Consider the following 72,089-nt stretch of genomic DNA (forward strand, 5'->3'; position numbering starts at 1 on the left):
TACCTAGTTTAGTATTGATAGAGAATTCAAGTTCATCATTGATCGAGAGTTCAATATTGACTGAGTTATTCTTGGCTTAGTATTTACCAAGTTTGACATTGATAGAGAGTTCGAGTTCATCATTGATTGAGTCTCCCTTGGCTTAATGCTTACCAAGTAAGCTCAGGTTTAGTATTGATTGAGTTATTCAATGCTTACTGAGTTATTTAGTTTATTGATTATCGAGTTCCCTTAGGTGGGGTATTGATTGACTTCTAGCTAGGTGTTTGTTGAGTTAAAAAGGAAGAGACTCATGTTGAGCTATTTGATCATAGTTCTTACTGAGTGCTCATGGGTATACTTCTCAGCTATCTAATCTTATTGAGTGTTTTAGGTCTACACTTGTGAAGGTCTTAATGAGGAATTGTAATGACATAGAGTTGCTTTGATGATTGAGGAGGTTTGCATGTGCGAGATTATGGTGAAGTCATACTAAATCTTTCTACATTACTCAATATCATTTTTTGTTGTCATCACTTGAGTACATCACGTGGCTTTACATTTGGTAAGATCAAATCTGCATTTAAGTCAAAAGCATGTCTCAAGTTGATCAAGGATAACTTTAATAGATGGTAATAAGGTTTTTATCATTCCAGTACATACGAGTGCAGAATATTCGTGCCTTATTCAATTTGGGGTTGTCAGTCTTGTACTTTTCTCTACACATTTGCAATTGGGCTTTGATGTAATGATACCTTATTTATTACTCAGATGGGAGCAAATTTGTCATATATTTTGAGTGTTTGGATTTCTTTTTATGTCTCCTTCTTCCTTCTTCTCTTTGCTTGCCTTCTCAATTTCTAGGATGTTGTTCTCTTTGGATTCTTATGTGAAATATGAGTCTTTTCATCAGTATCATAGAAACATCCTACCCAAAAATTATAGAATTTTTCTTCAACTAGTAGTAGACAAAGATGCACTCTCTCATCCCTTGAATGATGAGGTGTTGGATATTATGTTCATTCTACTTTCTTCCTCCACCCATCATGCAATTCATAATGTCATTGGGGAGGACTTCTTCTTTGTAGTATCTAGACATGTGTTATACCCTTCAAATTTGGTCTCCATATTTCTATCTAATGCTATCGATCTTCTTCAATCAACTTTGAGATAAAAAATCATTGCTTACAAGGTGGTCGAACCAGAGTTTTGGGCTCAAAATAAATTGAAGTGGGCTATGTAGAGTTATGATTTGTGGTCCAAAAATGACTTGGTGGGAGGACTATTTTCAAGGACCATGCTCATGCAAAAACATGAGGTTTTGGTGACTTTCAAGGAATTATAGAAGTCATGTGAAAAGCACAACTCATGGCTCTTGACCAAGACCTTGCAAGTTACAGAAAAAGCTTTGGAATTTTAGATGATTGAGGGTGTGAAAAAAAATGGATTTTTAGTGCTTGACATCTTGGGTCTTCCAATTTCTAATGCACATGCAACATCTCATAAGAAGATGCCTCTGGCTCCCTTAATTCAATCAGCTCTTGAACCTAGTGACTACAAGGTTACTACTCTAAGTGTTCTTTGCTTGAGACACCTTGTCCCTAAACCCCACTCGGATCATCCCAAACCAATAGTTTGGGGTGGTATTTCTAATGTTGCCATTGAAGGCTCGAGCTCAGGATGGGAGGTGGCTCCACTACCATGCTCAGATTTTGGATGGGGTCACTTAGTACAACTTGGTTTTGCATCCACTTCTGCAGAGGGTGCCGAGGACATGGAAGAAAAATAGTTTATTGGAATTCTTCTATTTTTTGTTCTTTTCTTCTAATACTTTAGGCCTATTTTTTAAAACATTTGAAAATTTTGGTTGTTTTGAGTCCCTTATGCCTACTATTTTGATATGCTCAAAAATACAAAATTTGATAAAGTTTAAATTTTGGCAAATTTATGTTTTTTCCATCGATATATGTTTTTCAATATCATTGCTTGTATTTTGTACATACTGTGATGATGCTAGGTTTTCTTTATGGTTCTTTCCTAGTTGAGCTCTTGAACCAGTTTTAAAGTACACACACACACACACACACACACACACACACACACACACACACACACACACACACACACACATATCAAGTGCCTCGTCCACTCTTGCAAAAAAAAAAAAATTCACAGATGATACTATTTTACCAGGGGAAAGCACATTAATAAAAGCTCAAAAATTAAAACAAATTATACTAAAATACATGGAAACATTTGGGAAAAAGTTAAATGTAGAAAAATCAAAGACATTTTTATCAATACAAAACAAGAAATGGAGGATGCCATATGTAGAGAAATGGGATATAAAAAAGGTTCATTCCCATTGTAAGTATCTGTGGATATATTTAGAAAAACACACGAAAAGTGCTAAAACATGGAATAACATATTAGAAAATTTGGACAAGAAAATGGAAAATTGGAAAGGGAGATGGTTAACCAAGGCATGAGGAACTTTGAAAATCAAAGTAGTTCTTTCAACCATCCCAACATACCAAATGTCATGTCTACCCTTACCTAAGAGTGTGAATAAATTTTTTAAAGGAAAACATAGCAATTTCTTCTGGCAAGGATTGGAAGAGAAAAATAAATTAGTGCTCATAAAATGGGAAAATATTTTCAAACCCTAAGATTTTGGAGAATTAGGAATCAAGAACCTAAATTGGAAAAATGAAGCATTAGGTGCAAAATTAGTTTGGTGAATGTCCCAAGAAAGGGACAATAAATGGGATAAGATTTTGTATCATAAATATTTAAATTATACTAATCCAATATCTTTATTCAGAGTTTGAAATCCACTTAAAGGATCCAAGTTATAGAACTTTATGATGAAATGTCAAAACCTTATCAACAAATTCTTAACCTGGGATACTTGAAATTGTAACAAAGCTTTATTTTGGGAGGATTCCTGGGATGGGAACCCTCCTCTAGACTCTCTCAACTTACCTATTAATATCAAAAAATCCCTTGTAAACCTATGGGGTAAGCAATTAGGAAATTATAAAATATTAGAAAGGGTAAATGGGGAGGATTTGTGAAAATGGAGATCTTTGGAAAGAATAGATGTAACAAATAAAGAAAAAGTAATCTTTGAACAATATCTCAATCAGTGATAGATCAATCAAAAGAATAGAGAGGATAGGCTAATATGGGGTGCATCCAAAGGTGAGAAGTATAGTGTAAAGAGAGGATATGAAATTATTACCTCATCACAAATATGGGAGAGAGAATACATTCCCCTCAAGCTATGTTGGGATTCTTCATGCTTACCAAAAGCAGGAGTATTCCTATGGAGACCATGAAAAAATAGGATACTAAAAACAATTTTTTTTAGGAAGATGGGTTTTGAGGGACCATCTAGATGTTCACTTTGTAAAGAAAACTCAAAATTAGTGGATCATATACTATATCAATGTCCATTCATGCATTTTTTGGATATGGCTCAACAAGATTTTAAATTGGTCTTCTACACTATCACAGAATCTAGAGAAGCATTTAAATAGTTGGCCTATTGAAAGAAAAAGTAAGGTCAATGGTAAATTATAGAATATCTCCCCTTTGATCCTCTTATGGGAAATTTGGAAAGAAAGAAACATGCATATTTTCATAAATTTAGAACTCAACATCTACTCCCTTCTCAATAAAATAAAAACTCACATAACAGAGGTAATGAATAGCCACCTAAGAAAAGTTGCAAAATAAGAGGGATCCTTTTCAAAATGGGACACTGAAACAAAAAAGAATTGGATAAGTTTAATCAACCCTCCTTTAACTTATCCTAAGAAAAATCTACAAGCCAAAAAAGGTTGCAAATGGGAACTACTACCAATTGGATGGAAAAAATTAAATTTTGATGGAGCATCAAGAGGAAATCTAGGAGTAGCAGGGATAGGACGTATCATTAGCTCAAAGATAGGAGATTGGATACTTAAGAGAGCTAAACCAATAGGGATGACAACAAATAATATAATAGAATTAGAATCCCTTTAGGAAGGAATCAATCAAAGCCTAAAATTAGGAATAAGAAGACTAATCATAGAAGGGGACTCTTAAATTATCATTTATGCACTAAGAAAAAGGATGACACTGAATTGGATCATTAACTCTAAACTAGAGATAATTTTAAATATTATAGATAAGTTTGAAGAAACAAAAAGAAGATCACTTGGTGAATAGGCATATAGATGGCAATGATATAACTATTTTGGCTTTAGAATACACTTATTTTCACTATAACTCATTCTACTTTATATAAGCTTAGTAAACCACTATTTTTCTTTGTTTTCCCTTTCTCTTCACATCCCTTTAGGATTATTATCCTCTTTATGTTTCTATCTTTTGTGTCCCTATTTATTATAACATATAAACTTAAGGTTATTGTGTGTAAAGATGAATTACTATTAATACTTTTCAAATCCATTTATTCCTCTACATGAGGGCCATCATGGTATAGTATGGTCATTAGTATCACGGTGTATTCATGATCAATTTTCTAGAACCATATAGGCCCTTATCAAAGGATGAGTTAATTCATAGGTCTATTTAAGTTCTCCCATTCACTCATATATCATTTTAATTTTTCTTTTTCTCAATTAATAATATGGAGTTTCCATTTCTCTATATCATGGGACAAAGGCTAGGACTATGGCATTCATGAGCTCTTTAAAACTTGAGTGCTAGAACATGCTTCTAAATCTTGTCAATGATATGACTAGGGTTGTTATTGGTAGGGCACTAGGGGAAATTTCCTTTGATTATAGCTTTACCTAGCATACCAATAGTGATATTATAGGTTTTTTTATAGCTTATTTGTTTAGAGCTCATATTAGTCAATGGGAGATCATTCATCTTTGTTATAATATTTTCAATCCCACTTGGTTAATAGGGATTGAAGAAGTTGTCATGGGGGTTAATAGGTTCTTGGAAATTCCTTTTTCAAAAATTTATATGGCTAACCAACCTAGAAGTTTGGAAAAATCATATGTAATTAGGTGTCTGATCATGTATCTCATAGATGTCAACCACATCAACCTAATCTAGCCAAATATGGAGGCTAGTCTACACTTTCTATTGCATTGAAGGGGTATAGTAGAGGCTTAGGAAAAATGATGGATGCTACATTATCTTCACTTTTTGACTCATACATTGAACCTAGAGTAGTGTTTGATGACTTGAGCAAGTTCAACTTCTCTCTGCTAAATATTTTCAAGTCCAGCAAGGAGAAGACAACATGGTTTCTAGGTCTAGGTACCATGGTAGAAGATTTGGAGGAAGATGATGACATGATCATGGTCTATAAGAAGATTGAGGAAATCATATACATTCTTAGCCTTCTTTTTGGGTTTTTCTCTTACTGTCAACAATCCTTAGTTTGAGTTCTTTAATCTCATAGTATATATCTTTCTATTGGTTGGATTAGGGTTTTTATCTTTTATCCCTTCCATGGTTAGCTTATCTCATGGTTATTTAGGGTTTACCCTGGATAACTAGTAGGTTCTAGGGGTAGTATTTCTTGCTTTGTTGGATCTGTCATGCCCAAAATATGGGCACAAACACACATAACAATTTTGTTTTTTTTTGGAAGATATTAATAACTAGGTTCACTAAGGTATATGAGTTTGATTTGCAAGTGAAGGAATAGGTTTACTACATTCATCTTAAGTTTATAAACATGAGAAGGAATAAATCGTTAAATTTATACTCTCATTATTAAATTGATATCAACATTAGTTACATTATTACATTAATTTTACAACAATATATGAAAATTATTTGAATAACAATTTAAAAGAATACAAGTCTAATTAATTTGAAATATTTAATCAAGAACTAATTAAAAGAAATATCACATCAAATCATACACATAAATATACTTTATTTAAATTTGATCAATTGTTAACCTCTTAGACGAACATCAATTGACAATATAACCAATTGATTTGAAAGTCCCATTAAATAATAAAGACTAAATTATTTGAAACATTTAATTAAAAGGACTCACTTAACTAAAACAATGTCTTTTATATAATTGAGTAAACTTTATTTAATCTTTATTCTAATACTAATCTTGATCAAATTTATGATCTAAAAAAAATAAAAGTCATGATTGTAATAACAATATAATTACAATTACCTAAAGCCTAAATTAAAATAAAACTTAATAAATAAACATTAAACTAGCTAATATTTATTAAAAAAAAAAATACTAACTAAAAAGAAACATACTTAAAAATTACTAAAACTAGACAATAAATTGAACTAACTAAAACTTAACACTAACCTAAACTTAATTTAATCCTAACTTAAATTAAAACAAAACTTATTTTAAATCTTTTAACAAACAAAAAACAATCCTAACCTATTTACTACCCCTTACCACATTGCCTACCAACCCCCATGTCACCTATACACTTACCCCCCCCCACCCTCCCACCCACCCAATGTCACATCCACTCTCTAAACTTTGCACTAGGAAGAAATGGGACCACTGACCAAGTGTGCCCGCTATCAGGTCAGGTTCCCCAATGCATGCACAAGCCTCTTAAAGGCGTTGAAAGGGGGTGGCAAAAAGAGAATGAGGGATAGTTTGTGTTCAAACCCAAACAGTCACCAAGAACTAATAAACACTTGCGCTTCCACCCACGTGATTTCCTAGACTGCCAAAAAGACTATGGAAGGTATAGGGGTGATGTCACCCAATAACTATTTTTTTTTGACTTTTCCCAATTAAAAAAAAACTCCATCCTACCTTCAAAATTGGCACCTAGGAAAGTTGGAGGTAGTTATTGTATAAAGTTAATTTGGTAGGGACTAGATATTAGTTTAGCTAGGATATTTGTAATTATATAACTTATTTAATTTTTTAAATTTAGTTGTTGTATTATGTTTTAAAAACAAATGATTTTTTTAAAGGGCATCTCTGAGAAATATTCCCTGTTGCACCAAGGGATTAAAATCTTTCTCGCTGTAAAATCCAGAGAGTATTTTGCTCCTAGGGTAAATTTTTTTCAAGTCCTTATTAATGCTAAGTGTGAAATTACAATCAACTTATTATTATTTTTTTAAAAAGGATATATATATATATATATTTTTAAAAATTAATCTAATAGGATTTGTTACAACCTAGTTAAACCAAGAATTTGAATGATCCATTTTAACATCAATGCAAGATTGGTTTTAGTTTTCAATAATTACGGAAATGAATCTATGATCATAACATAATTTTTGTCTCAACATATATGAAAATTGAATTTTGCATAATTGAACATCATCATTTCATCTTATTTTTGATATACATTCATATAACTGAAAAATATGAAAACCTCATGAGAAGCGATATTACTCAATCATTATTTTATTGACAACTTGATTCAAAGACTCTATCGAGAAAGAACCAGGAAGAAAACCCAGTGTCGTTGCCATTACAACAAAGGTTTTAAATATAATTTACATAGGATTTCAATCCCAAAATTTCAACAATCAAATTAAATTTCCTTCATGGCCCTTATCAAGGGATCCATATCATTTTCTGCAACACATTGCTAAGATCGTGAAGGGAACGAAAATTGACCAGGTGACAAACAACATAACAAGGAGACAAAATCTGACATTCATTTCCATACTAGGTTTTCACAACAGATTTGATATTTAAACAAAACTAGGGAGAAGGTGGATTTTTCCAATAGGAGATGTCAGACACAACACCAAAATAGGTGCCCAATCAGAGCTATAACTCAAGAACTTCCGTTCTTCCATTCTAACATGCCAAAAATCATATGTGGTTTATGTTGATAGGTAGAGGCCCATAACACCCTACCCTCTCTCCCTCTTCTCATCCTGAGAAGAGGCTCTACACTATTGGAGTCCAACTGAAGACTTTTCCCAAAATTGGCCACTTTTTCCCTATCCAAGGGTGAGTAATGCCAAAACACCCATACAAGTAAACTTCAAAATTCAAGTAAAACATGAAGGAAAAGAATTCAAGAAAACATGTTTTTCAATCCTTCCCAAGCATACCCAACATACATACAAGCATACCAATGAAAAACACAATAACACAAGCATGAACCAAGCATGAAACAACATGAGCAACATAAACAACATGAACAAAGGAGATGAAGAACTCCTACCTTCACCAAAAGGTTATTGTAAAATGAACAAGTTGAGAAGAGCTTTTCCTTCCTTGCCTTCAATCTCCAAAACTTCCCTCTAAAACTAGAGATTGGGTAACAACCAAAACTACTAAAAAAAAGGCCTCTAAATAAGATCCAAACTCAACCACCTAAAAAAGGCAATAAATTCCCCCACTTGCCTAAAGATCTAGAGGTTTCTAACTCAACTAAACCTAAGGCTAACCTCAAGGTGGGGTTATGGTCATTCAAACCATGGTGAAATCATTCTATTTTCGCACTAAAGCAAAAATGGACTTTTTGAGTGACCTAAAAAGTCAACAAAAGGGGCTAGGGGGGTGGAAAATGCCCCCAACCCATACCCATAGCCCTTGGGTATTAAGATTTCACAATTTAAGGCCTTAGGAATTGATTTGGGATCAAACAAATGCTAGGAATTTTTAGGACTATCTAACAACTCCAAAAAAATAGATTAAGCACTAATCTAGATTAGGGGTAACTAAACTTGATTAAAAGGGCACTAACTTAGATTAGTTAAAAAGGGCACTAACATAGTTTGACTTAGGTCTGTAGGTTACACAGTTAACCCTAACTAGCATGTTGGAATGCACATACAATTCACAAGTGTCAAGCGACACTATAAAAATACTGTTACAAAACATTAACATTTACTGAATACAGAACAATACATTCATACATCTCATGATACGAATAAAATATAAACAATGGGTTCCACGAATGGCACAAAGGGATTAGTTCTGTTCCTCTGTTGGGTTTCTCGGCTAAAATATCCTGCACACTCATTGCACACATCAGTAGCTCCAGAAAATCACATGCATATATGTATATAACATATTAGGGAAACTCATAAATTAAAAAATTCATCTTTTAGGTAATTCAATTGTTTTATCATGTTCTACTCATATTCTGAATCATTACAATTTCATAATCAAAGTGTTAATTTTGCATTCACTTACTTCAATACACATGTTCATAAAGCATTAAATAACTAAACCAAATATCTGAAGGTAAAACTTCACACAATATGAAATAATATAATATGTTCAAAGTATCTAATAGTGTCTCGACATATTAAGTCATGAGTATCAAAATAATAATGTATCATTATGCTACGATGGGTCGGGGCGAGGCCTCACAGGATCCCTTATTTTGTGGCTATCGTTCGGGGTGCTTAGTGGTTCCCTTGGTATTTTGTAGAGGGATTTTGATTATAGATAGTTTCATTGTTAAATATATCCAACTTAGCTTATCAGCTGTTTGTAGTTTTCTATTGTCTTGATTATATACTGATCTCTCTGTTATTGTATCATATCATCATATAGTATTAGAATTTTATTCTAAACTTTATCACTCTTTGTTCCTTTTGACTTTGTATTGGAATTGTCTTGGGGAGTTATGCACAAAATAAAGGAAATTGGTTGATATTAGAATACAATAGAAAAAGGAGGTCAATTTTAGATTTATAAATAATTTAAGGTTTAGTATACAATCAATGTCTTGCTAACACCTATATATCTTAATTTAGAAACAATTGGTTTATCATATAAAATCTGTAACAAGGGTTAAAATTCATAAGAGTAAAGTAACGTCTTGATAGAGTATAATTCAAAGAAGACAAAATACATATGTAAGTATAATAACCTAAGAAGAAAATACAATTCATAAATTTAATTGGAAATTTGGAGAACTAATTTAAATTCAATCAATGTGAAAACTTTTAGTCAAATTTAAGAAGAAAAGCTAATTAAGAGTGGCCTCAGTTTGACATAAATCTTCTAATTATAATCAACATCATAATAGTAGTCTTGTTGGATATCTTGGTATGTTTTCCCTTGTTCATTTGCTTTCCTTTTTTCATCTAGTGATTACATGTATACATTATGATGTATTATTGCTCGTATTTTAGTACTTAGAGATCAGTCTGGCATTGAAGAGTTTCTTTTTCTTCTCATTCCCTCCAATTTTTGAGATTTCTTTATTTGTGTCTTCTCCATATTGATGATGAATTTAGCCTTATATTTTTTGCAAGGCATAGTAATATTTAACCACTTCAATAAATTTTTTGATTTAGAGTAATAGTTGGAATGAGTGTATTTTGTAGTAAAAGATAGAGACTACAAAGATAGATGCCCTATCAAAGCTAAGGAATTCAGATGTAAGGGGCTCCTAGTCAAGCATAATTTAATGAAGAAGTCAAAATTCCTTAAGAAGCAAAGATGGAATCACAAAGAATAGGAAAAACATTCAAGTTGAAATTGTAATCCAAGCATTTGAACAAAAATGAGTACAAGTAAATAGTTGTGAAGTAATGATAATTTTGAAAAATCTGCAAACTAGGGTATGATCCTTTTACCATGTAAAAGTATATAGGACAAATGTCATGGGAAAGACTAGGTTTTCTTTTCTATTCTTTCCTACCAGTGCATGTTTGAATGGAAACAATGTAAATTTTTATTTTTATTTATATAAATAATATGGCTACAACCTTTTACTAATTATATATATATATATATATATATATATATATATAATCTGTATATTTAATAAGTAAACTCTTGAATAAATGCATATGATTATTTTTTAATATTTATTATTAGATAATATCTTTTTTAAGTTTTATGAATTAATATTATTTTATAAGTAATTATTTTACAACTTTAATATTATAGAATTTATCAAGTTATATAGTAATAACAAATATTTAATCTATCACAATAAATATAGTAATTTAATTTAGCAATAATTTTTAATATACATACATACATACATACATACATGCATATATATATATGAATTGTTTTAATATATTGAATAGAGCTAAAGATGAATATATCTTATTTATAACACAAATTTTTTTTTGATCAATAAGAGGCAATTATCAAATTTTATTAAAAATTGAAAAATATTTACATCATTTTCTCCCCATTCAAAGTGTGGGCACTAGGGGAAAAATAACAAGGAGAAAAAACCCTAATCTAGTTTGGGACCAAAGTCCTTGTTATGGTTGCACAACACATGCCTCATTTTGAGGTTGTTGTCTTTGGTTCTTCAATCACTGGAGCTATTAAAGACCTAGTTTCAGTTTTTGTCTCTCTTTTTTCTAGTCTTTTGGCCCCTACTATTTTTATTGAATCATGTTGGTTGCTGGTCCATGTAAAACTAGCTTGACTTGGTTTTTGGTCCTTGTAAAACTAGCCTTCAAATTTTTCTTTAAAACTTTGGGTTACTGGTCCCTGTAAAACCAGTTCTTGACTTTGTTTCTTTCTGTATGGGGTTTTGGGTCCCCTTCAAACCTGCTTTTACGTAATCAAAATACATGCCTCATTTCAACTTCAGAAATGGGGACCCCCTTTTTTTGGCTCAGAGAAGCTCATTCCTCAGAATGTGGTATCTTCTAAGGTGCCCTAGGGAGTGGAAATTTTGTAGTTTGGGTTTAAAAGTCTTGTTAGTTAGTGTCATTTTTAACCTCTAACACTAGTATAATGTTGTTTATCCTTTGTGTACATCATCATGGCATCCTCATCATCCATAGCACAAAAAATTACCATGGTATTGCATGTGCATATTCAACACATGCGCCTTGGGCTTTCATATAGAAGAAGAAGGAGTTCAAGTCTATGACAATGTTGGACTATAAAGAGGGCACAAATCATCAAATAGATCAGGAATAAGTACACAAGAGTGCTCCTAGGCCCCATCTGAGAAAAATCTAGAAACCATATTCAAAATTGGGAACTTTGATTTTTGTGTAAATTGAGCACCTTGTGCACTTCCCTAAAGGTGCGTAGGTGCACAGGTGCACATTGAAAATTTGATAATATATAAGTTGAAGGACTCCTAAAGGTACACAAGTGTGCAAGGTGCATAGACACACATTGCAATTTTGAATATACAGAAGTGCAAGGTGCACAAGTGAGAAAAGTGCATGGATGCACAAAGTGCACAAATGGACCTAAATCATTGAAAATATAAAAAAAAGTAAACAAGAGTGGTCTAAAACCCCATTTGAGAAAAACCTAGAAACCATTTCCAAAACTAAGAACTTTGATTTTTGGGTGAATTGAGCAGCTTGCACATTTGTTTGAAGGTACGCAAGTGTGCAATTTGAAGATTTGGTGAATGAATTGTCTCTAAAGGTGCGTAGGTGCATATATCTAAACAAAATAGAGGCCCTCAAGGTTCCCAATATTACCATGACTTCCTCGTCCTCTACAACAACTAAGATCACATTCAAACCCATGACTTTCAAGTTCCAAGGAATGCCCTGTTAGAGTAATAAAATTTTCTCTTAATAATTAAATCATATCAATTTAATAATAAAGTCACTTATTATCTCTAGTTTACTTAAGCTAAACTTTGGCCATACAATAATTAATTCTTTTATTAATTATTATCATGCAACTAGGTTAGTTACCTATTAGGGTTTTGATCTCCTTTTATAAGGATTGATCTCTTTGTAATTTATTCATTCACTTTTGATAATAGCAATTTTCTCTTTTTGCTCATCAAGAATGTATCATCTGTGGATCTAGGAATTCTAGCCTCCATAGCTTTTTCTTCTCTTTTTTTGTGACAAGTGTTTTCATGTAGGTGATTCTTGGGGGGCTGTGGGGTTGATCTTTCATCAACTTCAACATGGTATCAGAGTTCCAAATCTTCACCTTTATTATAATTATGAGAGCTTGGATTGATTTTTAGATCTATGCTTTTCGTTCAAAGGGTTTGATTTTTTAGAGATATTTTTTATTGAATCTAGGGGGTCACTTATTTTTGGTGCACTTTGAGCACAAATAGTCATCATTGTTGAACTCAAAGAACACAAAAACCCCTATTTTCATATAAAATTTATCCAATTTGGACATAGTTGGAATATGAGGAAAAAATATATTGCTCCAAGATTGGGCACATTTCTTGAGGTGATGATTTTAAGATTTTTTGGCATGTAAATCAATATTTTTAGTACGGAAATTAGGATTTTTGGAACAAAAATTGATATTTTTATGCATAAATCAAGATTTTTGACCCAAATTGAGGTGTTTTGGTATGTAAATTAATACATATTAGTACGAATCTAGAGGTAAATTTTTTTACTGCTAGGTACGCTTCCTGAGGCAATGATTTTTGTTTGCATTTTGGACACTTTTTTGACACTTTTTTTATCTGCATGTGCTTTTTTGATCATAACTTGCTCATCCAGACTCTATTTTTCACAAACAAAATATTGTCAAAAAGATGGTTCTAATCCCATCATGATGGTGCAGTTTATTTTGATTTTTGATGCTATTTTTTTTTTTGATTTATGCATTCAAAGTTAGAGGTTCTATTTTGCACTATGTGAGAAATATCTTGAGATATTTTATTTTCCAGATTCTACTCGAGGCACATGCCACTCAGTTCTTTTTTTTTTTGCATTCTAGTGGATATCTTGGTTGTTTTAGGTCTAGAGATAGATTTTATTATTTTAGATGATTTTTCATGGGTTGTACTATCTCCTGTATTAACCTTATAGCTCTTTTGATGTTTGTTGACATCCTTTTGTAGTATTTTTCCAAATGCACCAAGATAAAGTTCCACTCTATTGCATTTCAAAATCTTGGACACCTTTGTGTTTTATTGTGCTTGCACTACATTATAAGTGCCTTAGGGGGTTTCATGTAGGCCATATTCTCCATCTTCCTTTTTCAAGTGAGTATTCCTTCCATGACATTAGCCTCATGATGTATCGGTCACACATGCCATTATAAGTGTTTGTATTTCTTTTGCACTCTCGATGTTCTTGCTTCTTCTTTCTGTAGGAGATATTGGATTCAATTTTAGTGTTCATGTCTTACCTCTCAGCATTATAGGGGGTCTACATTGGTTCTATTGCTTTCTTGGTTCAATGGAGTGAACTATGTAATAAATATTTGATCCTATGTACTAGGTAATTGTAGTGGCTGGATACTTATGCATCTTGATGAGATGAATCATTTTCCATATAGACATTCTTTCATTCTTATTTTTGGAGGCCATGAAGACACCCTCCATCTTTGATTGATCAACTCTTCAGACTTAGTCTTCTCTACCTAGTCATAATCTATACATAGATGTTCTCTAGATTAGTAGTTTAGCAATGTTTGCAGCTTCATGCCTCAATGGTGTTCTTTATGATCATCTTTTGTTCCTATCTTCTGGTATATTCCCTAGTTAGGAGGCTTCTTCAGTCCTTCACTATTTTTTTTTAGCATTATTTCCATATCTTCTTGGAGTAGGGTTTTTCCCATGTGATTTTCTCTATTTCTTCTCTCTTCAAAGATTTGGTTGTGATTGGGTACCTCATCAGGCCTTGTTGTTGGGACTCAAATTTTCTTTCAGTAGTAGTTTCTAGGTTTTTAGCTACTCCCTAAGTTTATCTTAAGTGGGTTGTTAGAGTAATAAAGTTTTTTCTTATTAATTAAATCATATTTATTTAATTATTAAGTCACTTATTATCTCTAGTTTACTTTGTAAGGTCCCTCCTCACATGTACTTATTAAATATAAATTTCTCTATTAAATTTGTTGTAGGAGACTAGAATAGATATGAAGTGATGTTTTATGTTGTGAATGTCTAATGAAATTGAGAGTAGTTGACACATCTAGGTTTTAATACTTAGTGATTTGAGAACTACTACATTATCTCGACTATTTAAACATTAAAATTTCACTAACAATGATATGAGGCATTTTCACTTGATGATAAGGGTGTTGATTTTGGGTACCTCAATGATTAAGTTTTATGCTTCAAATAGTTTAGTATTCTTTAATTGGTGATGTTATGATGTTTAGGCATATGCATGCCTAACGATGATTATACTAGTACTTAATTTGAATTAATGAATAAGTTATATGTTATATTGATTTTTTGATTACTAATGATTAAATGTGAGTAGAAATGACTTAAACAGTTAATTATATGAAAGATTCATGTTTTGATTTATGTAAATATCTAGATAAGTTTCGAATATAAATATGCATGTGATTTTCTTGAGCTACTGATGTGTGCAATGAGTGTGTAGGATATTTTAGCTAGAAAATCTAATAGAAAAATGAAACTAAACCCTATGTACCTATTTTGGAAACCAGGGTTGAGTCTAACAAAAGATGCAAACCCCATTGTTCGTAATTTTATTTGTATCGTGGATTGAATGAATGTATCATTTGGTAATCATTAAGTGTTAATGTTTTGTAACAATGATTTTTTAGTGTCGCTTGACACTCATGAATTGTATATGCATTCCAACATGATGGTTAGGGTTAACCAAGTAACCTTAAGATTGAAGTCAGACTAGGTTAGTGACCTTTTTGCTAATCAGTTAGTAATCGAGATTAATTACTCGTAATTAGGATTAGTGAGTAATCTGCATTTTGAAGGTTGTTAGATAGTCCTAAAATTTCCTAACTTTTGATAGGTCCTTAATTAATCCTAAAGACCTAAAATCTTGAAGTCTAAGTGCCAAAGGGGTATGGGTATGGGTTGGGGGCATTTTCCACCCCTCTAGCCCCTTTTGTTGACTTTTATGGTCACTCATAAAACACATTTTTGCTTTATTGCGAAAATTGATTGATTTCATCATGGGTTGGATAACTTTAACTCCACCTTGATGTTAGCCTTAGGTCTAGTTGAGTTAGAAGCCTCTAGAACTTTAGGCAAATGGGGGAGTTATATCTTTTTGGAGTGGTTGAGTTTAGGATCTTATTTAGAGGAAATTTTGAGAGGGTTTTGAGTGTTTACCCAACCTCTAGTTTTAGAGTGGAATTCAAACTTAAAGTAGAAGGAGAGGAAAGCAAGCTCATCTCAAACTTGTTTATTTGCCACAACTTGATTTTTGAAGGTAGGAATACTTCACCTCATTTTGTTCATGTTGTGCTTCATGTTTCAGTTTTATTGCATATGAATGTTTGTGTGTGTGTTGAGTATGTTTGGGAGGGATTGAAATAGATTTCCTTGAATGGTTTTTCTTTAAATTTTGAAGGGATTGTATGGGTGTATTGGCATTACTCACTCTCAGATAGGGTAGAAGTGGCCATGTATGGGGGAAGGTCTTTAGTTAGACTCTGATAGTGTAGAGTCTTTTCTTAGGATGAGAAGAGGGAGAGAGGGTAGGGTGTTATGGGCCCATACTCATCAGAAAAAACCATGTGTATGGGTTTTGGAAAGTAAGATATGGAAGAACAAAAGTTTTTGAGTTTATAGCCCCAATAGGGCCCCTGTTATAGTGTTGTGTCTGACATCTCCTGTTGGAAAAATCCACCTTCTCCCTAGTCTGGTTCAATGTCAAACACACAATGCAACCCAAGATGGGAGTGAATGTCTAATTTTGTCTTCATGTTATGTTTGGTTGTCTCCTAGTCAATTTTCATTATCTACATGATCACTATGATGTATTGCAATATTCGTAATGGATCCCTTGTTAAGGACTAGGAAAGAAATTTAGAATTGCATTGGATTTCAAATATGTTGGGAGTTTTTCCCTCAAGATAATATATTGTGTAAAAATGTATATTTAAACTTATTGTTGAAGTGACAATGATGTCAGGTTTTCTTACTGGTTCTTTCCTGGTGGAGCCTTTGAATTAGGTGGTTCAATAAAATGAATGAGAAATGATTGAACCACACTTGTTGATAAAAAAAAATTGATTATTATTCCTTCTTATGATATTTTTGGTATTTTAGTTTTTGCATATGTTACTTAAAAATCAGATGTAATGGTGTTTCACCTTCCTGCGGTATTCTTAAGTTTCAAAATCCTATTCATTTGATTGAGATTACTTAGATAACATGGTGAGTTATATATATTAAGTTATGCAATTTAAGTTTAAAATATGTTAAAAAAATTTACATTTGATTGGTACTTAAATTTTATAATTATACTTGAGTATGAGGAAGTTAAGTAATTCTATTTGAACACTTATGTATTACATTTAAACCTATTATCACCTTAAAGAAAAAAAAAAAAAAAAATTGTTAGTGTGTTTTTGCCCTGTATTTTGGGCATGACATATATAAGCTAAACTTTGGGAAGATAATAATTAATTCTTTATTTATTTATTATCATGTAACCTAGGTTAGTTACCTATTAGGGTTTTGATCTTCTTCTATAAGGATTTATCTCTTTGTAATTTATTCATTCACTTTTGATAATAATAATCTCTTTTTTCTCAGCAAGAATGTCTCATCTATGGATCTAAGAGTTCCAACCTCCATAGGTTTTGCTTCTCTCTTTCTATGATAGTTATTTGCATGTAGGTGATTTTCAGGAGTTGTGGGGTTGATCTTCCATCAACTTCAACATTCCTTGGAAGTCACACTTCATGATTTTCATAGGGAAGTGAGGGAAAAATATGAAGCTTTAGACTTGTTATCTCCTCAAGAAATCATTTTTTCTATCCAAAAGTTCAAAGGGGAACATCCACACATCATTTTAGTTGAAGGTCAACAAGACCCAGATGATGGAAACTAAAAAATGTGGAGTTAGAAAAAATCAGACTTTGGAAAATTGTGGACTTAGAAAAAATTCTCACTTTGGAAAATTGTGGAGTTAGAAAAAATTCTCACTCTTGGAAAATTGTGGAGTTATAAAAAATCTCACTTTGGAAAATTGTGGAATTAGAAAAAAAATCTCACTCTTGGAAAATCGTAAAGTTAGAAAAGTTCTCACTCTTGGAAAATTGTGGAGTTAGAAAAGTTCTCACTTTGGAAAATTGTGGTGTTAGAAAAAATTTCACTTCGAAATTTTTTTAGAGTTAGATTTTTTTTGTCAATTTTGGGCTTTTCACAAAGGTGCACTTTTTAGAAGGCACACTTTTTAGAAGGTGCACTTTTCATAAGGTGCACTTTTTAGAAGGTGCACCAAATCAAGAGGTGTGCTGACAATTTTGAAGATGAAGCAGTGCATTGACTATTAAATATCAGTTGCTATATTTGAGCATTCCATTCACTAGAAACATGTTTTGACAATAGTTTAACTCTCATAGACACCTAGAGAAGGCCAAGCTTGCACTTTTAGAAGTCCCAATGACTCCTAGATCATCTCATAGTTCTCTCTTATTTTTCTTTTATTTTTTTAAGTCATGTAAAGGATCATGCACCCAATAATTGATATAATCAAGGGTAGAGACCTACTCTAGCACCATTTAGAGAGTCAATTTTTATATAATTAGCTTTATTTTATTAGTTTTTAGCATAGTGTTTGTATTAGAAGAGCTCTCACTCCTAACACAAAAAGAGGAGAGGGTTTCTTATAAATACATGGATGTAATATGTACTCTAGGCTGATAATTTGATACAATAATAAATGCTTTTGGTGTTCTCATTCCAAGTATAGTATATCTTGTTAGAGTGTGTTGTTTTTTTTGAATTCATGTTCATGAATAATAATGGAGCTAATGGTTTTTCTAATGCTGGTGTTTTTCTTATGTTAAATTTTTTTGCTATTGTGATGAATTGGAGAAATGATCATTATTGTTCTTGCATAGTGTTTTGTCTTGTGTGAGCACACTTTCCATGATTGCATGATTTGATGAACTAAGAAACATCTTTCGATTTTCATTAAAAGTACCCATCAATGATTGAATCAATGGAGTTGAGGAAGTGTTACTCCCAATTTTATTGGTTTCCTACTAGATCCTTTTGATAATTTAATTTGAAAACATGTTGCTACTTTGGTTTATGTCCATTAGGAATTTCCCTTTCACTAATTTACTTTAAACCTCTCATTACTCTTTCTTTGTTATTTTCTTTTCAAATATTAGGTTAAAATAAGAATTTGTATAATTGCATTGATTAGAAATTGCATTCATCATAAAATGGAAAATACAAAAATATATTGGTTTTGTGGTTACATTTTAGAAAAGTTTTGTAGAATTGGTAGATACTAGCAAAGGCCTCCTTGTGTATATTTACATTTATTTTCAATTGAGTTGTCTAGCAAGTTAAAAAATAGCCATCCAAAACCTTGGAGTTGGTTATTGATCAACTTTTCAAGAGTGACATTTGAGAGAATTTCTGTCATTAGAAATGACTACTTAATAGTCTTGTATACAAAGGGAGAGGAACTTTCATTATAGATAAAAAGTGCATACCCTCAATTTACATGGCTATAATTAGATGGTTGAGGTGGCATACCACTGTTACAACTGCCTCCAAGTGAGATCTTGAGCTAGCATACCAACCCTTATGTAGTAAAATCTTAATTGAAAGATCCTCTTTGAATGGGATATAGGAGGCACTTTTACTTAAATATCTAAAAGAGGAAAATAGAGAAAAGAGAGATAATTTTCATCATAATGTCTTCTAGATCCTCTACAATCAACTCCCCTACATCCACAAGATAGCCAAGAGAAAAGCATACCATAGATTGAGGGAGGGGGAGAGTTAGTGGCTCCACCCCAAAAAAGAGAGACCATAATTTATCCTCATAGAATAGATTAACCTAAATCCTTTATCATAGTAAAATGCTACATGATAGATTGTAAAATGTAAAAAAGGTGACAGGTTGGCCCATCTAAGAGAAAATCAAAACCATTATGATCAATTAGTAACTGACATAACTTTAGGAAAATATATTCAGTTAAAGAAAGCTTAATATGAATAGATCCCTTGCATTAGCATTAAACAATTTGGAGAATTTTTCTAATCATAAATAAACATGTATTTATGATGTGTAGATCTATAGAATAATAATAATCCATTATTGTTAGGAGACATAGACTCCTTAATAGGTAGATGCCCAACACCAATCAAATTCATTAGTGATCACTCTAGATAATTTTTTTGAAGGATTTCCCTCTCTTGGAGGCTTAGAAGCATAAGGGTGGGTAGAAGGGGAAGGAAGACCCCAAACAAAATTCCTAGGAGGGATATTTTGATACAAGCAAGAAAGAGGATCTTTAGAACATAATCGAGGGTTGGGATGAGAGGCCTTGAAATTCTCAAAGTTTTATATAGCTACAATTGTTTCTCCTTACCCCTTAACTGAGGAATTCTATAGGGGTTGAGATTGAGAACTAGATTAAGGGAATACTAACATTATGCTTCATGAGCTGAGCATATGTGTCAAATTGGGCATTGTTAAGGTTAATGCCACTCAACAATCATGCTATTCAAAAAATAATAAACCAACCATAAAACACAATAGAATTTCATTACCCATTTGGAAAATTTGTAATTATAATAATTTGAGGCCATGATTAGATAAGGGCCTTATATGAAAAACAAATTTGTAACAATAAAAATTAAAACCATTTCATATAGAGTTCAAAATATTGCAATTAAAGCCAAATGAAGGCAAGGGCTTCTAGGGAACTTAGGGCCCCACATCAAAGCACTTTTCATCACTAAAGGAATAGTAGTGGCACCTGAAGCCCATATTCTATTAAAGGGATTGAAAATAATTATTATTTATAAGGGAAAAGAAACATAGGAGAAGAGCTAATAAGATAAAAGGGACCGAACATAATTTTATTTTAAGAACATCCTTATTGGTTGCAGTGATAGTCCAAGATAGATAGTTATAAAATTTAAAACAAAATAGCACATATTATATAAAAAATAAAATAGGCCAAATATTTAAAGAGCCCTCAGATGTAAATTTTCTATTAATTATACCATCAGGATTGAGAAGAGAAATTTTAAATGTCAAAAGAAAGGGTAGGAATGAGGGAGAGGTAGAGATACTGGGCTGCTTGCTTATCATAAAATTTAAATGTTATGACCTAAACCATTATAATTATTTTATACCTCATGAAGATATGAAATATAGAAAAAACTAAAGTAGCTATGAGAATAATATAGATATAGATTATTATAGTTTCTTATAGAGTCATAGTATGAACCATATATATATTAGTATTGATCAGAGTGCAAAAAGAAAATAGCACCTTTAATAGTTTATAAGGATGCGTGAAGTAGATAAAAAAGGAGGTACTATTCACTAGCACTTTACTCCTCATCTGAGGAATTAATCTCCTATTCATTGTTAACCACACAGTCCACAAGTAGGAACCAAGTTATTCTATGCCATTTCAAAGGAGTAAAAATGTTAAAGACATCAAGAAGGAACTACCAATTTAGGTGGATGGAGGGAATGTTAAAAACAATACTTTATTGTATATTGTCTTTAATGTTACACAAAATGTCAAGTCTTTACCATTCAGTGTCTACTAAGCTCACTTAAACAATGAATATAGTTTCTAGTGTTTGCCAAGAATTCTAGAGTTAATCAAGTTTAGAGATAGTTTCTAGTGAGTTTACTCAGGCACCAACGGCTATTGAGTTCACTTGGGCACCAAAGTGAAATTGGCAAGGAACTAGTGTTAACGAAGCTTACTTGGTTACCAAAGGGAATTTAGTTTAGGATGTAGTGTTAACCAAGTTCACATGGTTAAAAAAGGAAATCTGAAGAAAATCTTTTCTGAGTTAGTGTTGATCGAGCTAGTTCAACTAACAAAGGGTTTTCTTGAATCAACATATTTAGTTTGATGAATTTATTTGTTAAGTCTAGCTGACTTAAGGGATGAATATTGAATATTTGTAAGTGCATTCAAGCCAAATTGACAAGGAATAATATAGAGTATAAGGTCAAGTTGTGGGATTGAATGAGAGAAGAATGAGATTAAAAAGGATGAACCAAGAAAGTGAATTGGAAGGATAACAAAGTATCTTGAGTTGACTGAGTTGTAAAGTTTTATCTAATCAAGGAGGATCAAGTATTCAAGCTAGAATAGAGATTTGAAATCAGAAATTTAGTTGCATCAACAATTACATCATATAATTATTACTCTCTAATAATTTTAGCAGTGTATCAAATCTCTTAACAAAGTTAGTTTAACAACTATTTGCCAAATCCTCTAACAAGGTGACATTTCTAGGTTGAAGTGTCTAAAGACCTCTAACAAGGCCACTCCTAATAGGATGATTAAATCATTTAATAGGGTCACACTTAATAGTGTGTTTTGTAGGAGAAAAAAAAATTCCTTAACCAAGCAAAATGGATTTCAGTGCTTTTGAATTGCCTAGCACGGTAATGGGCAGGAAACTAGAAGGGGATAATCTTGTAGGGGGAACAGACCCAAGTGGTACAAGTGACCATTGTGAGGTTCCTTTGGTAAAGCTTTTTGGGGAGGATGACTTGGGGATTTGTGGGGTCAGAAAGTCATCTTTGGGTCTTTTAATTGGCCCTCACATGGTTTTTTAGGATCCTGGTCAAGTTGATCCTTGAGATAGTAAAGCAAATAATAGGTAGATTAGACCAGAAGATCAAAGGCTATGGGTCTCATTATTTGCTAAAAAAATAGATGGAAAATATTCTTTCCCTCTTATGACCTTGAAATCCTATTGGGAAAAAGGTGAGTTTCAAATCTTCATTCCTAATCAAATTGTTTATTTTTCTGTTACTGCAATGCAATAGACTCTAGTAGGTAAGTTTCTAGGGGCTAGACCAGATATTGATATGTAGTGCCTCTCATGGTTGCAATTTGTACCTTGTCTATTTTTATTTGAGAGATACTTGCTACTCATATTTTGTACCTTGTGATGACCCGAGGGTTGAATGTTATACTTTGATTCAATACCATAGATGCTAGACTACTATACTATTTAGTTTATCATTTTGCATGTTGATGCTGTTTTGAGATGACAATAGATCTATGATGATATCTAGTTATATGGTTTATTCAAATATATTTGTTGGTTATGTTATGCGATGGATTTTATGCCATGGTGATTTACTTCATTCTTGTATCTTTATGCTTTCTATGAATGTGAGTGATGTAAATGGATTAAATAGGTATTTTAATACATGTTTCTTTGGCTATGATATTATATGCAATTGCACTTGATCATGTGTTTTAGAGTGTAGGAATTATATCCCTAGCACTAGTACATGTAGATAGTGATTCAGTTGTTCATATTTTACCAATGTTGCCCCTATATGGTTGACATATCCTTATTTAGTTTTTTTTAATTAAAACCTTTTGGTGAATAGTAAATCAAAATTCACCTGCATTATGTGATTTGACCAGTGAGAATGTCTGTGCATTTAGACGTTCGCATTGTCGCAAAAATATTAAGTGATTTTCTGTGATTTTGGGTTTTTAGGATTTAAATCTTTTCAGATTTAATTTTTGGCAGCTTTTCCCTAGGTGAATTTTTGTTATGGATAATAACCTATTTTCATTTAGGTTGATTAAGAGTTTAGCTACTCCAGCTAGCTTTTTTCCATAATCAACTATTCACTTGAAAAGTGAATAAGTATTGGAAAAGTGAATCCATTATTCACTTCTCACATTTTAGAAATAGAATTTGGAGAGAAAATTTGGAAATCCTCTTCTAAAGGATTCTTGTTTTGTTCATTTTGGGAGTCGTGAGCATGGGATCTGCACGAGGTTGGTCTCATTGGATTCAGCGCAGGGAGTTCATGCTTTGCTGTAATTTTTAGCAGATTTGGCAAGTGATTTATTTTATTGTTTGAGTTACTGTTTCTACCCCTTTTTTTGTCACGTAGGGCTTTCTCATTTTATTGTTTTTTCTCTATTTCAGCTTTTGTTTCTTGTAGCAGTATGTTAGGAGGTTGAGAACTAGTGTTCCCCTCCATTTCTATATGCTGGTTCTGCTTGGTTGGTCGGGTACAAACATTTTCCCTATTTTTGAAATGGGGTTTGAGAATTTGAGCTATTATGTTGGTCATTTTTGCATACGATGTTCAATTTTATTTATTTTTTTATTTTTGGGGTTTTTGCACCTAAAGGTCAAATGGGTTTTAATTTCAAAAATTTTCCAAAATTTGGAGTTTTTGCCTCGTTTTGCGTGTTGCCCCATTTTTTCAAGTTTTCTTGGATGATCCATTTGATTATCCATCAAACCACTTTTGCACCTTATGTTGCATGGGATGCATTTAACATCCATCATCCCAATTTTTTTTGGTTGATTGACTTTCTATTTGTGTTCTCATCCAATCCTTGTGTTGATCTTCATGATGGTGGTGTAACACACACGAGTACATCTATTGGGTGACCTGCAGGGTCTAATCTTCCATGGTACTTTTGAAAGTTTTGATCATTAAGGTTGGGTTGGGAGTTTGCATGCCTACAGGCACTCATCATTGGATGAGCATGGGTAGGGTAGGGTAGCATATGGAGGGGGCTTCTATCTTGTAGCCTACTGATCATGATGCCACAGGTATGGTAGAGGGAGCTTCAATTAAGTGATAACTAAAGAAAATATTGGCTGGTAATAAAACTAAATAAAATTCTTGTGCCAAGCCATTCCGTTGAGGGATGCTAAATCTGCACAATTCAAGAATGAGTTTTTCGATGCCAAGAAACTCTCCATGATGTCAGCCCCTACATAGTAGCTCATTGAGATGTTTGACTAGGACCTATAGTTTATGCATTGTGTATGTCTTAGCTTCAGTCATCATACTACTTGGCATCTATGGTAGCCATGGATGTTGTTTTGTGTGTTTGTGGTTGGATCTTTATCTCCATCAGCATGACGGGTGTGGACCTACGATTGCCATGTGCTTGGGAGGCATAGCTACCTTCACCACTACTAGGGACTAGTGTACAGAGACAATATTTTATCCTAGTCTGACTATTGCTAGATGTGTTTACTTGGTACTTTAGTTTAAAGAGTATGCTTCCTTGTGGTTTATGCTTTCATTGGGATGTTGTTTATCATGTTTAGATGATGTTAGTTTTAACACATTCCTTATTATGGTGATTAGCATGTGGTAGGTGATGTTATCTACTTTGTATGATTATCTTTTTCTTTACTACTAGCATGTAAGATTTCCTTGTGCTTTTAATTTTAGCATGTTTTAGTAGTGATGTCCCTATCAAAACAGTACCAATGATTTGATCGGTGGCTTGGGATGTTACACATAAGGGATGACTAGGGCCCACAATGGCCTTATGATTCTATTGACGGTTGGGAGGAACTATGTACTTAGTTTAGTTATTTTGTACATTGCGATGTTATTTCAGTTATTGTGATGTTGCTTTAGTTCACTGTGATGTTCCTTCTATATTTTCACTCTTATCTATTAGATGGTTAGATGTTGATCTTTTCATACTTCCTTAGTCTATTCAAGTGTTCTTGCCTTGAAATGTGGATTCGATACTCCTCGGTGTGGAGGTTCAGAACTCAATTTTACTCTATTTTTCCCCTTTTGTGTTTTCCTTAAATGTTCTTGTGTTTCTATGGGTGACCTTTTATCAGCATGGTGTGGCACAAAAATGTATTGCATGCCCATTGAAACTTTATCGTGCATCCCCTGATTCTATCACATGCCTCTTAGAGAAATGTCGTACGATACTTTCCAGTATCACACCTCCTTATAAGAAATGTCATACGATACCCTTAAAGTATTGCACACCTTCAGAAGAAGTATCACCCAGTCCTTGAAAATGTCGCCCTCCTTCTTTAGAAATGTCGCGCAATAATTTCCTATGCTATATTAAAGTATCACTTGGGTTTTATAAAAACCTGTGCAGATGGGCAACATGCACTTATCAGTTTGATCTGAACTTTTTGGGAGTTGATTTGGATACCCTCTTCAGTATTCTTCAACCCTATGGTGTCACATTTTGATTTTGGTTGTATGTGTTTTAGTAGTTAGTCCTTTGGGGTTTAAAGTATATCATTTAAGTATAAGTTGACATATATTACTTATACTTAAGATATATTTTAATATATGCAATGATTCATTTGAGATAGGTTCCAAACCTCTAAGAGCTAAGATAAAGATTTTAGGAAATTTTAGGGCTTCAAGATTTTAGACTTAGCCAATTTTTAGGAGTTAGCTTTGGTCTTTTAGCTTGGTTGATCTCTAATGTTTTTTTATTTGTATTTTTGGTTAGTAGTGGCATTTGGAGATTCGTTGGTGTTTGGATGATTGTCAGTCTTCCATTGCGATCTTGTGATCTATGCATGTTGTTATCATGTACACTTACACTTGATTTTTAAAAAAAATCTTGCTTGCATTTCATCCTTGTTTCCAAGGATCTCTGAGGAGGGCATTACATCTGGTATTAGAGCCCATGTTGCAACATTGGAATCTCTGTGATATGCTTCCACTATGGTGTTGTTTGATGTTGTGTATTGCTATGTTATGATTTATTATTTTGATATCTATTGGGTTCATGTTTTGACTATTATGCTTGTAATTTGATTGTTCTGACATTATCTTGTTGCTTCCATAGAGATGCCTCCTACACGTAGGTCTAGTCAAGGTGGTAACTGATGAGTTGTTCAAGAGGAAGAACATCATGAAGAGGAACATCAAAATGGAGAGGGACAATGAGGTAATAACACTAATCAGGATGGTGTGGGGGTATTGTTTCCAGTACTCCTGGAGATTCTTGCTAGGTTGGGCCCTCATGTTGAGGAGCACCAACAAGATCATGATCGAGAAGATGGGTCTCACCATGGATATTCCCATCATTCAGAGCATAGAGAGGAGGAATGTGAATGTGAGAATTCTCTTACTCAACCAAGTGGTAAAGGGCACCGTTGGGGTTGTTGAGACCATGACAGTTAGGATTCCATCAGGTTGGATATCATGAAATCCCTTTAGAGTTCTAGACTACCATTGTATGATGGCAAGGGAAGTGGCCTCAAAGCTAAGACTTGGTTGTTGGACATGGAGCACTGCTTCACCATGTATCCATACTCAACCAACATGAGAGCCTATTGTGCAATTATGTAGTTGAGGGACCATGCATCCATTTGGTAGAATATTGAGAGTTAGAAGATTTAGGTTACTATTGCAAATCTCACTTGGGAGATCTTTGAGGAGAGATTCTAAGAGAGATTCTTATCTCCTCAGTTTAGAGAGGCTTGTGTTGATGAGTTTCACACAATTTGACAAGGGAACATGACAGTGGATTAGTATGAAATATAATTCTTTGAACTAAGGAAATATTCATGCTATAACAATAATGATTTACTCTTGGCTCATCATTTCATCCAAGGCCTTAAGGACTCCCTCATTGGAGAAGTTTGTGTGCATCAACCTAGGACTCTTGTTCTTGCTCTAGAGAAGGCACGTATTGCTAAGGAGAATCTATCTAGAGGTTTTAGTAGTAGATCTGGTTCTTAGAACCAAGGTGCAAGGAATTCAAGGCATGATGCATAGTATTCTCAGTCCTCAGGGAAGGGTCAAACCCAGTCAACACCCTCTCAGGCTTGTTCTCACCATAAGAATAAGAGGTTTTGGGGAAAGGGTGTTCAGGATTCTAGTACCTCAGGTAAGAAAGGAGATAATAAGAACTAAGGCCAAAAATATCAATAGGATCATCCTCCTCAGAACAGTCAACAAAATTCTAACAAAGGTAGTACATGATATCCTAGCGCTACTCAAGGTGGTCATGGGATAGGCCCCAACTTTTTGGGAACTATTATTCTTGTGGCCAACCTGGCCATAAATCTTATGATTGTTCCATCAAACCATCCATAGGATTTGGTAAGGGTGTGACAATATCTATGAATACTTAGGAGATGTAGGTCAGAATCATAGAGTCTTTGTGATGATTGACAACAATGATCTGAGAAACAAGGGATGATAGTCAAGGCTATAGGTACGTTACATGGTATTTCAACTTTAGTTTTGTTTGACTCTATTGCTTCAGATTCTTTCATTTCACCATCTCTTGTTTAGCGATGTGGGCTAGTAGTAATGCATTAGGTTGATAGGTGGAAAGTTGAGTTAGCCAGAGGTTCTAAGGTAGTTATTAACTCATTGGTTAGGAGTTGTTGTTTGGATTTGGGAACCTTCACCACCATAGTGGATTTACACATTCTACCTCTAGGATCGTATGACATTGTGTTGGACATGGATTGGCTAGCTGGACATCTGGCAAATATAGATTGCCATCATAAGGTGGTATAGTGTGTTGATGAAATAGGTAGGTAGGTGGAACTTTTGGGAGTTCAAAGACTAGTCTCACTTTGTATGATCTCAGCTAATCAGCTAAATCGGAGTGTAAAAAAGGGTTGCTAGTTGTTTCTTGTGCCTCTTAGTGATCTTGAGGAAGCTAAGAGATATACGGTGACTCTTGATGATCACCCACTCCTTTGTGAGTATGCATATGTGTTTCTTGATGAGATTCTAAGTATGCCACCATAGCATGACATAGATTTTAGGATCAATCTTATACCAAGAGTAGAGATGATTTCATGAGCTCCTTACTGCATGACTACTCAAGAGTTGAGTGAGCTCATATTGTAGTTGGTGGAATTTTTGGCCAAGGGCCATATTCATCCTAGTGTATCCCCATGGGGTGCACCAGTTATCTTCATGAAGAAGAAGGATGGTTCCTTGCATTTGTGCATTGACTACCAGCAATTGAATAATGTGATGGTGAAGAATTGTTATCCTTTGTCGAGGATAGATGACTTGCTTAATCAGATGAAGGGAGCACAAGTGTTCTCAAAGATTGATCTTAAGTTAGGATACCATCAGCTTCGTATCCATGAGGCTGATATTCATCGAACAACTTTTCATATACGGTATGGGCATTATGAGTTCACAGTTGTACCCTTTGGGTCAACCAATGCACCATCAGTGTTTAAGAGTTTGATGAATGGTATATTTCAAACTTACCTTGATCAGTGTGTCATTGTATTCCTAGATGAAATATTGATCTATTCAAAGACTGAGGAGGAGCATAAAGTTCATTTATTTTAGGTTTTGTAATGTTTGAGAGACCATTAGTTATATGAAAACTTGAGTAAATGTGGGTTCTTCTAGTCAAAAGTAAAGTATTTGGGATACATCATCACTAGTGATGGAAATGTAGTGGATCCAGAGAAGATTCATGCTATTATGGATTAGTCGGTACCCACTAATGTCTCAGAGGTTCATAGTTTCATGGGGTTGGTAGGTTACTACCATCACTTTGTGAAGGATTTATCATAGGTAGCCCATCCCATCACTTCTCTTTAGAGGAAAGGGAAGAAATTTTTTTGGTTAGACCAGTGTGAGGGAATGTTTAATGCTCTTAAGGAGTGTTTGACTAGTGCACCAGTCTTTGCGGTGACTAATCTTATAGGTGATTTCATGGTTTGCACAGATGCTTTGTTGGAAGGCGTGGGTACAGTGTTGATGCAGGATGGTTGAGTGATTGCATTTGAGTCTAGAAAACTGAAAGGCCATGTACTTAACTACCCTACTCATGATTTGGAGCTCATGGCCATAGTGCATGCTCTTGTCCGTTGGAGGCATTTTCTTTTGGGACACAGGTTTGAGTTGCATCATGATCATAGGAGCATGCAGTATATCTTTACTTAGCCAAATTTGAATGCACAAAAATGTCATTGGATGGAGTTCTTATGTGAGTATGACTTTTATGTTCATTACATTAAAGGGAAGGAGAATGTCATCGTAGATGCTTTGAGTAGAAGGTGACATGAGGTATCAGTGTTATCATTGGGAGTGGATTTGCAAGACCGTATCTTGGAGGCTTTGCCTAGTGACACTTGATATCAAGAGGTGAGGGCAGAGATTGAGTCTAGACATACCCTTGAGGTGAGGTTTTCAGGTTATATGCTTGAGTCTGATGGACTATTGTGTCACATGGGGCATATCTATGTACCCATGTCGAGTGATCCTCATACCTTGGTTTTGTCAAAAGTGCATCATGCACTATATTCCATACATCCTAGTGTTAAGAAGATGCATGTTGATCTCAAATAGCTACACTTTTGGGTATGGATGAGGTGCGATGTTGCTGATTTTGTTGCTAGATGCCTTGAGTGCTAGGGAGTGAAGGTAGGACATTAGCATTGAGTAGGTCTTTTGCTGCCACATACCATTCCACAGTGGAAGTGGGATATGATATCCATTGATTTATCATAGGGTTGCCTATGTCATCATAGAGACATGATTGTATCATGGTGAAAGTGGACAAGTTGTCCAAGGCAGCACATTTTTCACCCATGAGAGCATCCTATACAGCTTCTTCTGTAGTGCATGTTTTCTTGGTGGATATTGTTTGTTTGCATGGGATTCCTCATCAGATCATTTTGGATAGAGATCGAATGTTTATTTTTGCACTACGGATATATCCCTAGCATGCTTTGGGTGTGTAGCTCAATTTCAATTTAGTTTATCACACAGAGATCGATGGTCAGATTGAGAGAGTGAATCAGGTTCTAGAGGATATGCTTCACATGTATGTTATGGATAGATAGGTGAAGTGGGAGGACTATTTGTACCTTGTTGAGTTGCATACAAAAATGGTATCATAGTTCTCTTGGAATGTCACCTTTTTAGGCCTTGTATGGTAGACCATGCCGTACCCCTTTAAGTTGGGATCATTTAGAGGATCAAGTTCTTTTGGGTCTAGAGATGCTTCAAGATATGGAGTAGAAGGTTGTTCGCATTAGGGAGCATTTGGTTACTACTTAGGATAGGTAGAAGAAGTATGCAGATGCCCATAGGTTGGATCATCATTTTTTTGTTGGTGACAGGGTGTTTTTGAGAGTGTGGTCAAGGAAGAGCCCCATCCATTATGGAAAGGCTATATGTTGGCACCATGTTTTGTCAAACCTTTTTAGATCCTCGAGAGGATTGGTCCTATTGCTTATCAACTAGCATTTACACCTAGCCTATCACACATCCATGATGTTTTTCATGTTTCTATTTTGAGGTAGTATATTTCAGATGTGACCCATGTTCTTGATTGGGATGCTTTGCAAGTAGTGGTCGGGTAGCTTGCTTTGGAGCCCATTCGTATCCTACAGTAGCAAAGACTAACTTTATGAGGTTGGGACATAGAGCAAGTAAGGTCTAATGGGACCCAAGTGACTTGGGAGGATGCTACACGACTAAGGGGATTATACCCCTACCTTTTCACTGGCTTCCAGGAGTAAGCCTATGCTAGTGGGGGAGGATGTAGTGCCTCTTGTGGTTGCAATCTGTACCTTTTCTATTTTGATTCGAGAGATACTTGATACTCATATTTTGTACCTTGTGATGACTCGAGGGTCAAATGTTATACTTTGATTTAGTACCATAGATGCTAGACTACTATGCTATTCAGTTTATCATTTTGCATGTTGATGTTATTTTGAGATGACAATAGATCTATGATGATATCTAGTTATATGGTTTATTTGGATATATTGTTGGTTATGTTATGCGATGGATTTTATGCTATGGTGATTTGTTTCATTCTTGTATCTTTACACTTTCTACAAACGTGAGTGATATAAATGGATTAAATAGGTATTTTAATACATGTTGCTTTGGCTATGATATTATATACAGTTACACTTGATCGTGTGTTTTAGTGTGCAAGAATTATATCCCTGGTAGTGGTACATGGAGATAGTGATTCAGTTGTTCATATTTTACCAATGTTGCAACTATATGGTTGACATATCCTTATTTAGTTGTTTTTAATTAGAATCTTTCAGTGATTAGTAAATCAAAATTTGCCTACATTATGTGATTTGACCAGTGAGTGTGTCTGTGCATCTAGACATTCACATTGTTGCAAAAATGTTAAGTGATTTTTTGTGATTTTGGGATTTTAGGCTTTAAATCTTTTCAGATTTAATTTCTAGCAGCTTTTCCTTAGGTGAATTTCCATTATGGATAATAACCTATTTTTTTTTGGGTTGATTCAGAGTTTGGCTACTCCAGCAGGCTTTTTTCCATAATTGACTATTCACTTGAAAAGTGAATAAGTATTGGAAAAGTGAATCCATTATTCACTTCTCACATTTTAGAAATAGAATTTGGAGAGCAAATTTGAAAATCCTCTTCTGAAGGATTCTTGTTTTGTTCATTTTGGGAGCTATGAGCATCGGATTTGCATGAGGTTGGTCTCGTTGGATTTGGCTCGAGGAATTCATATTTTACTGTCATTTTCAATAGATTTGGTAAGTGATTTATTTTATTGTGTGAGTTACTATTTTTGCCCCTTTTTCTATCAGGTAGGGCTTTCTCATTTTATCGCTTTCACTCTATTTCAGCTTCCATTTCTTGTAACAGTATATTAGGAGGTTGAGAACTAGTGTTCCCCTCCATTATTTAATGTTGGTTTTATCCAGTTAGTGAGGTATGAACATTTTTCCCTATTTTTAAAATGGGGGTTTGGGAATTTGAATCGTTATGCTGGCTATTTTTGCACATGTGTTCGATTTCATTTATTTTTGGATTTTCATGATTTTTGCACCCAAAGGAAAAATGGGTTTTAATTTTGAAATTTTTTCAAAATTTGGGATTTTTGCCTCGTTTTGCATGCCACCCTATTTTCTTGATTTTTCTTGGCACAATGTAAGTTGTGGACTTGGATGATCCATTTGGATATCTATTAGACCACTTTTACACCTTATGTTCCATTGGGATGCATGTAGCATCCATCATTCCAATTGTTTTTTGGTTGATTGACTTTCTGTTTGTGTTCACATCTAGTCCTTGTGTTGATCTTTATGATGGTGGTGCACCACACATGATTACATCTATTGGGTGACCTATGGGGCTCGATCTTCCATGGCACTTCTAGAAGTTGTGATCGTTGGGGTTGGGTTGGGAGTTTGCATGCCTACGGGCATTCATCATTAGATGAGCATGGGTAGGGTAGGGTAGCATATGGAGGGGGCTTCTATCTCATATGTTGGTGATCATGATGCCATAAGTATGGTGGAGGGAGCTTTAATTAAGTGATAACTAAAGAAAATATTGGGTGGTAATAAAACTAAAGATAATAAAATGCTTGTGCTGAGCCATTCCGTTGAGGGATGTTGAATCCACACGATTTGAGCTTGGGATTTTTGATGCCAAGAAAATCTCCATGACGTCAGCCCCTACATAGTAGCCCATAGGGATTTTTGACCACAACCTATAGTTTATGCATTGTCTATGTCTTGGGTTCAGTCATCATACTGCTTGGCATGTGTGTTAGCCATGGATATTATTTTGAGTGTTTGTGGTTGGATCTTTATCTCCATCAACATAGTGGGTGTGGACCTACGAGTGCCATGTGGTTGGGAGGCATAGCTACCTTTACCATTGTTAGGGACTAGTATACAGAGACGGTCTTATATCCTAGTGCAACCGTTGGCAGATGTGTTCACTTGGTAATTTGGTTTATGGAGTATGCTTCCTTGTGGTTTATGCTTTCATTGGGATGTTGTTTATTATGTTTAGATGATGCTAGTTTTAATGCATTCCTTATTATGGTGATTAGCATGTGGTAGGTGATGTTATCTACTTTGTATTATTATCTTTGTCTTTACTACTAGCATGTAATATTTCCTTATGCTTTTGATTTTAGCATGTTCTAGTAGTGATGTCCCTATCATGACAATACCAACAATTTGATTGGTGGCTTGGGATGTTACGCATAGGGGATGGCTAGGGCCCACAGTGGCCTTATGACACCATTGAAGGTTGGGAGGAATCACGTACTTAGTTTGGTTGTTTTCTACATTGTGATGTTATTTCAGTTATTGTGGTGTTGCTTTAGTTCACTACGATGTTCCTTCTATATTTTCACTCTTATTTATTAGATGGTTAGATGTTGATCTTTATGTATTTGCTTAGTTTGTTCAAGTGTTCTTGCTTCGATATGTGGATCCTGTACTCCTTAGTGTGGAGGTTTTGAACTCATTTTTACTTTGTTTTTCCCCTTTTGCATTTTCCTTAAGTGTTCTTGTGTTTCTATAGGTGTCCTTTTATCAGCATGGTGTGACACAAAAATGTACTGCATGCCCATTGAAACTTTATCGTCCATCCCATGATTCTATCCCATGCCTCTTGGAGAAATATCATGTGATACTTTCTAGTATCACACCTCCTTGTAAGAAATATCGTATGATACCCTTAAATTATTGCACACCTTCAGAAGAAGTATCGCCTAGTCCTTGAAAATGTCACCCTCCTTCTTTGGAAATGTTGAGCAATACTTTCTTATGCTGCATTAAAGTATCACTTGTGTTTTGTAAAATCCTGTGTAGGCAGGCAGTGGGAACTTTTCAGTTTGATCCAAACTTTTTGGGAGTTGATTTAGATACCCTCTTTGGTGTTCTTCAACCCTATGGTGTCACATTTTGATTCTGGTTGTGTGTGTTTCCATAGTCAGTCCCTTGGGGTTTAAAATATATTGTTTAAGTATTTTTTGACATATATTACTTATACTTAAGATATATTTTAATATATGCAATGATTTATTTGAGATAGGTTTCAGACCTCTATGGGCTAAGATAAAGATTCTCAAAAATTTTAGGGCTTCATGATTTCAAACTTAGCCAATTTTCAGGAGGCAGCTTTGGTCTTTTAGCTTGGTTGATTTCTAATGTTTTCTTGTTTGTGTTTTTGGTTAGTAGTAGCATTTGGAGATTCATTGGTGAATGGATGATTGTCAGTCTTTTGTCGCAATCTTGTGATCTGTGTATGTTGTTATCATGTACACTTACACTTGAATTTTTTTATTATCTTGCTTGCATTTCATCCTTGTTTTCAAGGATCTCTAGGTGGGGCATTACATCTAGTATCAAAACCCATGTTGCAACATTGGGATCTTTGTGTTAGGCTTCCACTACGGTGTTGTCTAATGTTGTGTATTGCTATGTTATGATTTATTATTTTAATATCTCTTGGGTTCATGTTTTGAATGTTATTCTTGTGATCCAATTGTTTTGATATTATCTTGTTGCTTCCATAGGGATGCCTCCTACACGTAGGTCTAGTCAGGGTGGTAACCAATGGGTTATTCAAGATGAAGAACATCATGAAGAGGAACATTAGGATGGAGAGGGACAATGAGGTAATAATGCTAATCAAGATGGTATGGGGGTATTGTTTCTAGTACTCTAGGAGATTCTTGCTCAGTTGGGCCCTCGTGTTGAGGAGCACCAACAAGATCATGATTGGGAAGATGGGTCTCACCATGGAGATTCCCATTATTTAGAGCATAGAGAGGAGGAATGTGAATGTGCACATTCTCTTACTCCACCAGGTGGTAGAGGGCACCATTGGGGTGGTCGAGACTATGATAGTTAAGATTCCATCAGGTTGGATATCATGAAATCTCTTTAGAGTTCCAGACCACCACCATATGATGGCAAGGGAAGTGGCCTCAAAGCTGAGACTTGGTTGTTGGACATGGAGCATTGCTTCATCATGTATCCATACTCAACCAACATGAGAGCCTATTGTGCAATTATGTAGTTGAGAGACCATGCATCCATTTGGTAGAATATTGAGAGTTAGAAGTTTCAGGTTAGTGTTGTAGATCTCACCTAGGCGATCTTTGAGGAGAGATTTTGAGAGAGATTCTTATCTCCTCAATTTAGAGAGGCCCATGCTAATGAGTTTCATGCAATTTGACAAGGGAACATGATAGTGGATCAGTACAAAATCTGGTTCTTTGAACTAAGGTAGTATTCATGCTATAACAATGATGATTTACTCGTGGCTCATCATTTCATCCAAGGCCTTAAGGAATCCCTCATTGGAGAAGTTCATATGAATCAACCTAGGACTCTTGTTATCACTGTAGAGAAGGCATGTATTACTAAGGAGAATTTGGCTAGAGGTTTTAGTAGTAGATCTAGTTCTCAGAACCAAGGTACAAAGAATTTAGGGCATGATGCACAATATTCTCAGTCCTTAGGGTAGGGTCAGACCCAATAAATACCCTCTCAGGGTGGTTCTCACCATAAGAATAAGAGGTTTTTGGGAAAGGGTGTTCATAATTTTGGTACCTCAGGTAAGAAAGGAGATAATTAGAACTGAGGCCAAAAATCTCAATAGGTTCCTCCTCCTTAGAATAGTCAGCATATCCTAGCGCTACTTAGGGTGGTCATGGGATAGGCCCCAACTTTTTTGGGAACTATTATTCTTGTGGCCAACCTATCCATAAATCTTATGATTGTTCCATGAAACCATCCACAGGACCTGGTAAGGGCATGACAAGATTTGAGTATACTATAGGAGATGCAAGTCAGAATCATAGAGTCTTTACATCAATTGACAATTGTCAAGCTGAGCATCAAGGTACGATAGTCAAGGCTACAAGTATGTTACATGGTATTTCAACTCTAATTTAGTTTGACTTTGTTGCTTCAGATTCTTTTATTTCACCATCTCTTGTTTAGTGATGTGGGCTAGTAGCAATGCATCAAGTTGATAGGTGGTAGGTTGAGTTAGCCACAAGTTCTAAGGTGGTTGTTGACTCATTGGTTAGGAGTTGTTTAGATTTGGGAACCTTCACCACCACAATGGATTTACACATTCTACCTCTTGGATTGTATGACGTTGTGTTGTGCATGAATTGGCTAGCTGCCCATTAGACAAATATTGATTGCCATCGTAAGGTGGTATAGTGTATTGATGACATAGGTGGGCAGGTGGAACTTTTGGGAGTTTAGAGACTAGTCTTGCTTCATATGATCTTAGCTAATCAGCTAAAGTGGAGTGTGCGAAAGGGTTGCTAGTTGTTTCTTGTGTCTCTCAGTGATCTCAAGAAAGTTGAGAGCTATACAATGACTCTTGATGATCACCCACTCCTTCATGAGTATATAGGTGTGTTTCCTGATGAGATTTCAGGTATGCCACCACAATGTGACATATATTTTAGTATTGATCTTATACCAGGAGCAAAGCCAATTTCACAAGCTCCTTACCACATGACTACTTAGGAGTTGAGTGAGCTTAGATTATAGTTGGAGGAATTGTTGGCAAAGGGCCATATTCATCCCAGTGTATCCTTATGGGGTGCACCAGTCATCTTCATGAAGAAGAAGGATGGTTCCTTGCATTTTTGCATTGACTACTGATAGTTGAATAAGGTGATGGTAAAGAACCGTTATCCTTTACCAAGGATAGATGACTTGTTTGATTAGATGAATGGAGCATGAGTATTTTCAAAGATTGATCTTAAGTTAGGATATGATTAGCTTCATATCAAAGAGGCTGATATTCATTGAATAGCTTTTCATACAAGGTATGGGCATTATGAATTCATGGTTGTACCCTTTGGGTTAACCAATGCACTATTAGTGTTTATGAGTTTGATGAATGGTGTATTTTGCACTTACCTCAATTAGTGTGTCATTATATTCCTAGATGACATATTGATCTATTCAAAGACCAAGGAGGAGCATGAAGTTTATTTTCATCAAGTTTTGCAATGTTTGAGAGACCATCAGTTGTATGACAAATTGAGTAAATGTGGGTTCTTCTAGTCAGAGGTGAAGTATTTGGAACACATCATCACTAGTGATGGAATTGTAGTGGATTCGAAGAAGATTCATGCTATCATGGATTTGGTTAGCACCCACTAATGTCTCAGAGGTTCATAGTTTCATGGGGTTGGTAGGTTACTACCGTCACGTCATGAAGGATTTCTCATAGGTAGCCCATCCCATCACTTCTCTTTAGAGGAAAGGGAAGAAATTTGTTTGGTTGGACCAGGGATAACTTTAAGGAACCCCCCCTCCCAAAATTTATAAAATTGTGGTGAATCACATGTCATTTGGGTGAAAAAAAATTTAATAGTGTTGGTGAATTATGTGTCAATCAATGGATATTTGGTGGAAAATTTTTTAATAGTTTAGAAATTTTTTTATAAAATAATGGCGATTATAATTTAAAAATAAAATAACATAATTAATATTGATGGAAAATTATGTTTTGAAATGTAATTATGTTAAATGTATTATTTGAGAACTTAGACCATCTGATGATCCAAGACCAATGGCTAAGGTTTAATTTCGGCCAACATTTTTGAAAGGAAGAAGAATTGTCGAGGTAGTCATCAAAATGTTGACACGTATCAAGGTAAGTTGTCTATGGAGTACAGTGTCACTCATAAAAAAAAATTCACATAGGAAAATGGGAATTTGGTGAATGATGATTGTCAAAAGAGACACTCAATTAATTTCATGGAAAATAAGAGTAAACATTAAAGAGAAATATGGGTGAAGAACCTGACTACCAAACTGAAATTATGTGATAATAGTGGCGAATGTTCTGACCACTATATGAGTATTTTATAAAATTTGGGCGAACTGGTCAACTAGTATACAATATTTTTTTTAGCCAATTTCTATAGCCCAATCAGGACATATTAGCCAATTGGCAAATAATAGCCACTAAAAAAATTCCTAGGTCAGACTAGTGTGAGGAAACATTTAATGCCCTTAAGGAGTATTTGACTAGTGCACTAGTCCTTGTGGTGCCTAATCCTGTAAGTGATTTCATGGTTTGCACAGATGCTTCATTGGAAGGCATCGGTGTGGTGTTGAGTGATTGCATTTGAGTCTAGAAAAATCAAAGACCATGAGCTTAACTACCTCACTCATGATTTAGATCTTGCAACAATAGTACATGCCCTTGTCCATTGGAGGCATTTTCTTTTGGGACATAGGTTTGAGTTGCATAGTGATCATAGGAGCTTGCAATATATCTTTACTCAGACAAACCTGAATGCATGACAATGTCATTGTATGGAGTTCTTGTGTGAGTATGAATTTGATGTTCATTAAATTAAAGGGAAGGATAATGTCATCATAGATGCTTTGAGCATTAGGTGACATGAGGTATTAGTGTTGTCATTGGGAGTGGATTTGCTAGGCTGTATCTTGGAGGCTTTTCCTAGTGACACTTGGTATTAGGAGGTGAGGGTAGAGATAGAGTCTAGATGTACCCTTTAGGGGAGGTTTTTAGGTTATATGCTTGAGTCTAATGGACTACTACATCACATGGGGCATATCTATGTACCTATGTGGGGTGATCTTGGTGCCTTGGTTTTGTCAAAAGTGCATCATGCATTGTATTCCATACATCTTGGTGTTAAGAAGATGCATGCTGATCTCAAATAGCTGTAATTTTGGGTAGGGATGAGGTGCAATGTGGCTGATTTTGTTGCTAGATGCCTTGAGTGCCAGAGAGCGAAGGCAGAGCATCAGCATTTGGTAGGTCTTTTACAGCCACATACCATTCTAGAGTGGAAGTGGGATACAATATCCATTGATTTTATCATAGGGTTGCCTATATCATCATCGAGACATGATTGTATCATGGTGACAGTGGACAAGTTGTCCAAGGTAGCACATTTTTCACCCATGAGAGCATCCTACACAACTTCTTCTGTAGCGCATATTTTCCTGGTGGATATTGTTTGTTTGCATGGGATTCCTCATTAGATCATTTTGGATAGAGATGTAGTGTTTACTTCTTCACTTTGGACATCTCTTCAGCATGCTTTGGGCATGCAACTCAATTTTACTTCAGCTTATCACCCAAAGACTAATGGTTAGATTAAGAGAGTGGATCAGGTTCTAGAGGATATGCTTCACATGTATGTTATTTGTACCTTGTTAAGTTTTCATACAACAACAAGTATCATATTTCTCTTGGCATGTCACCTTTTTAGGCCTTGTACGGTAGACCATGCTATACCCCTTTGAGTTGGGATCATTTAGAGGACTAAGTTATTTTGGGTCTAGAGATGCTTTAGGATATGGAGTAGTAGGTTGTTCACATCAGGGAGCATTTAGTTACTACTCAGGATAGGCAAAAGAAGTATGTAGATGCCCATAGGTTGGATCGTCACTTTTCATTTGGTGACAAGGTGTTTTTGAGAGTGCAGCCAAGGAAGAGCCCCATCCATTATGGTAAAGGCTCTAAGTTAGCACCATGTTTTATTAGACCTTTTGAGATCCTCGAGAGGATTGGTCCTATTGCTTATCAACTAGTGTTGCCACCTAGCCTATCATGCATCCATGATGTTTTTCATGTTTCTATTTTGAGGCAATATATTTTGGATGTGACCCATGTTCTTAATTGGGATGCTTTGCAAGTAGTAGATGGACAACTTACTTTGGAGCCCATTCGTATCCTACAATAGCAGAGGCTGACCTTATGAGGTCAGGACATAGAGAAGGTAAGGGTCCAATGGGACCCAAGTGATGATACCTCTATGACTTGGGAAGATGCTACACGACTAAAGTGATTATACCCCTACCTTTTTGATAGCTTCTAGGAGTAAGCCTATGCTAGTGGAGGAGGATGTAGTGCCTCTTGTGGTTGCAGTCTGTACCTTGTCTATTTTGATTTGAGAAATAATTGATACTCTTATTTTGTACCTTGTGATGACCCGAGTGTAATATGTTATAATTTGATTTAGTACCATAGATGCTAGACTGCTGTGCTATCTAGTTTATCATTTTGCATGTTGATGCCATTTTGACATGACAATAGATCTATGATGATATTTGGTTATATGGTTTATTTGGATATATTGTTGGTTATGTTATGTGATGGATTTTATGCTATGGTGATTTACTTCATTCTTGTATCTTTGCACTTTCCACGAATGTGAGTGATGTAAATGGATTAAATAGGTATTTTAATACACGTTGCTTCGATTATGATATTATATGCAATTGCACTTGATCATGTGTTTTAGTGTGCAAGAATTATATCCCTAGCAGTGGCACATGGAGATAGTGATTTAGTTGTTCATATTTTACCAATGTCACCCTTGTATGGTCAACATATCCTTATTTAGTTGTTTTAATTAAAAGCTTTAGGTGATTAGTAAATCAAAATTCACTTGCATTATATGATTTGACTAGTGAGCATGTCTATGCATTTAGACATTTGCATTGTCACAAAAATGTTAAGTGATTTTATGTGATTTTGGGTTTTCGTGCTTAAAATATTTTTGAATTTAATTTTTGGCAACTTTTCCTTAGCTGAATTTCCATTACAGATAATAAACTATTTTGATTTGGGTTGATTTGGAGTTTAGCTACTCCAGTTGGCTTTTTACCATAATCAACTATTCACTTGAAAAGTGAATAAGTATTGGAAAAGTAAATCCATTATTCACTTCTCACATTTTAGAAATAGAATTTGGAGAGAAAATTTGGAAATCCTCTTTTGAAGGATTATTTTTTTGTTCATTCTGGGAGCTGTGAGTGTGGGATCTGCACGAGGTTGGTCTCGTTGGATTCAGCTCGGGGAGTTCATGTTTTACCATAATTTTCAGCAGATTTGGTAGGTGATTTATTTTATTGTGCGAGTTACTATTTCTACCCCTTTTTCTGTGAGGTAGGGCTTTCTCATTTTATTGTTTTCACTCCATTTGAGCTTCTATTTCTTGTAGCAATATGTTAGGAGGTTGAGAACTAGTGTTCCCATCTATTTCTGTATGCTAGTTCTGCCTAGTTGGTTGGGTACAAATGTTTTCCTTGTTTTTGAATTAGGGGTTTGAGAATTTGAGCTATTATGCTAGCCATTTTTGCATATGGTGTTCAATTTTATTTATTTTTGGATTTTTGAGGTTCTTTCACCCAAAGGCCAAATGGGTTTTAATTTCAAATTTTTTCCAAAATTTGGAATTTTTGCCTCATTTTATGTGTCGCCCTATTTTCTCATTTTTTTTTGGCATAATGTGGGTCATGGAATTGGATGATTTGTTTGGATATCCATCAGACCACTTTTGCGCCTTATGTTGCATTGGGATGCATGTAGCATCCATCATCCTGATTTTGTTTTTGGTTGATTGACTTTCTGTTTGTGTTCCCATCCAGTCCTTGTGTTGATCTTCATGATGGTGGTGCACCACACATGAGTACATCTATTGGGTGACCTATGGGGCCTGATCTTCTATGGTACTTTCAAAAGTTGTGATCATTGGGGTTGGGTTGGGATTTTGCATGCCTACAGACTCTCATTGTTGGATGAGCATGGGTAGGGTAGGGTAGCATATGGAGGGGGCTTCTATCTCGTAGCCTAGTGATCATGATGCCACAAGTATGGTAGAGGGAGCTTTAATTAAGTGATAACTAAATAAAATATTGGGTTGTAATTAAACTAAAGATAATAAAATGCTTATGCTAAGCCATTCCATTAAGGGATGTTGAATTTGCATGATCCGAGCTTGGAATTTTTGATGCCAAGTGACTCTCCATGATGTCAGCCCCTACATAGTAGTGCATTGAGATGTTTGACCAAGACCTATAGTTTATGCATTGTCTATGTCTTGGGTTGAGTCATCATACTGCTTGGCGTGTGTGTTAGCCATGGATGTTATTTTGTGTGTTTTTGGTTGGATCTTTATCTCCATCAGCACGATGAGTGTGGACCTATGAGTGCCACATAGTTGGAAGGTGTAGCTACCTTCACCACTATTAGAGACTAGTGTACAAAGATGGTCTTGCATCCTAGTGCGACCGTTGCTGGATGTGTTCACTTGGTACTTCAGTTTATAGAGTATGCTTCCTTGTGGTTTATGCTTTCATTGGGATGTTGTTTATCATGTTTAGATGATGTTAGTTTTAACACATTACTTATTATGGTGATTAGCATGTGGTAGGTGATGTTATCTACTTTGTATGATTATCTTCTACTTTACTACTAGCATGTAAGATTTCCTTATGCTTTTGGTTTTAGCATGTTTTAGTAGTGATGTCCCTATCACAATAGTATCAATGATATGATTAGTGGGTTGGGATGTTACGCATGGGGGATGGCTAGGGCCCACGATGGCCTCATGATGTCATTGATAGTTGGGAGGAATCACGTACTTAGTTTTGTTGTTTTGCACATTGTGATGTTATTTTAGTTATTGTGGTGTTGCTTTAGTTCACTACGATGTTCCTTCTATATTTTCACTCTTATCTATTAGATGGTGTGATGTTGATCTTTTCGTATATCCTTAGTCTATTCGAGTGTTCTTGCCTCAAAATATGGATCCAGTACTCTCTAGTGTGGAGGTTCGGAACTTAGTTTTAATTTGTTTTTCCCCTTTTGTGTTTTCCTTAAGTGTTCTTGTGTTTCTATGGGTGACCTTTTATCAGCATGGTGTGACACAAAAATGTATCACACGCCCGTTGAAACTTTATCTAGCATCCCTTGATTCTATCGCACGCCTCTTGGAGAAATGTCATGCGATACTTTCTAGTATCGCACCTCCTTGTAAGAAATGTCATACGATACCCTTAAAGTATCACATGCCTTTAGGAGAAGTATTACCCAGTCCCTAAAAATGTCACCCTCCTTCTTTAGAAATGTTGTGCTATACTTTCCGTGCTATATTAAAGTATCGCCTTTTTTTTGTAAAAACCTATGTAGGCAAGTAGCGGGCACTTTTCCATTTGATCCAAACTTTTTTGGAGTTGATTCGGATACCCTCTTCAGTGTTCTTCAACCCTATGGTGTCACATTTTGATTTTGATTGTTTATGTATCAATAGTTAGTCTCTTGGGGTTTAAAATATTCAATTCCTTATACTTAAGATATATGTTAATATATGCCACAATTCATTTGAGATAGGTTCTGAACCTCTACGGGCTAAGATAAAGATTCTAGGAAATTTTTGGGTTGCAAGATTTCAGACTTAGCCAATTTTTAGGAGTTAGCTTTGGTCTTTTAGCTTGGTTGATCTCTGATGTTTTCTTGTTTGTGTTTTTGGTTAGTAGTGGCGTTTGGAGATTTGTTGGTGTTTGGATGATTGTTAGTCTTCCGTTGCGATCTTGTGATCCATGTATGTTGTTATCATGTACATTTACACTTGATTTTTTAAAAATCTTGCTTGCATTTCATCCTTGTTTCCAAGGATCTCTGGGTGGGGCATTACATGATACCTTGAGAAGTATGTTAAAACAAAAGTGGGTTATCTGAGGTGAAGTTGATATTGTCCCAATGATGAATGGATTCCTTTCATTTGTCTTTAACTATAAGGAGGACATGAATATGGTTTTATGTGGGGGACCATGGATGTTTGGCAAAAGTATTCTCACAGTTAAGAAATGGGAACCAAATATGGATTTATCTAATGCTTTTTCCTTAACCACTCCTATATGGGTGAGACTACTAGGCCTCCCTCTTGAATATTGGCATGAAGATATTTTCAAAAGAATAGCAGGCCCCTTTGGGGAACTTATTGCTACAGATTAGGCATTGGCATCAAAATAAAAAAATGAGTAGTGTAAGGCTATATGTGAAAGTGGCAAACCTAAAAAACCTTCCAAATAAGGTGGAATTGTTTTCTAAACTAGGGAAAAGAACCCAAGAAGTAACTTATGAGGATCTTCCAAATATTTTTTTTTCTTGTAAGAAATAGGGTCATTGGGTTAAAAATTGTCCAAAAAAAAGTAAAAACCAAGCTAAGATTATTAAGGATGAGAGAAAGGAGGTAAAGACTTAGAAGAGAATTTGGAAACCAAAAACTACTAGTCATAATGAAAAAAGGTAATACCAGAAATCCTAGAACTGAAACTGAGAATCATGTTTTTTTTCCTAAATTCTAATAATCAGGATGAAGGCCTCAATTTACCTAGGAATGGAATTCTTGTGCTCGATTTGATGAAACAAATTGTTATATATCAAAAGAATGATATGGAATGGGAAGATCTTGCTGATCAAGAGGATATAGAGGAAGGGGAAATTCTGGAAGCTCTATTTGAGGAAGACCAAGAAATGCAAAAGGAGGAAGATGCTATTGAGTTTCAGCAAAAAAGGGGATATTCAAATTTTTGAGATTCAAAGATTTGAATCTGAGTCTCTTGAAATTTCATTTAGGGATCTTGAAGAGATAAGCTTGAATATGTAGGATTCAAAATAGAAACAAAGTCAGAGGAAAAAAATTGAGAAGAATAATCCCTCAATTTCAAAGAGGATTGAGACCTGAAGTAGTAAGGGTGATCAACAATCTAAGATAAAACCAAATGTGGGGACACTGGATAAATTGGGAAGAAGAACATCAAGGAAGACTAGAGAAATTGAAAGCCTACAGAATATTGCAGATGGAAGATAGGAAACTATTCTAGATTTTACCCCTAAAAAATTATCATGAAGATCACTACTTGGAACATTAGGGGGATGAATAGTATTCATAAAATGGACATTGTTCATAATTTTTTTAGGAACCAAAAACTAGATATTTTTTGATTCAAGAAACAAAGATGGATAAGGATAAAGCTGAAAAAATTAAATCCTTCAAGGGTTATAGTTTAAAGGCTAGTATTTCAGAAGGGGCTTCAGGGGGAACTCTTATTCTTTGGAAAAAGTCCCTTTTCTTTGGAGTAGTACTCAATGAAAGTAAATACTTCATGGTGGTCAAAATGACTAATCTTTTCTAGAATTCTGAATGGTACATTCTTAATATGTATGCTGCTAATACTAATAATTTAAGGAAAAAGTTTGGACTACCTTATCTGATATAAAAAGTAAAGAGAAGAATGGTAGGTGGATCTTTATGGGTGACTTTAATGTTCCCCTCTATGACCAAGAGAAAAAAGGTGGCAATGCTAGCCAGCTTGATGAGAGGTTAGATTTATTGGATTTTATCAATAACGAGGGGCTTATGTATATGGATCTCCATGGTTTAGAGTTTACTTGGACAAATAAAAGGGTAGGCAATGAATGTATTCAAGCTCAATTGGATAGGGCCTTGATATCTCTAGACTAGACTAATGAATTTGTTTGTAAATTGGAGGCTTCTCAGAAAGTTGGATTAGACCATTTTCCTTTGGTTTTCACTACTGTTAAGGCAAGTTCTAAGAAAAATTACCTGTTCAAATTTGAAAAAATTTGGATACAACATCCACATTTTAAAAGTAAACTGGAAGAATGGTGGAACATTGAACTTGATGGAATTGCTCTTTATAAAGTGGCTTCTAAACTTAGAAATGTTAAAAAGGAGGCTAGAATCTGGAACAAAAAATGTTTTAGAAACATTTCTGAGATCAAACCTAAAATAAAGGAATAATTGAAAATCATATAGGATAGGATACAAAAGGAAGGTTATACTTTTAATCTAGTATAGGAAGAAAATGGTAAACTGGTCGAGTATCATGACATTTTCACTAAGGAGGAAATCTACTGGGGCAAAGGTCTAGACTAGTCTGGTTGGAGGAAGGGGATAAAAAAACTAGGTTTTTCCACCTTTCTACTATGAAGCATGGAGCTAAAACTCAAATTTCTAAATTATTGATTGATGGTAGGAATATTAGTGAGGAAAAGGATATTATGAAGGAAATGGTCTCTTTCTATGGTTCTTGATGACTGCTGATCCAAAAATTGATCCTCTTAACCAAGATGAAATTCTCATTGTGATTCCCCCTTTGGTTTCTAGAGATCAAAACAAGATGTTGGAATCTATCCCAAATGATAAGGAAATTTATTAGGCTATTTTTTCTTTGGGAGGGGACAAATCTCCTGGTCTGGATGGATTTCCTATGTTCTTCTTTCAAACTATGTGGAATCTAGTCAGGAAGGATGTGTGTGATGCTATTAAGGAGTTCTTTGGGGGAAAGAGAATGCTAAAAGAGATTAATTCTACTTTTCTATGCCTTATCCCTAAAAAAGTGGGTGCTAACTCTCCAGACCAATTTAGGCCAATAAGTTTATGCAATTCATTTTATAAGATCATTTCTAAGGTGTTCACTTCTAGACTACTATTGGTGCTTTTGGATATTATTGCTGATCAACAAAATGGCTTCGTTCCAGGTAGAAAAATTCTAAACTCTGTAATTGTTGTGCATGAGAATATCCATTCTTTATCTTGCTCTAATAACTAGGGATTCATTATGAAAATTGACATTGCAAAAGCCTATGATAGAGTGGAGTGGACCTTCCTTGAAAGAGTGTTATTGGCTTTTGGTTTCAATTCAAAAATTGTGAGTATGGTTCTTCAACTCATATCTACTCCCTCAATTGTTGTTTTGGTCAATGGATGCTCCTATGTTTTTTTTAATCCCTCTAGAGGTTTGAGGTAGGGAGACCCATTATCCCCTATTCTTTTTACTATTATGGCTGATTACTTAGGAAGGTATATTGGGAAACTGGTTCTGGTAGGTGACATTAAGGGATTACAACCCTCTTCCCAGCTCCTTATCTGCTCTCATGGTCAGTTTGTAGATGACACTATTTTCATGGGAAAAGTAGATATAAGGGAAGCCAAGAATTTTAAAAAAGCTATTAATCTCTATTCCTCAGCCTCAGGATAGTTGATTAATTGGAATAAAAGCTCTTTGTTCTTTGTGAATACCCCTATGTCTCAGCAAACTAAAATTGCCAAAATTCTTGGTTGTTCAATTGGTTCCTTTCTTAGTTCTTACCTGGGCCTTCCTTTGGGACTTTCTGACCTTGATTCCTTTTGGGAAGACATTATTAAAAAGTTCTCTAAGAAACTTGCTGGGTGGAAGGGAAATCTGTTGAGTCAAGTTGGTAAAGTTACTCTTCTCAAAGCTTGCCTTCAAAGTATTCCTACTTATGCCTTGAGTCTTTTCAAAGTTCCTACAAAATATGTTGATTCTCTTGAAAAAATCCAAAGGAACTTTCTTTGGTCTAGATTTGAGGAGAAGAAGATAATCACTCTTATTTCTTGGGACCAGATTTGTAAGCCAATTTGAGATGGTGGATTGGGAATAAGGACTATCAGAAGCATGAATAAAGCCCTTCTTGCGAAGCAAGGTTGGAGAGTGTATCATGATGACAAGGAATGAAGCTCCATATGGAAACATAAATATCTTTATAATGCTCCTTCTCTTTCTAATTTCCTTATGTACCCTAATGTTATGTCCCCTTCTGCTATATGGGGGGTAGTGTAAGGTGAAAATAAAATATTAAGTAAAGGGTGCTCATGGAAAGCTAGAAATGGACAGAAGATCAGGTTTTGGGAAGATTCCTGGATTTTGGATCATCCACTGATTGATGATTTTGAGGATACGAATTATATTGAACAATGTAAGTAGTTATTTGGTAGTTACGTGAGAAATTATTGGGTCAATAATACTTGGGTTAGCCTTACCAACATCAACCAGGATGGACCTGGTTCATTATGGTCAAAAGCCTAGATTAAAGGTCTAACTCCTAAGATCAATATCTTTTTCTAGATAATATTGCAGAATAAAATTTTGACCTAGGACAATTTGCAAAAAAGATGGATAAATGTGGTTAACTAATGCTGTCTTTGCAAAAAAGGCTTGGAGGATAGGGATCACTTGTTTTTGAATTGTAATTATAGTCAATATGTGTGGAACTATATCCTCATTTTTTGGAATATTGCTTGGGTCCATCATAATAAAATTGAGCAATGTTTCCAGAGTTGGATTTTTCTGAATAAAGATAGTAATAAGGAATTTCTATGGAAAATGACTCTCCCTCATTTATGGTGGGGACTCTTGAAAGAAAGAAATAACATAATTTTTAGAGAAAAGAAATGCATGATTGGCTTCTTGGCCAAAACATTATTGGTGCAATTAAGGAAAAATTCAAAGCTTAGAAAAATATTCCTATTGGTTTCTTGATTGATTTTCCTATCCAAAATATTGGTCCTAAGAACAAGGGGGAGGATAAAAGATCAAGTGTTAAATGGAAGGCTCCTCTAGAGGGTTGGATAAAGGGGAACTTTGATGGAGTAGCTAAAGGCAACCTCAGAAAAGCTAGATGTGGAGGAATTATAAGGGATCATATAGGTAATGCTATTGATGCTATAGCTATTCCTATTGGTATTTCCACTAGCCACAGAGTAGAAGCCATTGCATCTCTCTATATCACGAGACTGGTTGTGAAAACTGGAAATAGGTATCTTTAGATGGAAGGTGATTCTTTGAACATAATTAATATGCTTAATGAAAAAACCCCAAGTACTTGGACTATAGAAGATAGTATAATGGAAATCAAAGCCCTAATAGCTAATTTTGAAAAGGTCATTTTTTCACATTCTTATTGTGAGGGCAATGCCATTACTGATTGAATTGCTAGCAGGGCTATGCAAGGGAACACTACGTTGAGTTGGCACAATGACCTCAGATCTAATGTGGATTTAAAGTCACCCATAAATTATGATAGGACACATGAGGCAAAGGGAAAAATCTTCCAAGATTAGTAATTTAATGATTATTAAAAGTGGGCCTTTGGAGGAGTGTTTTATAATCCTTAGGTTGCACTTTAATGCCATTATTATCTGGATGTGGCATGAAGGAAGAGTAATGAAACTTTGGTTAACTTTAGTGAGGTTTTTGGCTTCCTTCATTTTATCACTTTCACTAGGTATTGTTTCTCTGTCAATTTTAGGACTGTGTTTGATAATGGGGGGAGAGTCCAGGAAACAAGAGCCCAAGAACTACAAGTACTGGAAGGATAAAGCTTCAACATGGAAAATTCTTGAGAAAGGTAAGGTGACTCCTTATCTAGAGTGTTTGCATGGTTCTAAGCCACACATCACTAAGGCCTTCTTTAGGAACTGGTTCAAGGAAAGGGTTATCTTGCATGGAGTCATGGTTCAAATCACAGAGGATTTTATTGCTTTAGTGACTGGTCTTCCAAAGGAGGGTATGAAATTTAGCAAGGAAATGATCATCTCCAGTGCTGCTTTAAAAAAGTTCCTAAAAATGGACAAGGAAGAGAAAAAGTTAGAGAAGAATGGGGACTTCTACGAGCTCAAAAAAATTAAGGTAATTTGGAGAGAGGTATTTTCTTGCATTTGGGAATATTTCATTTTAGATGGAAGATTAGTTCCACTTTGTATTTCTAAATCATTTTGTTACAAAGATAGGATTTCTTTTCCTTTTTATTTGGAGTTTTTATTATTACATAGCCTATATACCCATAAGAAGAAAGATACTAGTCCTATCCTTCATGAATGTCTTATTCTCTTAGTTGAGAATTACTGCAAGAATATGTCGATTGTTGCTTCCCCAATTTTGGAGAGGAAAAGGGGGTTAGTGAGTGATTCTTAGACTAAAAAGGGTAAAAGGGATGCAAGAAAGAGTGTGAAAAAAGGAATTAATGATTAAGGATACCCCCCAAAAAAATAAAGAGGAAACTATGTAATCCTCTGATAAAAATAAGGATAAAAATGTGGAGATTGAGGAAGATATAGAGATGGGGGATATTATTTGCAATTTGGGTGGTTATCCTACTTGCAAAGATGATACTAGAAAGAATGATGAGGATGAAAGTCTAGATAAAAATGAAGGGTCAAGCAATGTTGGTAATGAGGTTACTACCTAGGGTGTTGATGGAGAAGAAAATGTAGAGGAGGAGGGGGGTAAGGAGAAATATTTGGGAGAAGAAGAAGTGAAGGGTAAGGAGAATCCTAAGGATAAGAAGATGGATGCCATGATTATGGGGGTTACGCTCACCTTCCTTGATACTGCCAAGATGAAAGCTGATTCCTCTCTTCGTGGTGACTCATGGATTTACAATGAGATTATGAAGTTAAAGAAAAATCTAGGTAAAGTGTAGAAGGACTATGAGAATGACCAGACTAGACTTGTGCAGCTGGAAGCCCAAGTGAGAAATATACCTAGAAAATTGAAAGAATATGAACAAGACCTCCAACACTTGATTAAGGAAAGTGGAAACAAAATGGAGCAAGTGACTTCTAGTCTGTGTGTGGCTGTGGAAAGTTTGGGGAAGAAGATCAATGAGGTCATGTCTCTAGGTGGACCTAGTAAAAGGACCAGATTGAGCTCATGGAAGAAGGCTGCTAAGGAAAAGCCTACTGAGGATGCTGCTGGAATAGGCCTTACCCCTAATAATACTATTCTTAGTACAACTGATGTGGGTAGGTTGGAAAGATAATAAAGGAGCTATAGTAGTTCCAATTTCCTTGTTTTTTTATGCTCATTTTGAAAATTCTATAACTTTCAGGTTCTAAGTCCTTGTAAAACCTAGTCATACTTTTTGGTTACATTATGTGGTTTTAGCTCCCTGTAAAACTTGATTTTGTGTTTTCCTTTTTGGTCCTCAGGAGTGTGTTCTCCTAGTATGCTTAGTTGAATATCTTTTTATGTTGTCAAGAGTTTCGGGTCCCTTCAAAACCTACTTTTACCTTAATCTAAAACAATGTGTTTTGTACCTTTAATAAGGTTGGCTCCTAATAGGACCCACTTTAGAAGAGTGAAAAAAATAACTAGTTGCAATTGGTAGTTTTTCCCAAATTGGGTTTCCACATTAAATCTTGGTGTCATATGTGTTCATGTTATTTTCTTTATGATTCCACAACTAAGTTAATTGTGGTTAATCACATCAAACATCTTAAGAAGCATTTATTTTTGTGCTTGCTGAGTAACAACAATTCTTAGTGTTTGCCAAGTGATTCAGTGCTAACCAAGTTACAAAAATATTTTTAGTTTCAATAGAGTTTGGTTTTGATTTGTATTGACATCTAAGAGATCTGGGATTTATTTTTGTGGTAATTGATTCACCCTCCCCTCTTAGTCACTCCTCTTATATTTCCAATAGGGAATCCTTGCATTAAAAGAGTCTTAGTTCTCGATAATTAGGATAGCCTTTACTTTTGCAACTTTGTTCACCACCCCAAATTCATTATGCTTAGGGATATAAATATTTTCATTATTTTTGTCAAGAATAACCCTAATCTCTATTACACGAGGAGCTTTAAAATTTTTTTGACATAAATCCAATATGGCTCTTTTAGCACCAACAACATGTAGGATTGTATATATGTGTGATTTGATGTAGGGAGAAATAAGATAAAAGTTTGATATCTTTGTCTAATCTTGTATTGATGTTCCAAAATTGGGATGATCTCTTCCTAAGGGAATTTAATATAATTTGGGAGTCTCCCTCAATGAAATATTTTCCACCTTTAGTAGGATGCATAATCAAAGCCCTTCAACTAAGTCCTCCATTTTAGCCACACTATTTGATGTGACACCAATGGGCTTACTAATTTGACCAAAAATATTCCCATTCCAGTCATGTAATATGTATCCTATGCTTGCATGTCCTAGATTTCCCCTAGAAGCTCCATAAAAATTCAGTTTATGCCAATTATGAGGAGGGAACCAAGCACATTCAATTCTTTTTTGTTTAGTCTCTGAGCCACTGGACCTACAAAAATGGGGCTAATGAGACTAAATCATTCTTTTTTCATCTAAGCATCCCATTCCAAAAATAGTCCTTCACGATGACATTTAGACCTAAATTTATTATTGATATTTTCTACTATATTGGCCTCAATTTTAGTACACAAATATTCTTGAGACATTTTCATTCATTGAAAAATTCTATGGCTACACTTTTTCCAAAGTTCCCAATAGAGGATAGTAGGAGTAGTACTCCTAAGATTGTCATAACTACTCTTGGCCCTTTATAAAGACAAGATGATAAATGGGCAAAGAGATCAGTAGGGAATGCCAAATTTAATGAAAGTTTTTTGCAAAGCCAATACCAATATTTGAAAGCATAAGGGAACTGAAAATAATATGTGATTAACTATCTCTTCATGTTCTTTACAATGGATACATCGACAAGGATTGTGAAAACTATTTTCTTAAAACCATTCCGTCATGAGGATTCATTTTTGGGCGGTTATTAGGGAATGAGATATAGTTACTAAGAGAGTTTCCCTAGTGTTATTTGAGGGTGGCACATATATTAGGAGAAGTAGAGAGATGAAGAAGTGGGTAGCCACCCCAAGAATCCTCCCAAAATAGAACACCATGACCATTTCCCATATCCCAAGAAAGGTGGTCCAATTTGAGGGGTCTGTTATCTAATATTAAGTTCCAAACTCTAGAAGCGTTGGGGGATGAAATCATTCTATACAGGCTAAGTGGATTGGTAGGGGAATATATTTATGATAAAGGATTTTCCCAATTTCATGTCATGTTCCTTGTATAATCTCTAGACCAATTTTTCTCCAAAGAATTTCCTTTTCTAGGAGAGATTTCTGATACCTAAACCTTCAAATTCTATGGGTGTACATAGATTGTCCCAATTAATGAGATCGAGTTTCTTTTGTTGGGAGGTCCCTTTCTGATAGAACTTCTTAAATTTATTTTCTAGTTCATTCTTGGCATTGGATGGTAGGAGGGATAGGACAACTAATAACATGGTAGGGTAGAAAGAACATATTTAATCATTATTAATCGACCAACAACTGTCAGCCATCTAGGTTTCCAACACTCCATTTTGGAGTCCACTTTTTGAGAGACATGTTTCCATAAATTGGTTTCTCTAATTTATTTATCCAATGGTAATCCAAAATATTTGCGTGGGAATGATGCCTATTTGAAGTCTAGGATCAAAGTTGAAGAATACTTTTGATTTCTCAACATTAACTAACTTTTTTGAAGCCACCTTATATATGTCTATGTTATCTTTGAGGGCCAAAGACTCAATTAATGAAAATTTCCCTAGGAGGATAGTGTCATCTACAAATTGTTGATGAGTGACATTGGGTATCCCATCTATGACCTTAATACCTTGGATAGATCCTAGTTCTTGGGAGAATTTTGTGATTTTCCAAATGCTTCTACCACAATGACAAATAAGAATGGGGAGATAGGGTAACCCTTATTATGCCCCTCAAGATGTTGAAAATGACTTCTAGAGTCCCATTAATGAGTATGTAAATTTTGCAGGTTGAGATACAATTGAAAATAAGATGGATTAATTGCCTTAAGAATCCAAATGCTTCCATGCACTTACATAAGATTCTCTAGTCAAATTTTTTGTAATCTTTTTGAATGTTTAATTTGACTAACACGCAATGTGATTTTTTATTTTTAATTGAATGAATTAGTTCCTAAATGATCATGAATCCATATAGAAAATATCTTCTAGGAATCAAACCTATTTGTTCATAAGAGATGATGAGAGGGAGCACATCTTTAAGTCTATTAGCCAGAGCTTTTATGAGAATATTATATAAAGTATTACATAGGGAAATAGGTTCAAAGTCACTTGGATGAGTAGAATTTAGTTTCTTAGAGATAAGGGTAAGAAAGGTGTGGTTAATTTCCTTGAGAAAATTACCATAATTTCTACTCCCTTCTAGGGTTCTCCATAACTCATCCCTAGGAAGTGCCATCATTTTTCAAAAAAAGCCTAGAAGCTATCAAGGCTAAGGAATATTTTTGGTTACATTTAGAAAAGAACCTCAATTTCTTCTTTAGAGAACTTCTTATTAAGCATTTCATTATGATCATTAGTGATGATTTTAAGAATGATGTTTAATAGGGTGGGCCATTCCATTAAGTTAGGGGAGCTCCAATTATTAAGTGTATTTTTACAATAGGACACTAGGGACTCTGATATTGACACTTGATCCTCATTTATATTCCCTTTCTCATCTTTTACTTTTGATATTATATTAATAAAACATCGAGCCCTAACAATATTATAAAAGAATTTGATGTTCTTGTCACCCTCTTTGGCCAAGATTCCCTTGATTTCTACCTCCAAAATATTTCCTCTTTGGAAAGTAAGTTTTCTTTGTTATTAAGGAGGTGTTTCTCTTGGAAACATGATGCATTTTCTAATCCATTTACAAGGACCTTCTCATTCAAGTCTAGGATTTCCTTTTCTACCTTAACCAAGTCTTCAAAGATATTGTTAAAATAATTCTTTTTTTAGTCCTTGATTTTTAGCTTCAAATATTTCAACTTGGAGACAATGATGAACATTTTTGAACCATGAAATAATGCCTCATTCTACCAAGTTTTGAGGAGGGAAAGGAAATATTTATCGAAAAGCACATCTTTTTGAATTTGACCAAGGATATAGGAAAATGATCTAAACCCAATGTTAGTTCAATACTTGAATTAAGGTTGAAAGGAAAGGATGATAGATCTCCATGGAAAAGAAACCTATATAATCTTGCAGCAATAAGGTCATTACCAACTCTCTTATTTCTCCAAGTGAATGACCCATTAGAGGGAATTATATCCGTTAAGTTATTGAGGGAAATCCATTCCATGAAATCTCTAGAGGTTTGGTTAAGGGTTCTAACTCCCCCATCCTTTCTCCCAATTAGGTAATGGTATTGAAATCACTGCTAATAATAATATTGTTGGATTTATGGGAGGAGATAAAGGTAGATAATTCTTCCCATACAAATAATTTCTCTTAGGTGGAAATGGGTCCACACACATTGATAATAATGAAGGATATATTTGACTTAAAGCTCTTTAATTGACCAAAAATATATAGGGATGAAGTGCTTACTAGGGTGAAATTAATATCTTTGGGGTTCCATATATATAATAGCCCTCGAGAGGTAGAAGTAACAAGTTGTGAGGCCTTACCCCAATCCATCATAGTACATTTGATACATTTTATTTTGACACATTTTGACTCAATATGTCGAGACATTGCCTAATGGACTGGACATTATTATATTATTTAATGTTGTGTGATGCTTTACTTTAAAATGCTTAATCATGTTATTTTGTGTTTTATAAGAATGCATAATGATGGTGTATTATAGTAAATGAATTTAGGATTATGAATATGTTAAACACTTTAATTATGCAATTTGTGATGATCAAATATGTGTGCATAAATGAGAAAAGGTCATTTACATGAAAGATTGATGTTTTGATCAATGTGATTTTTAAATTTGGTTTAAATATATGAATATGATGTTATCAAACTACTGATGTGTGAATTGAGTGTGTAGGATTATTAACCATGGAATCTAACAAAAAATTGATAATCGGCCCTATGTACAACCTGTGAAACCCAGGGTCAATTCCAATGAAGAGACATAGATTTCATTATTTTATATTTTATTTGTATTGTAATCTAAATGTGTGTATCATTCTACCATTCTAAGGTATTTAATGTTATGTAACAATGAATCTCAGCACTCATAATTCATATATGTGTATCAACGTGTTAATTATGGTTAGCAAAGTAACAAGATAATATAAGATTGATTAAGTTAGTAACCTAAGACTAATTAGTTGGTAACCTAGATTAATCACCCTAATTAGGATTGAGTCTAAAGTTGCATTCCTAGGGTTTTAAAAAGTTCAAACATTTTAATCTAATTATATAGGTCCTAAAATAATCCTAGAGGCCAAAATTAATGCAATCCAAGTGCCTACGAGTTATGTGTATGTGTTGGGGACATTTTCCACTCTTCTAGATCCTTCTTTTGACTTTTATGATGTCTAAATATCTCATTTTCCCTTTAAAGAAAAAATTTAACATCTCTTTGAGGTTTCCAAGTTTACGCTTCTCCTAAAAGGTTGTCTTAATGTTAGGATCAAGTAGGAATACTCTAGAAGGCTTAAGTAAAGTTCAAAGTTATTGCCATTTTAGGTGGGTGGGTTTAGAAGCCTATTTAGTTTCCATTTTGAGGGTTGAAGGGTGTTCACCCATTCTCTAGATTTACAGAGATTCAAGCTTAGATTTGAATAGGAAGAAGGATTAGCTCTTCTCAAAAAAGCTCCATTGCTATAACCTTTGTGAAGGTAGGATGCTTTATGGCCTTTTTCTTCATGCTTTGTTTTTGCTTGGTTATGTAAATCTCTTGCATGTGTGTGTGATGAAATATGTGAGGGATGAGGTATTATTGGTTTTATATTTGTTTTCCTTTCATGTTTTTACATTTTGTTTTGTGGGAAAAACTATTAAGGGTGTGTTGACATTACTCACCCATGGATGGGGTAGAAGTGACCATCTATAGGAGGAGGGCCTTAGTTGGACTCTGGACCAGTGTAGAGTCTCTCCTCATGATGAGAAGAGGGAGAAAATAGGGTTTTATGGGTCCTTACTTGTCAATACAAACTTTTTTGTGTTTGGGGAGATAAGGAGTGAAAGAACAAAAGTTCTTTGTGATTATTAGCCTCGAAAGAGTTATATGTTTGGTGTTATGATTGACATCTCCTACCTTGGGAAAATCCTCCTTTTCCCTAGTCTTAGTTCAATATGGAACCTATTGTGCAAACTTGGGATGGGGTTAGTTTGCTAAACATGTCTATGTGATTGAGTTTGATTGTTACTTGGTCAATTTCAATTCTCTATGGTCATCTTTATATAAATTCATAGATTGCTTAGTTAATGCCTTGATATGAAGTGAAAATAGATTTAGAGTTTTGGTGTTCTCGAGTACATTTTTATGGAGACATCTCCTCAGGAAAAATGATCTTGATGTATAATTCATTGTTAACTTTACATTTGTAATGACAACAATATTAGGTTTTCTTCTCTAATTCTTTCCTAATTAAGTCCTTGAATTAGTTTTTTGAGTAAAATATATATGAAATGGCTAGTCCACTTATGTTTAGAAAAAAAAAAACAATTCATTTCTTATGGCATTCCTTGTACTCCTAAAAATTCATTCCATATGCAAATAATCAATTGAAAATGATGTTATACAGTTTTTTTGATTCAATTATGATTAGGTGATTAGAGAAAAATTGATTTAAATGAATGTTACTTTATTTTGCATTATTAGTAACTATTGAAAAAAAAAAATTCCTATTTGAATGCATAATATAACATTATAAACTATATCTTTAATCCACCCATGAAAATGAATTAAACATTAGTATACCTTGCTATGTTACAATTTTTATGAGAAAACTTAACAGTTGGTGAGAAAATAAACCTTGAAAAAAAAATTCACCCCTTTTAGCAAAAAAATGCTCTCTATTTTTTGTATGCAAATTTTTAATTCTCATTTGCAATAAAGAATATTCCTAAAAAATATTCTCTTTTTAAATCTTTGAATATTTCAAATAATAGATATGTAGTTATAAAATGAATTAAAATAAAAATAAAATCAAGAGAAAAACTATTAACCCACTACCCTTACCTTATCTCAACACTCACCCTATAAAATTTAATTCATAACTATTATCCTTGTTGATGTCAACCCATTAACTCCTAAGATTTCTCCATGTGATAATGGATGCAAGCTAGAGAGTATGGATTATTTTCTTTGGCAAAGGGGTCAACTTGGTTTTAAATGTTAAAAAAAAGAACACAGATTTAAAGGTTATTTTATACCCTCTACCTCATCTTCCTGAATGTAGGCTTTGTGATCAGAGAAAACACATTAAAAGCCTTGACTTTACCATCACCTTTAATAGGTTTAAAAATTATCCTATATCATCATGCAATATCCATGCAAATAGGACTAAGTTGGTATGATGTCATGAAAAGGGAGGATGGGGAATGTTGGAAATATAGATGGAGTAACTAAGAGGGGGGGGGGGGTGAATTAGTTACCACAAAAACAAATCCATAGATCCCTTAGATGTCTTAAATAACTAGTTACTACTATCACTCAGTAGCCACACAAGAAAATGCTGTAACTCGGTAAATGAACTGTGTAATAACTTATTACTAATATTTAAGCATTCACAATTATTAACATGCATGCAAAAAGAAATAACATGAACACAAGAGACACCAGATTTAACATGGAAACCCAATATGAGAAAAACCACCCAGTAACTAGCTACCAATTTTCACTCTTTTGAAGTGAGACCTATTAGGAGCCAACCCTATTAAAGGTTACAAAACACACTATTAGGTGTGACCTTGTTAGAGGATTTAATCACCCTGCTAGGAGTGGCCTTGCTAGAGGACTTTAGAACAATTCAGTAGAACTGTCCACCTTGTTAGAGGATTTACAAAAATGGCTACTAAACCAACTATGTTAAGAGATTTAAAATTCACTACTACAATTGAGAGAAAGTAACAATGAGTGACCTGAATGAGGTGCAATTGATCTTTGCTGATACAAATCTATGTTCTACTTCACTAGATCCTTACTAATCGAATACACCTTTGCTACTCCTCAAGGATATCTAATCCTTTTTCAAAAATTTCTCACACTTCCTCTTCACACAATCAACTCACTTGCATACTCTCTCATTCATACATCCATTCACACTTTAGAATTCACAACTTGACCTTTTATTTATACATTACAAATTGTCAAGTTGGCTCATTTACAAGTTACATTTACCAATAAACAATACATTAGTCGGCTACAAAAATTACATGAAACAATTAAAATTTATTTTCCAAAACAATGAAAGCCTTCATTAGCTGACCCTACTTAGTAAACACTAATCTAGAAATGATTTCCAGTGTTAACCAAGTGAAGCTCAGTAAACACTGCGAACTTTGCAAAATCCTTTGGAGATCGAGTTAACTCGGTAAGAATTGATTTTCCTTTGCTGACCTTGTGAGCTTGGTAGAAACTAACTTCTACCATAAAATCCTTTAGCTCCCGAGTGAGCTAGGTAGAAACTGTCTTCATAGTGTAACTTCTAGAAATGCTTGGTAGACTCTATAATTCACTATGCTAACCTTTTGAACTTGGTAAACTTTTTTTTTTTCTTTGCTGACCAACTGAGCTCAGTAGACTCTATTTGATAACTGATATGACATTTGTGTAAAATCAAAGAAAAACCACAATTGATCAATTGTATCCAATAATCTCCCTATTTGGCATTGATGGCAACACAACATATCATAGCAAAATAAAATTTGAGAACAAGTCTTTTTCTGACAGAATGTTTCTTCCTCTTAGATTTCATTGCACAAACTTCTCTAATACAGTAATCTCTCTCTATGAAGGAATTACATAGCTTCTTTTCAAACATCAAAATCTTCACAAACAAATTCAAATTTTAGAAAGATATGATAGTATACTCTCCCTCTTTGACAACACATGCCAAAGACAACACAAACCAAATAAAGAATAATGTACCTTATGTACTGATTCATATGCAATGTTCTCATGATTATTCTGCATCAACTGAAAGATCTTCAACTTGATACCTATTGATGCATTACTACAACTTTATTTTAGTGAGCTTTAGATAGGGGAATGACCCCTGACTTACCTCTTAGATAAAAGAATGCATCCTTAGGTAAAGGCTTGGTGAATATGTCTGCAATTTTTTCTTTTGTATGGACATATTCCAATCTAATCTCTTTATCCTACACCAATTCTCTGACAAAGTGATATTTTATTGAAATGTGCTTGATTTTTTAGTGCATTACTAGGCTTTTAGATATGTTGATTGCACCTGTATTGTCACAAAACATAAAAAAAAGTTCTTTGATTTCCTCCTTCATGCCTTCCAATAATTATTTGAACCAAACAATATTAGAATAGTTTACTACTACTGCAACATACTCTACTTCTGCTATGGATTGGGATGTACAATTTTTCTCTTTACTTATCCAAGAAACCAACGTCTTTTCAAGAAAGAATGTGCCTCCACTTGTACTTTTTCTGTCATCAATGTTTCCTGCCCAATCTGCATCAGTAAACACTTTCAAATCTAGATTACCTCCAAATTTGTACCATAATCCATAATCTTCAGTGCCTTGCAAGTATCTCATGATCCTTTTGATTGCCATCATGTGATTTTCTCCTGGTTTTGCTGAAAATCTTGCTACAATACCAACTGCAAGGGTAATATCTAGCCTTGTATGAACTACATACTACAACTTTCCAGTCATAAATCTATACAATGTATGATCTACCTCCTTTGATTCATCATCCTTGGTAAGCTTTAGACTAGTGCACATAGGAGTTCCAACTGGTTTACAGTCTTCCATACCAAAATTTTTTAGTATCTCCTTGATGTATTTAGACTGAGTGATGTAGATGTTATTCTTACTCTACTAAATTTGAAGACCAACAAAGAATTTGATCTCACCAAACATAGACATCTCAAATTTCTTGTTCATTTTCTCTAAAAACTCTTTGCATAGGTCATCATTTTCTATAAATAAAGTATCATCCAAAAATATCTCTGCCAAAACAATCTTGTTATATGGTCCTTCCTTGATATACAAGCTACTATTATCATTAGTTCTCTAAAAATCAATTTGAATAAGATAGTTATGCAATTTTTTAGACCATGCTATAGGGGCTTGTTTCAGACCATACAATGCTTTGTGTAATTTGAAAATCATGTCCTTCTTGTCTAGATCAACAAAACCTTTAGGTTGTTCAATGTAGACTTATTCATCTAGTATACCATTGAGAAATGCTGACTTGACATCCATCTAATAAACCTTAAATCCTTTGTATGTAGCATATGTAAGTAGGGTCCTAACACCTTCCAATATTGCAATAGGAGAAAAAGTCTCTCCATAGTCTATTCCTTCTTCTTGAGAGTATCCTTTACATACCAATCTAGCTTTGTTTCTTGATACCTTACCATCTTCATTCAACTTATTTCTGAATACCCACTTAGTTCCAATCATATTTTTATCTTTAGGCCTAGGTACAAGAGTCCATGTTTTGTTCTTCTCTATTTTCTCTATCTCTTCATTCATAGCCTTAATCCAACTTTCATTTTCTAATGCATCTTTGACACTTCTAGGTTCAAAATCAGTAAATAAACAAGTACCTTTTAGCTTACTTCTTTTCATAGTACCTTCAGATTTGTCTCCAATAATTTGATTTGGTGCATGATGTCTCTTGACATAGTTGGCTAATACAGGTTCCTTGCCTTATGACTTTGTGAGTGGACAAATTCAAACATCTATATGCTTTGATTTTGCAAGAATATCCCAAATATATTCCTTCATCACCCTTCACATTGAATTTACCTTTTCTAGATTATTTCAAAATGTAACATTTACTTCCAAATACTTTTAGGTAACTTACATTTGGTTTATAGCCATACCATAACTCATAAGGGGTTTTGAATGAGTCCTTCTTCAGCTATACTTGGTTCAAGGTATGAATTGCAGTGTTGAAAGCTTCCTTCTAGTATTTGATAACAATGTTCTTTTCAATCATTAAAGTTCTTGCACAATCCATGATAGATCTATTCCTCCTTTCAGCTATTCCATTTTGCTTGGGAGTGCTAGGGGTCGATACCTGTCTTTTGATTCCCCTTTCAATGCAAAAGTTATTGAACTCATGGGAGATGAATTCACCACTTCTGTCTGACCACAAGCATTTTAGTCTTTTTCCTATTTCCTTTTCTACTCTGGCCAAATACCACTTGAACTTCTCAAAAGCTTCTAATTTCTCTCTTAGGTACATGATAGTCATCACTCTAGAGTAATCATCAACAAAAAGAATGAAGAACTTTTTCTCTAGTATAGCTTTCAATTCTAATAGGTCCACACAAATCAGTATGTACAATTTTCAAAACTTCTTTAGATTGATAGTTATTACTTTTAAAGCTAGTTTTTCCCATCTTACCAATCTGACAATTCTTGTATAGACCAACATCAGGTTTCTTTATACTAGGAATGCCACTAACTTTCCTAAATTTTCTTATCTTCACCAGATTATCAAAGTTCACATGACACAACCTTCTATGACATAACTAAATTTCTTCAACGTAAGCAATAAAACATGAACATTCACCAAGTTCAAGATAGAACAAGTTACCTTTTGTCTATATGCTTGATCCAATCAGCTTTCCTTTGTTATCTAGTAGTCTTGCTTTTCCATGCATGAATTCCACTTTGAATCCATTATTGAGTAGCTATGTCACACTCAACAGATTGTGTTTTAGTCCTTCTACCCAATATGCATTATCACATACAAGCTCTTTGGCTAGTGAAGTTCTTCCTCTTCCTTTTATACAACAAGGTTCATTATTACCAAACCTCACACTACCACCATCATAGTCTTCAAATTGTTCAAACTTAGTTTTATCACCAGTTATATGATGAGAGCAACCACTATCTATGATTCATGTATCATTTTTGCTCACATGAGAGATAAGTGCCATTTTATCTTCCTCATCATTATTAGATTAATCTTTTATAGCAATTTAAACAATTTCATCTTCTTCTTCATCAGAATCATTAGAATCCTTAGCCATGCAACATGTTTTCTTACCTTTGTCCTTGAGTGATTTGAAATCTTTCTTGCCATTGCATTTGTGACCTTTCTTATCATCCTTTTTTTCTTGTTTGGGCATATAGCAACAATATGACCAATTTCCTCACATGAAAAATAGATTAGAGGAACCTTACTTTTGTATTTCCCTCTACCTCTAGAATATTTCCTTGCAAGCAGAGCTTCAACCACCTCAAAATCACTGTTTGAATTCTATTCTGATTCTTCCTCACTTTTTGAGTAAGAATCCTTTATTTTCTTGCCTTTCTCTTTGAGTGAAATCTTGGCTTAAAATGCTGATTTAATGTTCTTGGAAGCTAGAACATAGTTATCATAGTTATCTAGCTCAAATGCAGTCAATCTTCCTACTATGGCCTCTAGATTTATCTTATGATTTGCTTCACATCTTCTTTTTTGAATTGTAGAAACTCTAATTGCATAAATGGGAAGTAATATTCTAAGAACTTTACTTACAACTATTTCCTCCTCAACATCTCCTCTAGAAGCCTTGATAGCACTAACAACTACTTTGACTCTTGCAGCATATTTGGCAATTTTTTCATCCCCTCTCATCCTCATCTGATCAAATTTTCCTCTTAGACTTTTTTCTTTGGCTCTTCTCACATTATCATCACCTCTATAGATATCTTTCAGCTTGTTCCACATTTCAAAGGTAGTTTTGTAGTCCTTGACATCATCAAATTCTTCATAGCTTAGGTCAGATGCAATATCTATCATCATGATGTTATGAGTCTTTTTCTTAGCAATGTCACTAGTAGATAATGTACTAGAAGGAGTTACATATGCTTCATCTAGATATTTCAATCTTGTATCTCCAATGGAAGCTAGATGGAGTCTCATGAGACCTTGCTATGTTGAAAAGTTATCCTTGTTAAGCCTTAGAATTTCCCTCTTATAAGACATCTTGATCTTTAGCTTAGATCCTTGAAATCCTTCCTACAAGTACCAAAAGCTCTGATACCAATTTTTGGAAATATAGATGGAGTAACTGAGGGTGGGGGGGTTGAATAAGTTACCACAAAAACAAATCCACATATCCCTTAGATGTCTTAAATAACTAGTTATTGCTATCACTCAGTAGCCACATAGAAAAATGTTATAACTCAATAGATGAATTGTGTATTAACTTATTACTAATCTTTAAGCATTCACAATTATTAACATTCATGCAAAAAAAAAAATGAACACAAGAGACACTAGATTTAACATGGAAACCCAATATGGGAAAAACCACCAAGTAACTAGCTACCAATTTTCACTCTTCTGAAGTGAGCCCTATTAGGAGCCAAACCTATTAAAGGTTACAAAACACACTATTAGGTGTGACCTTGTTAGAGGATTTAATCACCCTGCTAGGAGTGGCCTTGCTGGAGGACTTTAGAACAATTCAGTAGAACTGTCCACCTTGTTAGAGGATTTACAAAAATGGCTGCTAAACCAACTTTGTTAAGATATTTAAAATTCACTGCTACAATTGAGAGAAAGTAACAATGAGTGACCTAAATGAGATGCAATTGATCTTTGCTGATACAAATCTCTGTTTTGCTTCACTAGATCCTTACTGATCGAGTACATCTTTTTTGCTCCTCAAGGATATCTGATCCTTCTTCAAAATTTACTCACACTTTCTCTTTACACAATCAACTCACTTGCATACTCTCTCATTCACACATCCATTCATACTTTAGAATTCACAACTTGACCTTTTATTTATACATTACAAATTGTCAAGTTGGCTCATTTACAAGTTACATTTACCAATAAACAATACATTAGTCAGCTACAAACATTACATGAAACAATTAAACTTTATTTTCTAAAATAATGAAATCCTTCATTGGCCCACCCTGCTTAGTAAACACCACTCTAGAAATGATTTCTAGTGTTAACCAAGTGAAGCTCGGTAAACACTGTGAACTCTACAAAATCCTTTGGAGATTGAGTTAACTTAGTAAGAACTAATTTTCCTTCACTGACCTTGTGAGTTTGGTAGAAACTGACTTTTGCCATAGAATCCTTCAGCTCCTGAGTGAGCTTGGTGGAAACTATCTTCATAGTGTAACTTCTAGAAATGCTCAGTAGACTCTATAATTCACTTTGTTGACCTTCTAAACTCAGTAGACTTTGTCTTTTGCTTTGCTAACCAATAGAGCTTAGTAGACTCTATTTGATAACTGATATGACATTTGTGTAACATCAAAGACAAAACACAATTGATCAATTGTATCCAATAGGGAATGTTTGAAAAATATTGGTTGACACATTCTTTTTAGCATTCCCATCATCTAACACATTTGAGTCTTGGGTGGAAGGGGGACAAGACCTATGTGAATTAGGCTTGGTAACATGGAAGAAGCTTAGGACAATGCACCATCCACTTGGGAAGCTGCCCAAGTATGATGGGACGGTGCGGTATGTAAGGTAGTGGCCAAGTGGCCAATTTGTGTTAAGTAAGTTAGATGGTAGTTAAGATTAGTAAGGGTTAGTTGGTATGTAGTAGGGTGTTTAGGCTAGTATACTAGATTTATAATTAATTAGGACTAGTGAAGTAATAAATTTATGATTAGGTAGTTAAAGCAAGTTGTAAATATGGTTTAATTTTAGATATTTAATTATTTTAAAACAAAAGTGGTAGAATGTAAGGATAGGTTAGTTAGAGGGTAATGTAAATAAACGTAATAAGGATTAGTTAGGATTATAATGTTTTGAGATAGTTTATCATTTAATTTATTATTGTTTTAGTTATTTTAAATTTATTTAAGTTGTGAATGGATATTTTATTTTTAAATAATCAATTATTCTGAAAAGAAAGTGAAAAGGGTTAGTTAGGTGATTTGTTACGAGTAAGTTATGTTGATTAAATTTATCTTTTAATTAGTATTTTATTATTATTATTGTTTAGTTCAATGTTAACTTTGATAAATCATATTATAAGTCATGCCTTTAAAGGGCTATATATAGGTGTTTGTTGTTAATGAAGAAGAGAGAGGTTTATAATGCTTGAGACCTAGTTTTAAATATTTCAAGTGACTTTTGATAATTAAATTTCTATTATTAATATAATATATTTAATGAAGTTGAATATGTAACTAAGAACAATAGTCTATTGGGTTAAGACTAAGTCAAAATGATATTGTAATGTTGAACTAACCCATAAGTTGAAAGTCTTGAATAATTTAATTATCAATATTTAATGATTTTAACTGGCTTAAAAGTTCATATAATAATGGTAACAAGTATTAAGGTAATTAGATGAATGTTTTGAATTGATTAAACCTAGTTCAATTAGGAAATTGAACTGACATACAAGATGAAATATGGAACCTTAGAAAACCTAATATGTCTTGCGTATCTAATTTCAAACATGTATCGACATAGTGGATCAATTAACTTAAGAAAAAAAAAATTGGTGTGTTTTTTTCCTGATATTTTGGGCATGACACATGCCTCCCCCAAACATTCCACATGCCTAGCTTCCTATTGAGACAAATCAACTCCTTGGTTTCTAGCTTATATTCTTGTAAAAGGATGATGTTTGGTTCAATGAATTTGAGACAACACTCTAAAAGGTGATGTTTAATTGGGGCATTACAATCCCTAATGTTCCATGATTAAATCTTTAAGGGGGCAGAGGGTGGAAGGGCCTTACCCTTCCCACTATTGAAGATGGAGGTGATCTTAGTTTGGTTATCAGCTTTAATTCCTTGTCTTAGGAGTTCCAATTTAGATTTTTTTCCTCATTTCCTAGAATATTTTCCATAATTTGGTGATTTATTTCCTTCTAGTGTTCCCACAATGCCCAAAGAATTTGAGGGTCACAGCATGGAGTCACTAGTTTCTATATGGAGGCTAGAATTTGGAGATTGGTCTAATATAAATTGACACTTATCCATATTTGTGATGGTAGTGGGAAAGCCATAGGGTTCATTGACCATATTAGTTACTTGGTGAAGGCCCATCATATCATAGAGAGTAGTTAATTCTATAGGAATTTTCTCAAGTTCACTATTAAGTTGTTGTGTAGATGGATGTTTAGGTGTTATGGAATGGGGTTCACTATCAAGAGAATTTATAATAACCATTTCTTCTTGTTTAGAGGTAGTATGCATATTATGTATAGATAAGGAGGGATTACCATAGGAGGGGGGAGATGGGTAGGGTTGACTAGGTTGCTATCTAGTAGAGATAAGACAAAAGGTAGAAATTGGGTTTGATTCTAAGAGTTGGAAGATGTGGCCATCTCACTACTACCCATATCAATCACATGGGGGGAGGAGGAGGATTTTTCAACATTGATTTGATTAACATTTGAAATAATAATGAGTTGAAGAGTAGGAGTGGGAAAGAGAGGGGGAGGGGGATAATTAGGGTTGGATAGGGTTGAACACAAATCTAACACTTCACTACCTATAAGGTTAGAATGATCGAAGGGGACAACTTGAGAAAGGGGAGCTAAGTAGAGAGAGTTGTTGGGGGAGTCAAAGGGGGGAGAAGATTAAATGCTCTAAGGAGGGCTTGAGGGGTGGTAAATTCATCTATGTGAGAGAAAGTCTCTTTTCATCTATAGCTCACAAATAAGTCCTACAAAAAATGCTAAAAGATGCATTGTCATTATGAATGGTCAACTTTGAAAATTGAAAGTAGGGATTGATCAAGAGTAGAATCTTCCACTCCACTTGATAAGAGGAAGGTAATCCAACCCCTAAGAAAAATCTAAAATAGTTTCAAATACTTTGGAGCCTATCTATCATTTGTAATGAGACTAGGAGGATACCCAAAATGAACAATGCCACTACCCTTTGCAATTGACATTGTTGCAGATTAAAATTATAGGACAAATCAAAGAAAAGGAAGGGGGAAGAATTAAAAAATAATTTTTCCATCATTGAACAAGAATTTACTAAGGTTTCTAGATGGGCATTAAATGCAATAAAAATCACAATATAAGGGGGGAATACTTACCTACCACATAGTTTTGAGATCCACCATTCGATCATCCTTTCTTTGTTGCACCTATTCTAGTAAGACATAATTTTGTAGCTGCTAGAAGAAACAACATTACCTAGAACTTTGTTGGATGAATCTTCCTTTTTCCTTAAGAGTGGAGGATTGAGATTGTAGGATGGATTACTATAGGAGGGGTTAGGATGGGTGGTATTAAATTTCACAAGGCTTTCCAATGGAATTTAATTTTCCCTTGTAGCACACAAGGGGGTTTGTGAAGAAAGTGGGATGGCCCAAATTCTATCCATTTTCTATGGTATGTCATGATTCAGGAGAATGTTTAGGGATGAGGGATGTCTTTTACAGTTCCTAGCACTCTCACACCTCTCTTTTTGAGACATAAAAGGAGGCTAGGGTTCCTATGTTTCTTTATTGAGTTGAAGGGAGATCTACACGCATAATTTAGAATCAACTTTTTGTAATTTTTCCCAATCACCTAGTACCAAGGACCATCCAAATGAGAAGTATCAAGTTTTCAATTTAGAAAGACTATGTAATTCCTCATCCTTCATATAAGGGTTTTGACAACAGAAAGGGGAAGTGGATGAGATGCCAATTTGATAACGACTCTTCATGAAGAAAAAATAGAATGTTCACAATTCATAGAAAGTTCGCAATTTGTAGAAAGCTCGCTATTAGCTCAAAATCATTCTTTATTAATGTACATAATATATTATTAATGAAATTGAAGATGACTCTATTATGTTTAATTTTTTAATAATTTTACTAAATATAATTTTATAACTTCAATGAAAATACTTTAAATTTTTTATCAATTTAAAAATATTACTATGTTAAAATTGTCTATTGAATATATTAATTCTTATTATATAATGATTATTCTAGACTATAATACATGTCTTTATTTTTCTAGTTAAAATACATTTATATTTATCTTCACTACCATAAATGTATATATACTTAGGAGATTCATTTAATTTATATTAATTTTTTTACTATCATTCATTTCCATTTCTTAAAATATCAAAGATTGAAAAATAGGGACACTAAAAGAACACCAAGATGATAATGACAATGAAATAAATTTAAATTGTCTAAAAATAAGGAATAAACATTTTGTAACAATAAATTAAAGATTAATTTCATTTTTGAAAATTATAAAACTGAGAGACCTCTCATAAATTAAAATTAAGATTATAAATTCATTAATAGTTTAATTAAGACCACAAAAATGTAAAAAAAATAATAACATTAAAGATGTATCTATATTAATATTTATTAAAATAAATATGTCAAAATCATATACATAAATAAATTTAAATTTAGTTTGTTAAAAAAAATGATATTTTTAATATTATATACTAATATATTCAATTAAAAATAATCTTTCTTTGTAAATATTAAAATTAAAGAATGCTAATATATAATTTTTACTTGGCAAAATCCTTTGAAAGAGAAGTAGAAAAAATATATATTTATATTAAAAATATAAAACTAGCTAGGTGAGAATGCATTTCTTTGTAACTTTTTAGTACACCACATTTATGCATTGTTATATATACCATGGGATGACATGTGAAGTAGCTAATGGGTTGAGTGCAAATATGTTGCATTGGAGTAGATATCTCTTAGAATTTGTTACAGAACTTGCAATATTCATGATGCTACTTTTTCTTTAGTGAAAAAGATTTTGAGCTCCCCTTATAGGAATAGGTTGATGACAAATCTTCCACCATCACATTTCTTTTCAAGAATCCCATCTCTCCTAAGGTAAAAAATTGTAAATTTCCAACAACTCCCTAGATATTTTGGTGGTTTCCAAATGCTAAAAACATTATGCTATCTAAATAAGCTCACCATGGGTGATATGAGGATCAACCAATTCTTGTATGCTTTTCCAAATCTTCAAAATTGGCCATCAATAGTTGCAAGAGGTACCTTAAATCTAATCTAAAAGGTTTTGACCTCTCATACTTGTATTTAACATTTTAGGCCTCTATTTTATCCTTTAGACTCTTTGCTCCAAACCTAGTAGGAATACTATTGATAAACCTTAGCTATGTAGAGATGTTACATTGCTCAATAATATAATAAGTAAGAAACATGTTAAAATTATCAACATTCAAAATTATAAATCAAGTAGTATACATCTTCCTAGTCTTGTTATACTAAACAATTTTCTAGACCTCCAAATGTTATTAGTTCATGACTACTATTTTGAGGTTAGATGGAACATGGTTTCTCAAATATTTCTATGACCTTCTATGTAGAAGGGTCAAAATTGGGCCAACACTAGTGCAAGATGTGTGATTAGTACATGGTTTATTGTACTCTCAAGCATATGGAATACAAGATTGTATGGTAATGATATTTAAATTATATTATCAATCTTCTTTTAGACATGTAGAATATGGGATGATATAATAATGATATTTGGATTCCATTTCCAATCTTCTTTTAGGCATGTATAAAATGGGATGTTATGATAATGGCATTTAGATTCCATTTCCAATCTTCTTTTAGGCATGCAAAAAATAAGATGTTATGATATTGGTATTTGGATTTCATTCTTCTTTTAGGCATGGTAGAAAAGGGGGGTTATATAAGATATTGTTATTTGGATTTTAGTTTGGGAAACTTTTTTATAGTTCACTTTTCTTTTAATGGGTCAAAATTTTTTTTTTATCTTAAAACATTTTCATTCTTTCTGCTACAATTCATTAGAAAATGGGCTAGTTGATGCAAACCCTTAGGCCTCTAATTAAGGGAGAAAATATTCCATCCACATAGTTCAATAAAAAATCATAAAAAACAAAAACAAAAACAAAACTCATCTTAACAAGAAAATACAATGATAACTTATATTTATAGATAAAAAGATATATTAGACTCTTTACAAAAGAGAACCAAAGAGAATCCCTCTTCTATTCTAACTCCTTGATAAATTAAAATATTTCATCTTATTAACCTTCCTTTCTAATAAGGACACCTACCATTAGAACTACAATCAGAACAATTGTTATATTGTCATTAATGTCAAACCTTATTGGTGAGACAACTGCTACATGAGTAGAGCCCCATTCAAGATGATTGATGAAAAGGATTTGAGAAAAAGAGATAACAAGAGGACCTAGTGGAAAGGTTGAGTTATGTGGAATTACAATGGGCAATTGATTAGTTAGACTTTGGCAAGATAATGTATTGTTTAATCATAACACTAGGTGGTGAAGGTAGTTATGTTAAAGCCTAGAAGAGTTGATCAATAAAGAACAAATTCTTAGGCTTAACTAAGCTTTAGAGTAGAAGAGTAAATAATTTATAGTGGAAGACAAGCTATGCTAGTGTCAACTGAGAAAATAATGGAATTTGAGAAAATCTAGTGTCAATTGAGTGCTAGTAAAAAGAACGAGTAACATAGAAGTTGGAATGAGCACCAATAAATGAATCGAGTGAAGACAATGTAAGATGAGTAAGTCAACATAGTGATGACCAAGTTATCTAGTGATGATAGAGACCGAGGAACATAGCATTGGCCAAGTGTCATTGTTTTACAGTTTGTGAAGGAATTTCATTTCCTGGCCAACATAGTTGAATTCTTGGAATATTGAAAGCATGTTTGAGAAAATAATTGATGAGCTAGAACACATAATTCAATGGAAAACATGTTTGAGCATTTCTATACATGGATTCAAGGAGAAGTTTGGAGAAGTTTCTAGTAGAGAAAAGAGGAAACAAAAATATGGAAGGATTTGATGAATCTAACCTAACCCTAAGATCTACAATGGAGTTTAAGAGGAAAAAGGTCAAGCTACCTATTTAAGGAGGCTTAAGAGATAATTAAAAAGGTTAGTAGAGCTGGTGAAGACATTAGCAAGGTTAGAGTAGTTGTTGATGTTATTGACTAGTGAGTTAATGTTGTTGACTAGTGAACTTCAGAAGAAGGCCAAGAAGATTTGTGAAGAGGTGAAGTGTGATTTCTTTAAGGGTTGTGAAGTAGAAAAGAGACATAGATGATAATGGAGGCTATTCAATGGATCAACATATGAGCTACATTGTGATTTGTATTTGTAAAGTGAGTTGTATTTATTCAGATCAACTTGCTATTACTTTCTAACAATTGTATCAATTTGAAATCCTTTAATCAAGGTTGACCTAAATGCCATTTATAAATCTTTTAATCAAGGTGACATTCTAATGGAATGTTCTTAAGTCCTTTGACAAAGACAAAACTGAGCTACATAAGAAAACAACTATTCTTCAATAGTTGTAAAGGAGTTATAGTCTAAAAATGAGGCAAATTTACTTTGTTTTAACATCATATACTAAGAAAAAAGTTAGG

The sequence above is a fragment of the Cupressus sempervirens genome, chromosome 11 (genome assembly GCF_028749045.1).
Source record: "Cupressus sempervirens isolate cs-2001-9-10 chromosome 11, ASM2874904v1, whole genome shotgun sequence".
Taxonomy (NCBI): domain Eukaryota; kingdom Viridiplantae; phylum Streptophyta; class Pinopsida; order Cupressales; family Cupressaceae; genus Cupressus; species Cupressus sempervirens.